At 34.5% G+C, this 72,089-nt stretch overlaps 5 protein-coding genes, 1 non-coding gene and 1 pseudogene across 14 annotated transcripts; 6 read left to right on the top strand and 1 right to left on the bottom strand.

The window, feature by feature from the left end:
- Positions 1-133: 133 nt before the first annotated feature.
- On the top strand, positions 134-988 carry LOC102662491 ((+)-neomenthol dehydrogenase-like). The gene is made up of 2 exons (XM_006582573.1): positions 134-247; positions 617-988. Exons 1-2 carry the CDS (start codon positions 134-136, stop codon positions 986-988), a joined length of 486 nt encoding a protein of 161 aa, XP_006582636.1.
- A 12,119-nt stretch (positions 989-13,107) lies between these two features.
- LOC106799161 (uncharacterized) lies at positions 13,108-14,302 on the top strand. The gene is made up of 2 exons (XM_014777144.2): positions 13,108-13,472; positions 13,976-14,302. The coding sequence occupies exons 1-2, from the start codon at positions 13,179-13,181 to the stop codon at positions 13,997-13,999; spliced, it is 318 nt and encodes a 105-aa protein (XP_014632630.1). The 5' UTR covers positions 13,108-13,178; the 3' UTR covers positions 14,000-14,302.
- A 2,888-nt stretch (positions 14,303-17,190) lies between these two features.
- Positions 17,191-18,384, top strand: LOC121174983 (uncharacterized). The gene is made up of 2 exons (XM_041016118.1): positions 17,191-17,555; positions 18,058-18,384. The coding sequence occupies exons 1-2, from the start codon at positions 17,262-17,264 to the stop codon at positions 18,079-18,081; spliced, it is 318 nt and encodes a 105-aa protein (XP_040872052.1). The 5' UTR covers positions 17,191-17,261; the 3' UTR covers positions 18,082-18,384.
- Positions 18,385-26,889: 8,505 nt separating this feature from the next.
- On the top strand, positions 26,890-26,969 carry LOC113002003 (small nucleolar RNA Z199). Its single transcript, XR_003267533.1, has one exon. It is a non-coding gene; the product is annotated as a small nucleolar RNA Z199 (small nucleolar RNA).
- Positions 26,970-27,363: 394 nt separating this feature from the next.
- Positions 27,364-27,448, top strand: LOC113002007 (uncharacterized; annotated as a pseudogene).
- A 15,639-nt stretch (positions 27,449-43,087) lies between these two features.
- On the top strand, positions 43,088-47,651 carry LOC100781017 (putative pentatricopeptide repeat-containing protein At1g53330). Of its 5 annotated transcripts, none has more exons than XM_014776681.2 (3): positions 43,088-45,026; positions 45,779-45,909; positions 47,136-47,651. In XM_014776681.2, exon 1 carries the CDS (start codon positions 43,345-43,347, stop codon positions 44,740-44,742), a length of 1,398 nt encoding a protein of 465 aa, XP_014632167.1. In that variant the 5' UTR covers positions 43,088-43,344; the 3' UTR covers positions 44,743-45,026; positions 45,779-45,909; positions 47,136-47,651. The 5 variants fall into 5 exon arrangements, with proteins under 5 accessions (XP_014632167.1, XP_040871979.1, XP_040871980.1 ...); XM_041016045.1 differs by having other exon boundaries at positions 46,360-47,651; XM_041016046.1 differs by having other exon boundaries at positions 45,988-47,651.
- A 7,410-nt stretch (positions 47,652-55,061) lies between these two features.
- LOC100818091 (protein GRAVITROPIC IN THE LIGHT 1) lies at positions 55,062-60,062 on the bottom strand. Of its 5 annotated transcripts, none has more exons than XM_006582055.4 (3): positions 59,682-60,061; positions 59,117-59,265; positions 55,062-56,885 (listed from the first exon to the last, which is right to left on the bottom strand). In XM_006582055.4, exon 3 carries the CDS (start codon positions 56,883-56,885, stop codon positions 55,497-55,499), a length of 1,389 nt encoding a protein of 462 aa, XP_006582118.1. In that variant the 5' UTR covers positions 59,117-59,265; positions 59,682-60,061; the 3' UTR covers positions 55,062-55,496. The 5 variants fall into 5 exon arrangements, with proteins under 5 accessions (XP_006582118.1, XP_014632164.1, XP_040872751.1 ...); XM_014776678.3 differs by lacking the exon at positions 59,682-60,061 and adding an exon at positions 59,485-59,667; XM_041016817.1 differs by lacking the exon at positions 59,682-60,061 and adding an exon at positions 59,393-59,656.
- Positions 60,063-72,089: the final 12,027 nt, after the last annotated feature.

The following is a 72,089-nucleotide window of genomic DNA, read 5'->3' as shown; positions in this document are numbered from 1 at the left end:
ATGAGTTTTATTTGGTAATTGAAGTGAATGTAAACCTTTTACCCATGTGATTTTGTTTACCAATATATTTTTATATATCTTATTTAATTATATATGTCGGGGTAGAGGGTGTCACAACAGACAGCAAATTCAAATGGCACCGCAACACAAAGACATTACTGGAGTAAAATGCACTTACCTGTCTGATGGCGGCCGGAGGAGACACTCGGGACTCACAGGAACGAGACGCCAAATTGGGGCACCAGCTGTAGGACCGAGGACACAAACAACGCCAATTGCAACGTCGGGCAAGAGCTCTCAACACAGGGTGTTTGAGCCACCGTGAGAGGCACCAGATTAATTAATTAGGATAACAAAAACAAAGACGGTCCTTCAGCCAAAATAGTCTTCGTTTAAGTTTCCCATAATTACAAAAATGTCACGCACTAGCATTCTAAGACGGAATGCACGACATAAAAACAAAATACATTGCCCCTAATTATAAAAATGTCACTATGTCACATTCTAAAACGATTATTCAGTGCGTCATAGAAACAACGTTTTCCAGTAGTGTAACTTGTATGTTATTTCAATGTGGTCTTTTTTGTGCATTTGAAGATTATGATTGATTTTGTAGAATATACCAAATGGATGGCCTAAAGAAGTACTAAGTGATGTTGAAAACCTTAGAGAAGAAAAGATAGATGGTGTTTTGAATAAATTTCTAGAAGATTCAAAAGAGTTCATTAGAAACCAAAGGTTATTGGCCCTTAGTTGTGCCTACATGTACTATATCAAAAGTTGTTGGGCCTACACAAGGATTTTGGCCAAGAAGTACCCTTCATTTTGCATCAATGTTGTTCCTCCTGGCCATGTGAAAACAGATATAAACGACAATTCTGGTATGCTAGCACCTAATGAAGGTGCTGAAGCTATTGTGAGGTTGGCATTGCTACTTGATGGCGGTCCTTCTGGCCTCTTAGAACTGAAGAAAAATCATTTTGATTAAGGATTGTTATTGCTAAAATTTGGTTAATGCAATAATATATGAAGAATAAGTATAGTCATTTTTCAAACTAGTTTTTTACTTTATAATGTGATAAGGAATCAGGTATTTGGCAATAATGTTTTATTTGTATCAAATAAATTAGTTATATGTTGTTTCTAATGTGTTAAGTGTGTCTAATATTCAAAAATTAAATTGGATGGATGGAAGGAAAGTATGGCCTTGAATCAAGTGTTCTAATCCATTTGTATTAACTAATTACTATAAGTGTACTATGTATATATGATATATATACTTGGTCTTGTGCCATGTTATTAAGATCGAGAATGAGTGAAACTCCCTGATAGATTGAATAGAGGATCCATCAAAAATGAAAAAAAGTTGGCAACAATACATATAGATATTTCCTATATATAGCGAATTCGATAAAAAAACTTACCCCAAACTAACTTCACTAATGTCTCAATTACTCAATAATAGAAAGCAATAGATTTTAACAGAAAATCTAAATGTCCAATGCTTCCCCTCATGTTGAAAATTGCGATATATATGTATAAGAAACCCAACTTGGAGATTAAGAATGTGACAAAGATTTTGGTTGTGCTTTTGTTAGTGACTATATGTCAATATTGTTTGATCTCTCACTGCAAGATCACATGCTGGTTTTATTACGGATTTACATTCACAAAACACTCTTACACAATGGACACAAATTAAGGCTCATTTGAGTTGTTAAAGCCAAATATATTAAGGTTGCCTAGGCTTGATATTCTGCTTCAACGAAACATTTGGCTGTTGTAACAAATTAAGGCTCTTTTGAGTTTTTTATTTTTATTTCCAAGTGATCAATGCATTGCTAAGGTATATAGACAAAACAATTGTAGATCTGTACCAGACAAAGCAACTCCCCCAATCTAATTGAATATGAAGATGCAGGTGACACAATAGCCAACCCAGAAGAGTGCACTCTACCTTATAAGTAAGAACTAGTTGCAGAATAGTTTATGGAGTGAAAATTGGGGGCAAGCCTAGACACTATATAAGACTGTTCAGTTATCTTCTGAACAACCGATGAATGCTAAGTCCACCAGTAATTTATTTGTAGATTACTCTTCAGTTTTAATCTATTTTTGTTTTAAAAAAACTGTTTTAACAGGTGTTTAATTTTCCCAAGACTGATAATGTTAGCAATAGCAGAAGAAATCAGGAGAAACAACTCATAACAAGCGTTATATTATAATTTCCAAGAGTAAAGAGTAACTAAGCATGCTATACTTTTTTTTAAGCAAAAAGGAGATGAATCTCGGAGAAGGATCCAACTATGTTGACACTCCAACCCCTACAACCCCAAACAAACCCATATCATAATATATTAATGATGAAAAGAAATTACAAAACACATGGGAGGGTCGAACCACATCTATGGGCAAAATTTAAGGAAATCTATAAAAATTTTGATTGTTGGATGATGGACGATAAAGATGGGGTGAATGATAATACCGGTCGACTAATCCAACACTCTTGTCCTTCTGTATTGGTCATCCAGTCTTTAGTAATCTGTGGAGCATCAAGTCTCATAGAAGGAAGCACCTAGTCTAGGTGGTTCATTAACATAAGTTGTGTTGTAATTGAATCCATTTTCTGTTTTTTTGTTATAACTCTTTTCAGTTAGACAATTAGTTGTTTGTCTCCTTTATAAGGAGCTTTGTACTTTTGGGTTCAGAGAGCTTTAGAGTGTCTTGAACCTTTCATTGTAATTTTGTTATTCACGATAAACTAACATTTTGTGCAAACTTTGTCTTCTCCTTCTATCATCTGAACTTCCATATCCATATTTGAGTAGAATTTCTCAAATCTCCCAACAAATTGGTATCTAAAGCTTCATTTCAAGATCAGTTCTACATATGATTTGTGGTAGATCAAGTCATTAGTGATCAACCATTTTGTTTATTATATGTTTGTGTTGCATCTTCAAGATTTAATCAATGAGATGGTCAACAGAATCAAGATTAAGAAATTCACAAGGAAGAGTAGTTTCAACCTATGATGCATCAAGATGTGAGCCTTGTTGAAAGAACAGGGTATTTGGGCTTCTTTCTCTGGTCAACCATCGAAGATTGATAAGTTAGTGCTTGAGTTACAAGAGGAAAAGGTGCGTTCGCTAATTCCCTTATCTCTTTCTGATGAGATTCTTTATGGAGTTTTTGAAGAACTGATTGTTGTTGGGCTTTGGCCGAAATTGGAAAAAATCTTCATGACAAAATCAACTTGCAACAAGTTTCTTTTGAAAAAACGTTCGTTTGGCCTTCGAATGAGGGAAGGGACGCCATTGAAGGAACATCTTGATGAGCTAAACTCTATTCTGATGGAGCTATGTGAAATTAATGTCAAGATGGAAGACAAAGATCTGGCAATGATTTTGTTAGCCTCTCTCCCTCCTTTCTATGAGAATTTTGTGAGTTCCCTTAGTGTAGGCAAGGACTCCATTTCACTTGTGGAAAGTCAAGTCCAATCTCTATTCTAGACAGCTTCGACTAAAGGTGTCTGAGAATGGTGAAGAATCCTTTGCGTCCGGACTATCAGTGATTAATTCTGCTAAAGGGCAGAAGAAGAAAGGCAAAGGTGGCAAGAAGAGCAAAGTCAATCTTATGGACATATGCAGTTACTGCAAAGAACCAGGTCATTGGAAGTGAGATTCTCTAAAGAAAGCAAAGAAATATTTTGTTGCTGCTCTTGTTTAGAATGACTCCTTATCTAAAAATGATTTGGTTCTGGATTTTGGTGAACAACTACATCATCACTTTGAACAATGGATGTTGGACTCAAGTTATTCTTATCATATGTGTCCATGCAAACATCAGTTTATGTCATATGAGAAGAAGTCTGGTGGTAATGTTCTCATGGGTAACAATAATCCTTGTAAGTCAGTCGATATAGGTTCCGTACAAATCAGAATGAATGATGGTGTTATTAGAACCTTAAATAAAGTTTGTCACATTCTAAAGCTTAAGAAAAATTTGGTATTTGTGGATGTCATGGATTCAAAAAGTTTTTCTTGCTAGGTTGAAGGTTGCGTCCTGCAGATTAAGTAGAAAGGGAAGTATATGGTAATGCATGGGATCGAGTAAGGAAATTTTTATACCCTTCAGGAGCCCACTATGACAGGCTCTGCCTGTACTATTTCATAATCTGAAAGTTATGCGTCCAGTGGCTCGTATGATAATTCTTTGTGGCATCTACGTCTGGGCCACATAAGTGAAAAATGTTTGGATATTCTGAGCAAGTGAGACTTACTTAGAAATGTCAAGGTGAAACCTCTTCAGTTTTGTGATCATTGTGTCTGTGGGAAGCAACACCAGACGAAGTTTCCAAAGGCAGTGCAGATGACTACTCCAAGATGACATGGGTATTCATGATAAAGCATAAATTTGAAGCTTTCAATTTTTTCAAGCATTGAACAATTCATATGAAGAATAAGACAAGAAAGACAATTAAGCGTCTTAGGATTGACAATGGCCTGGAATTCTGTTTTGTTGTATTTAATGAATTTTGTAGGGATGAAGGCATAGCAGGACATCATACTGTATGCTATACTCTACAAAAAAAAATAGAGTAGTTGAAAGAATGAATAAGACCTTATTGGAAAAGTTCAAATGCATGTTATCTGATTTAGTCTTCAATAAGAGTTTATGGATTGAGGCAGTTAGCACATGCTATCTTATGAATCTCTCATTGTCCACTGCCATAGACTTTAAGAATCTTATTGAGGTATGGTCTAACAAACTAGTTGAACACTGAATGTTGAAGGTGTTTGGATATCCGTCATATTATCACATAAGTGAAGGTAAGTTGGAACCCAGAGCCAAGAAAGGATTCTTTATGGGTTATGGAGATGGGGTAATGGGATTTCAAGTCTGGTCTCCATCTAAAAGAAAGGTCATTATGAGTATAGATGTTGCCTTTGATGAATGTTCTATGCTACATTTTAAATTTGGTGAAGATTTGGGCAAGGTTGAGGATGTCACTGTTCAGGTGGAGTTTGAAAGCTCCACAATTAGAAACATTAGTGACCAAAAGTAGTTTGAAGCACTTGATGAGATTAATCAGGATCTTCAAATGCACCCTTAACATCATAATATAACACTAGTTAAGGGGACAAACAAGATGAGTAAAAACCATCTAAAGCAGCCCAAAACCATAACACCCAGAAAGTCACAAAGACAAATCAAAGCTTCTAAAAGATATGGCTTTGATATAGTGTCTTATGCGCTATAGGTAGCAGAATACATCGATTCATTTGAACTGTCCACTTATCAGAAAGAAATTTCATATTCTGAAGCTGAGGAGGGGACGGTGGCTATGAATGAAGAGATGAAATCCCTTTAGAAGAGCCAAACTTGGGATTTAGTTGAGCTACTTGAAGGTAGATGAGTGGTGGGATGCAAGTGGGTCTTCAAGAAGAAATCTGGATCATCCATTGAAGAAGTCTTCCATTATAATGCATGTGTGGTAGCTAAAGGCTATAGTTAGAAGGAAGAAGTGAACTACAACGAGATATTTTCTCTAGTAGTTTGACACACCTCCACACGTGTTTTGTTGGCCTTAGTGGCAACTCCGGACATGGAGTTAGAGCAAATCGATGTCAAAAATATCATTCTCCATGGACGACTAGAGGAAGACATCCTGATGCAACAACCTGTTGGCAATTTAGATGCTGAAGTCACTACTTAGTGGCTAATTCAAGATGATGGACTTGAGAGTTGTTGAAAAGATTTTAAGCATGTAGATCAACAGGGATCAAGCCCAAGAGAAGTTCTTCCTATGTCAGAAGGAATACGTTCAGAAAGTACTGAATCGTTTTGGGATGACATCTGCAAAGCAAGTATGTAGTCCTTTGACAATGTCCATTTGTTTATCTGAACTCAATACTACTCAGTCAGAATCAGAGAAGGAATAAATGTATCATGTTTCGAATGCAAGAGTTGTAGCCTTGTATGTAGTCTAATGTATGTCATTGTATGCACCAGATCAGACCTAGCACAAGTAGTTAGTGTTGTGAGTAGGTACATGGGTAATCATAGGAAGTAATTGATATTGGACTCGTCTACCATGGAGACACATCTTGTGCTCTCACTGGTTACTTAGATTTTGACTATGTTGCAAACTTGGATGGAAGGAGATCTATAACTGGGTACACATTCACGATTCCTTGTTAGTTGGAAGGCAACACTTCAACCCATAATGACTTTGTACACTACAAAGGCATAGTACATGGCTTTAACAAAAGCAACAAAAGAAAGGATCTGTCTGAAGGGTTGGATTAGCAACGTTGGGTTTCCATAGGAAAAGGCTATAATTTTTTGTGACAATCTATGTACAATCTACTTAGCCAAAGATCAAGTCCATCCTTCATGAGAGGACTAAGCACATTGACATCAGATACCACTTCATTTGTTTTAAGAAGAGGGTTGAGGTCCAGAAAGTGGATACAAGGGACAATCTAGGTGATATGTTAACTAAGCCTATTCCAAGAAGCAAGTTTATGCTTTGTCTGGATCTACTTAACATAGATTGGTTACACTATTAGAAAATACACTTTCAACATCGGTTATTTAGAACATTCTACATCGGTTCTAAAACCGATGTTGAAAGTGCCGATGTTGAATGTATCAATGTTAACATCGGTTTTGGAGAACCGATGTTAACATGTATATGACAACATCGGTTCTCTAAATACCCGATGTTAAACACAATGAACAACAACAAAAAAAGTGTACGCATGATGAACGTTGACATCGGTTTTCCAATAAAACCGATGTTAATATGTTATATTAACATCAGTATTTTTAGAAAAACCAATGTTAATGTAATACATTAACATCGGTTTCCTACGATAACTGATGTTAATATATTCCATTAACATCGGTTTTGCTAGAAAATCGATGTCAACGTTGATGATGCATACACTTATTTGGTGTAGTTCTTTGTGTATAACATCGGTTATGTGTACATAACCGATGTTAATATTCAAATGTTCACATCGGTTATTTATAACTAACCGATGCTAATGTACAAGAGTTGACATCGGTTATCTACAGATAACCGATGTTAAAATACAAACGCTGACATCGGTTATACACAAATAACCGATGTTAATATACAAACGTTAACATCGGTTTTCTATTACAACCGATGTTAAGGTTCATATCGACATCGGTTTTTGTAAATAACCGATGTTGTTTATGATATTAACATCGGTTTTCGTTAATAATCGATGTTGTTTTCAAGTATTTTTTTTATATATACTTTCTGTTTTTACAGTAAACCCAAAATTGTACCTGTCAAATGCAATTTCAGGAGGCCCAATTCACAGCAAATAAACATTTTATTCTGCTTTCAAGCAGTTTTAATGATAATAAACATCAAATAATTGATTTATCATAAAGGACAATCATCAAATGAATTTAATGTTCATGTTACATAGAAAATGTAAAAAATGTTAAACCAAAGTAAACTAAATCTAAAGATAATGTCCCTAAATCCTAGGGTTGATCTCTAACTCGGAGATAAAACTGTGCCCACTGGATCCGCAATGCTTTTAATCTCTCTGGCTTCAGTGGTCTAGGATCGTTAAAATACTGCATGATGAAATAAATCATAATAAGTTAATAATGTAATACAAATTATAAATAAATCGATTTTGTTTGAAATAAACTTACCACTTCCCAATTATTCCTAAAAGTTCCTAAAATGATGGTGGACATCCAGTGCATCACATAGTAGCCGCACTCAGTACTTCCTTTTTGTCTATTACACTAAATACATAATGAAATTTGGATATTAATTAAACAACTAGTGTACAGACACATAAAGAAATATATATAAGTGGAAGTTTTATGTAAATGACGTACCTTGACGACAATCCACCTAATAGAAGCCTTTGATTTAGGCTGTGGAGCATCATCAAGACCCTTGATAGCACTGTTTCATATGAGTAACAATTAAAAACCGGTGTTGTACGTTGAGGTATTACAATGCAAATGTATTGAAAAGAACACTAACCTATTAATAATCCTCTTAAGGTAGTTGTCTGGCCTGTTATGCAATGAACAAAACCAGACAACTAGGTGTTCCTTGGGCAGGATGACCACCATCTGCCAGTGTCCGCTGCAGTGGAACCTAAAATGGGTTAGTACATTAGTAAACATTAATTAAATTTAGTTATTTTGTGACTTACCCATTTAGGTAGGCTCCAAGATAGACATCGCGTTGTGAACTCTGCATCCAACTCTTTATTTAACTTTCAGACTCAAACTGCGATTGCCCAGACCTCTGAATGGACCGTGGCTCGAGGAATCCATAGATATCAGAATTCCCCACTCGCATACATGTTTCAGTGAGATGCCTGTTTATGTTAAGTCAAAGTTAAATATTTATGAATTGAAAGCCATAACTTAGGTAATTAAAAGCCTTTTATATAAAGACTTACAGAATCCACAACTGTAACACTGATATGATGAGACATTGACCACTGTGTGCGATTTCGGAGAGGTCTTCATGCTTTATGTAGAGGGGGAAATCTGGATTAACGACCTCGAACACGGTGGCATCCCATCTAACCTGATTCGGCTAAAGTTGTGATAAAACAAGACATGAAGGGAAGAAAGCATAAATATGGGTTTAACAACAATAAACGTGAGAAGACAAAGAAGAAAAGGGTGGTGGATGATGAAACTGGCGACAAACATGAGTTGTATGAAGTCCTAAGGATACAATCTAAAACAAATAACCGATGCCTCAATCAGAGAAAAATGTAGTTGTCACTTACTTGCTTTGGTGACCTCTGTCTCTGTAGAAAATTACATTAGACGATGTTAATCAATTCTCCTTCATCATGATCATTTCGATTAGCATGAACGTCGTCAGCTTCTTCTTCTCCGACAACGTTACGAGTGATTTGAGCGGTCAAAGGACTAACATAGGTGTCCATGTATGAATCATCATCTGCTACATTAACACCAATTGTTTTGCCCTGCAGAACCACGCACCACCTTTCATCACAAGGGTCTTGCACGTAAAATACTTCTCTAGCTTGTTCTGCCATGATGAAAGGGTCATTGTGGTAACCAAGTTTCTTTAGGTCTACCAGCGTAAATCCTATATCATCGGTGCGCACACCGGTGTTGCTGTCAACCCATTTACATTTGAAAACACATACCGTCTTGCCTTGAATGTTAAGGAGCGTCCCAATCACACTGTCACAAACATTTTTCTCCTCATGCATAACATCAATACAATGTCTAACATCAAGATCACACCAGTACGGAATCTCAAAGAAAATGGACCTCTTCTTCCATATGCAACTCTGACTTTTATCCTTCTTTTGGGTCTTCCCAAATACAGTATTCAGGTGTTGAACCCACTGATATACCTGCTCACTAGTCAACGGTATTAGCGCAATATCATGCTCTTGACTTCCATTAAAAGCTTTTTTCAGTTGTCTGTAAGGATGATTGGGTGCTAGAAAGCGGCGATGCCTACTGTGCACAGTTTTTCTCCCATGTTTAAGTTGTATGTAACTTGTATTTTCTTCACAGATAGGGCATGCATGATGACCCTTAACACTGTAACCGCTGAGATTCCCATATGCTGGAAAGTCATTAATGGTACAAAAAAACATTGCACGCATTTCAAAGGTCTCCTTTCGAAACGCATCAAACACTACAACCCCCTCGTCCCACAACTTTCTCAGATCTTCAACCAATGGACTTAGATAAACATCAATGTCATTTCCTTGTTGTCTTGGGCCCGATATCATCATAGACAACATCATGTATTTTTGCTTCATGCACAACCAAGGAGGCAAATTGTAAATTACTAGCAGAACTGGCCATGAACTGTGTTGAGTGCTTAAGGTGCCATATGGATTCATTCCATCACTGGCTAGACCAAGTTTAAGATTTCTTGGCTCTTTCCCGAAATCCGGATACAAACCATCAATCTTCTTCCACTGTGAGCAATCAGCCGGATGACGGACCAGTCCATCAGAAAGCCTTCCATTTGCATGCCATGTAAGGTCTTTTGCGTCATCCTCGTTAGCAAAAAGATGCTTAAACCTTGGAATGATAGGCAGATACCACAAAACCTTTGCTGGCGGGCCCTTCTATGACTTTTCATCATAATTGCTTTCCTCGTCATCCTTCACTTTGTACCGTGAAGTCCCACACACAAGGCATTTGGACATTTCTTGGAATTCATGCCTGTAGAGTATGCAATCATTGGGGCAAGCATGAATCTTCTGATACTCCATACCCATGGGACGCAGTATCTTCTTCGCCTTATAGTAACTTTTAGGCAGCGTGTTGTCCTCTGGAAGCAGATTGTGCACTACCTCAAGCAGTGAGGTGAAACTTTTGTCACTCCACCCATACCTGGCCTTCACATTAACCAGACTTAACACCGCAGACAACAGGGTTAAGGAATCCTTGCACCCCGTATACAAAGGCTTCTTTGAATCACTCTGCAATCCTTCATACACAGGGGCGTGTGCTTCTTGAAAACACTCTTGTCCAAGGTCACGAATCATGTCCTCCAAGCGATCTCCCATTTCTACATCAAACGGTTCAGATTGGGACCTACTCTGCATGTCAGTCACTTCACCATGCCATATCCACGTCGTGTAATTCTTCTTCATCCCATCACATAATAGATGGTCCTGTATGTTGTCAAGTAGTTGTCGTCTTCCATTCAAACAGTTGATGCAAGGACAATAATATTTTCCTTCTTCATTCGGTCGACCTCTTTCTAAAGCAAATTGCAAAAACTGCTCGACGCCATCCTCATATTCTGGGCTCATGCGACTTTGATTGGATCCTACTTTGATCCATCTAAGCAAATCCATGCATGCAAATCTCACTTTTTTATTTATAGGTGTGGCCCTATCCCATTTAGGAAGACCGTCTTTTATGTTAGCCTCAAACGTCATGGTTAGCATTATTTTGAACAATTTGAGTAAATTTCGGCAGCATTTCGCATTGGTCTCCAAGTACACGACATGACATCGGTGAAACGAATTTCACGATAATCAAGTATGCACTCAGAGAACAACTTGAAATGCATTCAACCGAAATTTCATCAAATTAATCAAAATAATAATAACCTGGCCGAATGAGTCTAACATAAAAATACCAGTCTCCCCAAACTATCCAAACGGACAATTCAAGACTAAATACAATGACTAATGCAAACTATCCGCAAGAATCATTGCATTCAGTCTCAAACCGGAATCTACGGTTCACTCAGCATGAACAATAGTTATTTATATAGCAAATTACATTCAACACGTATAACAACATTCATGACATACAAGAACATTCATGACGTACAAGAACATACAAGGACATCAACAGTTGTGTGTGTGTGTGTGTGTTTTGTGTTTGTCTCTTTATCTGTGTGTGTGTGTGTGTGTGTGTGTGTGTGTGTGTTTGTCTCTTTATGTGTGTGTGTGTGTGTGTGTTTGTCTCTTTATGTGTGTGTGTGTGTGTGTGTGTCTATCTATGTGTGTGAGTGTGTTTGTGTATGTGTGTGTCTGTGACTCAGTGTGTGTGGCTTTGTGTGTGTGTCTGTGGCTCAGTGTGTTTGTGTGTTTGTCTGTCTCTTTATGTGTGTGTGACTCTGTGTGTGTGTGTGTGTGTGTGTGTGTGTGTGTTTGTCTCTTTATGTGTGTGTGTGTGTGTGTGTGTCTGTCTATGTGTGTGAGTGTGTTTGTGTATGTGTGTTTCTGTGACTCAGTGTGTGTGTCTTTGTGTGTGTGTCTGTGGCTCAGTGTGTTTGTGTGTTTGTCTGTCTCTTTATGTGTGTGTGATCAAAAGTGAAATTATGCCTAAATTTTTATAATAAATGTTGACTGATTTTTATTTTAGTCTCTATTATTTAAGAAATATCAAGAACTTTTTGGATCTCTACTCAGGAAAAAATTCTCATGTGAAGGACCGAAATAAATAAAAAAGGAATACAAATAAAAATTAGTTTTAAAAATATCAAAATAAAAAGTAATTTTATAAGAAGGAAAAGCTTATTTTAAGTCCAATATATTTATATTATTCTTCAAAATCAAATGCTTTTGAGTTAAATCATATAATTCAATCAAAATATGTCATAACTTCTCTAAAGTTAACAAACTTGTAAAATATTAAATCTTTTATAAAGTTAGAGTTTAATGCTTATATATTAACGGTGTAAAATAGTTTTACAATGTCATATAATCATAAATTATCATTTAAATTATTTAAGATAATTATTTTAAAAATTAATAAATTTATCATACATGATGGACTAATTTAGGATCGGTCCAACAATATGTGAGGTCTAAAACAAATTTTATTTTTTTTAGTTAATGAAATAGTTATATATGTCAAGCATTAAAAAAAATATATGCCAGATCCTTTTTTTTATCAACACAGTCCTTTTTCAAACATATGAGGGTTTTTTTTTTCTTTATAAAATTAGTAGTAAATATTTTTTTTTTGTTGGTGGACTAAAACTTGTATTTTAGTTGTTTTATTATTAAATCGATTTGATTTTCTAAATTATGATATAATGATTTTGCAAAATTTTTATGTATAGCTTTTTTCTCATAAAGTTAAGGAAACTTGTAATCATGGTGTACGTCTTTTACGTTGCATTAAATCACTACACAAAATTTTAATTACCTGTATGTGATTGGCAAGAACTCTCATCACCTAGCCTTTTTGCCCCCGCATAACCGAACCATACCTTTCCACCACGTCAATTCAAATTAGTTTTTGAATGCCGACAAAAACTAAAATTGATGTAAATTGGCATGAAACACCAGATACCTAGTATACACTTATAACGTAAAGTAGAATAAACGTGTCATAACTTTCCTTGGAAAGTGTCACTTCTATTCCTTTCCCCTTGATTTTTCAAGTATAGTTTTTTCCCCTTGGCCCCCCTTTTTGATAGAAAGAAGAACCAGCCACCAAATAGGAAACTCCAATGATGGTACCCACTCTTGACACCCCACATGTCCCCGCCATGATTTGCTTTATTCCCCATTAATACTCTTCTTTATGAATGGATATTGAGAGATAGAACCTGATCAATAATAATATAACTTGTGTGCAACAAACACCCCGTGTGTGTTGTTCTTCTTTCACACAACACGGTTCCAATGTCTGAGTCTGAATTAGTCTCTTCTGATGATCAATCTCCCCCATCCTCCACATCAAGTATTCCAACCATCCAAATGGTCTCAAAATCCTTCTCTGAAAGGCTTATGGGGAAATTCTTTGATGTCTCTCAATTCGATTTTGTGTATGAACAAAGTGGGTTGTGGTCTCCTCCTGTAAGTAGGACTGTGTTTTTGGCCTCACCAGGTAACATTTGTTCTCGGGATGAAATGTTGAGGAAGCTCAAGAAGGCAAAGAGGAATTGGAAGAAATCACCCATGTTATGCATCTTCAACGTATGCATTTTATGGTCCTTTAAATAAGTTTTTTTTTTTTTTTGGTAATGATACTTGTGTGAAGTATGTATCAAGTATGTATCGATGATTAATTTTTGTTAAAAATTTTCGAAGATTTTAATGTTTTTCTTCTATCATTCACAAATTAAAGCTCATACATGATACCTTACTAAGTAGTCATCCAAGTCCAATTTTACTTGGACGAACAATTTGTTAGTTAATTAGTGTTATGTTTAGATATTTCTAAAAACTAAATTCAGTTCTTCAGGTAAAACTCAAATTGTTCTTTAATCAAAACTGAAATTTTACTTTGATAATTTATGTAAATAAAAATTTGCATTAAATTACTTAAGCGAAACTCTAATTCTCATTGAAAAACAACACAATATTATATAAGAAAATTTATTTAAGTTTCAATAATATTGATTTGTCTAGTTGTTATTTAGAGTTTTTAAGTTATGAGACAGAGCAATAACCTTATGAGATGCTTCTGACTTTTTCAGGTCTTTTGGTGCTCTTCAAGTTGATCATGGCAGCTAAATGCATAAAGTGCATATGCCAACTATAATCTCTTTTGGGATAAAGTCGTCTTTGTCTCAGAATATAAATGATCTGTACTTTTCAATGTGCATATGACAAGTGAGTGCTGCTGCTTTGCCTACTATGTGATCCAATGGAATCATGATCTTGATTCGTAGGAGACCCATTAATGAGATTATATAAGTACTTGATAGTTACAAGTCTTGTATCCCAAACTTTCATATTTTAATTTCATGTTTTTAATGCAATATTGATGTGTACGCTAACTTAATTTTCTTAAACACAACATATAGTTCACGGAAATCCGATAAAATTGTTTATCAATTTCTTTGTGTAACTTATACGTTTAATCATAATTATCTTGATTATGTTTACCAACTTTCTTAATTATTTTCTTCGGCACTTTTCGTAAATAACTTAAAGATTTAATTTTATCTGCAAAAGTACATACACATAAAATAGTGCATTCCAAACATATTTTTATTATATATATATATATATATATATATTTCACATATAATTTCCTTTTGTGATAACATTTACATCTCTCGATCAAAAAAGGCTGGGCCAGACCTTTTTTGCATCTTATATATACCAGTATAAGAAAAGAGAAACTCAATAGGCATATCGAAAGTATTCTAATTGCACAAATTATTTTTAACCATTGTGAAGCAGATTCTCGTATAAATATCTATGTATATACAAAGTAACAACCTAAGTGATCAGCTTATTTGGTAACAGAATTTTATTCTCCTAACACAAATTAAATAGATAATCATATTAGCAGAGTATATAATGACGTTGCTACTCTAAATAAATACACCTCCAAATGCATGCATGTCTGTTTTGTTCTCTTTAAATTAAAATATATATTTCAATATTTTGAGCCTACCGATGGAGTAGAGAATATAACTACTGACTGTACAGTGACCCATCATCAGTTAGACATTCTTTGAGACAAGCTATCTGCATTTGGGAATAGTAAACATTTGGGAAGTATCTAGAAATATATAGAATGATATGATATGTAAATACACAATTTTGAAAAGAAAAAAAAAAAGCTAAGCTATATTTTCTTTTATTAGTAAGAAATGAACATGATACTAATAAAGAGTTTAAAACACTCATAAATCATGCTGAATCAATTAACTTTTCTTGCTAAAATTAAGCTATATGAATGCCACAATAACATTAACTAAAATATAAATATATCTTTATATAATTATATACAATATTAAATAAATTATAATAGTTTTAACTAAATCTTGTTCAAAATATATTTTATTTTAAAAAATAAAAATAAAAATCATTAGAAATAAGGGCGCATTTTCGGAGATACATGGATCACTGTCAAATCAATTGCTTTTTAGCAAAATTACACTTTTGGTTCCCCACTTTAGCTCCAATTTCGCATTTGGCCCTCCGGTAATTTAATTTACAAATTTGGTCCTTCTGTTTTTATAAAATCCTGCAATGTTGATCCCGGATGTTTCAGTTAGACGTTGACGGTTAGTAAGTGATGTTGACTGTCACGTGTCATATTCTTATTGGATGATAACTGTCACGTGTCATGTTCTGATTGGATGTCAACTCCATGAAAGATGAAATGCATTTTGTTTTCATTGACCAATCAGAATATGACACGTGACAGTTATCATCTAATAAGAACGTGACACGTGGCAGTCAACATCACTTGCTAACGATCAACGTTCAATTGTGGTATGAGGGATCAACATTGCACAATTTTACAAAATAAAGGGACCCAATTCATGAATTAAATTACTGAGGGACCAAATCTAAAATTGAAGATAAAATGGAAAATCAAAAATACAATTTACCTTATTGATATTTGTAAGCTTCTATTTTCCACGTAATTAACTCTGATATTTTCTATATGCTAAGTTTATATATATATATATATATAATTTGGCAATATAAGAAGACGTACTAATGAAATATTGTCTAGGTGTTACGTTATAAATTTGAAATCTCATGTCCAGAGCTTCATTATGGTGTTAAGTTTAACATGTAATTTTTCATAGACTCATAACTCATGAAAACTATTTATTGGTCATTTATTACCATTATTTGTCCAGAAACTCAGACTTCATCATTTAAATCATGAAAAATAGATTTTGACTTCAGAAAATCCAAGAATTTACACAACACTCTTGCACCAACATATTTGTCTCCTTTGACCAAAGTCTATATTTAACACTTTGGTTTGTGAAAATTATTTCACTCCTCTTCACACTTTGTCAATTTTTGTGAGTGTTTCCCATGGCTAGGGAAAGGTTCCCACCAAATGGCTCCCCCAGATTCAACTCACATAAATTATGAAAAATTAAAAACATTCCTAGGCAGATTTTGAAAATACAAAGAAAATTTATAATAAAATAATTAGGCTACTCAGAAAAATCTGAAAAAAATTGCCACAAGCTCTAGGGACCCCAAAAAAATATAGAACAGTGCTTGAAACACAAAAACCCTTTTCAAAACTCAAGTGAAAAATCAAAACAAGTTTTAGTAATAACAAGCTTTTTTAAAGAGAGCAACAACAAGCTCTTTTCCCCTCTTCAAATCATGAGCAAACCCAAATACCGTTTTCATGTTTAAAACACCCATGAACAGTCCAAACTCAATACATTAAGCATGATTTATTAGGTTAATTGAAAAATTCCCGATGCTTTTGATATTAGAGAGAAAAGATGAAGAGAAAAGCCCAAAAAAGGAGGAAAACCACCTTGGAATTCAACATCGCCTAATTAACCTCCATTGTGACAAAAATCAATTTTAAAAATACGTGATGACATTTTTGTAAATAAAATATTATTGTTATTATTGATTTTTAAAAAACCTTGATAACAGAAAGTTAACCTTTGTTTTCAAAAAATTGATGTCGGTTTTAAAAAAAAAATTGATGGTGTGTTTTATTACTTAACATCCTAAAAGTGATGTTGCTTTCCTTGGAAAGTGTCACTTCATTCCTTTCCCCTTGATTTTCAAGTATAGTTTTTTCCCCTTGGCCCCCCTTTTTGATAGAAGAAGAACCAGCCACCAAATAGGAAACTCCAATGATGGTACCCACTCTTGACACCCCACATGTCCCCGCCATGATTTGCTTTATTCCCCATTAATACTCTTCTTTATGAATGGATATTGAGAGATAGAACCTGATCAATAATAATATAACTTGTGTGCAACAAACACCCCGTGTGTGTTGTTCTTCTTTCACACAACACGGTTCCAATGTCTGAGTCTGAATTAGTCTCTTCTGATGATCAATCTCCCCCATCCTCCACATCAAGTATTCCAACCATCCAAATGGTCTCAAAATCCTTCTCTGAAAGGCTTATGGGGAAATTCTTTGATGTCTCTCAATTCGATTTTGTGTATGAACAAAGTGGGTTGTGGTCTCCTCCTGTAAGTAGGACTGTGTTTTTGGCCTCACCAGGTAACATTTGTTCTCGGGATGAAATGTTGAGGAAGCTCAAGAAGGCAAAGAGGAATTGGAAGAAATCACCCATGTTATGCATCTTCAACGTATGCATTTTATGGTCCTTTAAATAATTTTTTTTTTTTTTTGGTAATGATACTTGTGTGAAGTATGTATCAAGTATGTATCGATGATTAATTTTTGTTAAAAATTTTCGAAGATTTTAATGTTTTTCTTCTATCATTCACAAATTAAAGCTCATACATGATACCTTACTAAGTAGTCATCCAAGTCCAATTTTACTTGGACGAACAATTTGTTAGTTAATTAGTGTTATGTTTAGATATTTCTAAAAACTAAATTCAGTTCTTCAGGTAAAACTCAAATTGTTCTTTAATCAAAACTGAAATTTTACTTTGATAATTTATGTAAATAAAAATTTGCATTAAATTACTTAAGCGAAACTCTAATTCTCATTGAAAAACAACACAATATTATATAAGAAAATTTATTTAAGTTTCAATAATATTGATTTGTCTAGTTGTTATTTAGAGTTTTTAAGTTATGAGACAGAGCAATAACCTTATGAGATGCTTCTGACTTTTTCAGGTCTTTTGGTGCTCTTCAAGTTGATCATGGCAGCTAAATGCATAAAGTGCATATGCCAACTATAATCTCTTTTGGGATAAAGTCGTCTTTGTCTCAGAATATAAATGATCTGTACTTTTCAATGTGCATATGACAAGTGAGTGCTGCTGCTTTGCCTACTATGTGATCCAATGGAATCATGATCTTGATTCGTAGGAGACCCATTAATGAGATTATATAAGTACTTGATAGTTACAAGTCTTGTATCCCAAACTTTCATATTTTAATTTCATGTTTTTAATGCAATATTGATGTGTACGCTAACTTAATTTTCTTAAACACAACATATAGTTCACGGAAATCCGATAAAATTGTTTATCAATTTCTTTGTGTAACTTATACGTTTAATCATAATTATCTTGATTATGTTTACCAACTTTCTTAATTATTTTCTTCGGCACTTTTCGTAAATAACTTAAAGATTTAATTTTATCTGCAAAAGTACATACACATAAAATAGTGCATTCCAAACATATTTTTATTATATATATATATATATATATATATTTCACATATAATTTCCTTTTGTGATAACATTTACATCTCTCGATCAAAAAAGGCTGGGCCAGACCTTTTTTGCATCTTATATATACCAGTATAAGAAAAGAGAAACTCAATAGGCATATCGAAAGTATTCTAATTGCACAAATTATTTTTAACCATTGTGAAGCAGATTCTCGTATAAATATCTATGTATATACAAAGTAACAACCTAAGTGATCAGCTTATTTGGTAACAGAATTTTATTCTCCTAACACAAATTAAATAGATAATCATATTAGCAGAGTATATAATGACGTTGCTACTCTAAATAAATACACCTCCAAATGCATGCATGTCTGTTTTGTTCTCTTTAAATTAAAATATATATTTCAATATTTTGAGCCTACCGATGGAGTAGAGAATATAACTACTGACTGTACAGTGACCCATCATCAGTTAGACATTCTTTGAGACAAGCTATCTGCATTTGGGAATAGTAAACATTTGGGAAGTATCTAGAAATATATAGAATGATATGATATGTAAATACACAATTTTGAAAAGAAAAAAAAAAAGCTAAGCTATATTTTCTTTTATTAGTAAGAAATGAACATGATACTAATAAAGAGTTTAAAACACTCATAAATCATGCTGAATCAATTAACTTTTCTTGCTAAAATTAAGCTATATGAATGCCACAATAACATTAACTAAAATATAAATATATCTTTATATAATTATATACAATATTAAATAAATTATAATAGTTTTAACTAAATCTTGTTCAAAATATATTTTATTTTAAAAAATAAAAATAAAAATCATTAGAAATAAGGGCGCATTTTCGGAGATACATGGATCACTGTCAAATCAATTGCTTTTTAGCAAAATTACACTTTTGGTTCCCCACTTTAGCTCCAATTTCGCATTTGGCCCTCCGGTAATTTAATTTACAAATTTGGTCCTTCTGTTTTATAAAATCCTGCAATGTTGATCCCGGATGTTTCAGTTAGACGTTGACGGTTAGTAAGTGATGTTGACTGTCACGTGTCATATTCTTATTGGATGATAACTGTCACGTGTCATGTTCTGATTGGATGTCAACTCCATGAAAGATGAAATGCATTTTGTTTTCATTGACCAATCAGAATATGACACGTGACAGTTATCATCTAATAAGAACGTGACACGTGGCAGTCAACATCACTTGCTAACGATCAACGTTCAATTGTGGTATGAGGGATCAACATTGCACAATTTTACAAAATAAAGGGACCCAATTCATGAATTAAATTACTGAGGGACCAAATCTAAAATTGAAGATAAAATGGAAAATCAAAAATACAATTTTACCTTATTGATATTTGTAAGCTTCTATTTTCCACGTAATTAACTCTGATATTTTCTTATATGCTAAGTTTATATATATATATATATATAATTTGGCAATATAAGAAGACGTACTAATGATAATATTGTCTAGGTGTTACGTTATAAATTTGAAATCTCATGTCCAGAGCTTCATTATGGTGTTAAGTTTAACATGTAATTTTTCATAGACTCATAACTCATGAAAACTATTTATTGGTCATTTATTACCATTATTTGTCCAGAAACTCAGACTTCATCATTTAAATCATGAAAAATAGATTTTGACTTCAGAAAAATCCAAGAAATTTACACAACACTCTTGCACGTCCATATATCAACATATATTTTTCCCAAAGTCCAATTCATCGTAGAAGTATTTTTTTACCAACATATTTGTCTCCTTTGACCAAAGGTCTATATTTAACACTTTGGTTTGTGAAAATTATTTTCACTCCTCTTCACACTTTGTCAATTTTTGTGAGTGTTTCCCATGGCTAGGGAAAGGTTCCCACCAAATGGCTCCCCCAGATTCAACTCACATAAATTATGAAAAATTAAAAACATTCCTAGGCAGATTTTGAAAAATACAAAGAAAATTTATAATAAAATAATTAGGCTACTCAGAAAAATCTGAAAAAAATTGCCACAAGCTCTAGGGACCCCAAAAAATATAGAACAGTGCTTGAAACACAAAAACCCTTTTCAAAACTCAAGTGAAAAATCAAAACAAGTTTTAGTAATAACAAGCTTTTTTTAAAGAGAGCAACAACAAGCTCTTTTCCCCTCTTCAAATCATGAGCAAACCCAAATACCGTTTTCATGTTTAAAACACCCATGAACAGTCCAAACTCAATACATTAAGCATGATTTATTAGGTTAATTGAAAAATTCCCGATGCTTTTGATATTAGAGAGAAAAGATGAAGAGAAAAGCCCAAAAAAGGAGGAAAACCACCTTGGAATTCAACATCGCCTAATTAACCTCCATTGTGACAAAAATCAATTTTAAAAAATACGTGATGACATTTTTGTAAATAAAATATTATTGTTATTATTGATTTTTAAAAAACCTTGATAACAGAAAGTTAACCTTTGTTTTCAAAAAATTGATGTCGGTTTTAAAAAAAAAATTGATGGTGTGTTTTATTACTTAACATCCTAAAAGTGATGTTGTTATTTATCAATTAACATCATTTTTTTATTAAAAACTGATGTTTCTATTTTGATGTTTTTCATTTTCTCCACCCTATCAAAAAAAAAAAGAGGGAGAGAACTGGAAGAGACATTGCCCTTCGGCTAGTTCCTCGAGGGAGAAGCCAAACGCCCCTCAGTCAGTTCCTTGGCCTCAAACTCCCATCCTTCTCCTCTGTTGCTTCCACTACCGCCACATCCCATTCCTCCACCTCTTCCCTCGTCGTTGGCACCATCACTGGCGTCTCTCTCTAATGCTAATGTGGCGGTGGAGCCATTGAAATTAGGGTTGGAACCATAGAGGAATTGAATCCCTTCGATATCTTCCCTTGCCAACACCACCTTCTTCTGCGAAGAAATCTTCAGAAACATAATCGCTTCTTCCATTAATGACTGACCTAACCCTAGCAAGTGCCCCCATCTCGTGCATCGCCACGGATTCCAATTCCACCGTGGTCGATAGTGATTCAAATGTCCTTGTGTGTGCATTTTTTCAACTTTGATCATTTGAGAAATTACACTTCAAAGTTCAAACCTCATTTGAGGCATAAAAAAAACTATAAAAAAAAAGACTCAAGAAACCTCTAGTTTCTATGGAGGCTGGATCTTTGAGTTTCAATGAGGTCCTTCAATGGTGATTTTTAGTCATGGAGTTGCAGCAAAAGATAAAGGAGAAGAGGTGAGAGGATGCGTCATCCACTAGGGAATAAGCCATGGAAGAAGAAGCTTCACCACCAAGAGAGTGTCTTGGATAAGAAGCTTAGAGATGAAGGTTCAATGGAGGAAGAGAATGAGAGAGAGAGAGAGAGAGAGAGAGAGAGAGAGAAAGTGGTGTGGGAATGAAGGAAAGATAGGCAGAGAAGTTGAACTTTGAAGTGTGTCTCACAAGACTCTCATTCATCAAAGTTACCACAAGTGTTACACATGCTTCTATTTATAGTCTAGGTAGCTTCCTTGAGAAGCTAGTGTTACACCCCTCTAATAGCTAAGCTCACCCCCATGCCAAAATACATGAAGGAAGAAAGCTTCCTTGGGGAGCAAGTGTCACACCCCTCCAATAGCTAAGCTCACTCCCATAGGAACACACACCCCTCCAATAGCTAAGCTCACCCCCCCCCCCCCCCCCAAAAAAAAAATACACAAAAATACAAAAAAGTCCCTACTACAAAGACTACTCAAAATGCCCTGAAATATAAGGCTAAAACCCTGTACTACTAGGGTAGTCTTAACTTAAAGTGTAGGGTGCCCTTAAAGTGTAGGGTGCCCTCAATGAGTAGTGCTACAAGTATAGAAAAATATGAGACAAACCTTTTGTAAAAGTTTGTTAAGTCACAGGAGCCCCAAATTTTCCTTATACTTGGTGGAGTGGGCCACTTAGGAATGACCTTTATTCTCTTAGGGTTCATGGGAACCCCTTGATCACTATTTAAAAAATTAAGGAAAGTAATGCAATAAAACATACCTTTTTTGTATTTTCATATTGATTACTCCTACCAAAAAGTACAACAAACTTAAGGTGTCCCATATGAGCACCTAGGTTTGTATTGAAACCAAAAATAACAACAAACCTACCTAATAAGTCCCTATGTACGAGAATCATGAAGATGTTGGATGCATGGGTGATTTTACAAAAGAGGGTTGCACCACTCAACACAATCATCATACCACCTATCATAGGGATTTGATGCCTCATAATACTTATTTTCGGCACCAACAAAGCACAAGGATTTAAGCTCTTACGAACCAAACTCTCATTCAACAACTCCTTTACTTGAGGAATAACCTCAAGCTCAAGAGGTATGGCAGTGCTAACAAGTGTTCTTTTACAAAGGAGAAGATGTGGAGGTAATCTAAGAAGGGAAATTTCTTTAATGTTTGTCTTTATTGCAAAATGACTTTCCTTCTTAGCTAACCTCTTGGAGGAGACACTAACCTTATTACACTCCTCCTTAACCATTAAAGGTTGTTCTTTTTTCTTTTTCTATTCTTTCCCTTATCATCTTTGGGCTTAGAAGGTGCAACCCCTAAGATGCCTTGACCTTGGTCTTTCTTTGGATAAGAGTGAGAGTCATAAGATTTTGAAGTAGGATTCCTTTTAAGTTGTTGCTATACCCTTATGGAAAGTTGGACTAGGCCATCTAGGTCCCTATATGGAAGGAGCTCAACCTTGTCCCTCACTTCCATATTAAGTCCACTAAGGAACCCAACAATATTTGTTCTTTCCTCCTCCCTAAGCCCAACTCTCAAAAGGAGTAGTTCCATTTGTCGCCTATACTCTTCAACACTCATACTCCCTTGTTTAAGCCTTTGGAGCTTGTCCATAAGTTTTATTTCATAGTAGGAGGGGATATGCCTCTTCCTAAGGGTACTTTTCAAGTCATTCCAATACTCTACTGGAGGACTCCCATGAATCCTTCTTTCCCTAACAACAGAAGTCCACCAATAGAGGACATACCCTTGGAAGCTAAGGGTATCCAAAGGAACCTTCTTTTCCTCACTTGTATGATGGCAAGCAAAGAGTTGCTCAACCTTTATTTCTCAATCTAAATAAGCCTCTACATTGTCCTTCCCGCGGAAGTATGGAAGGTTAATGTTAGCCACTTGAGGCTTTCTTTCCTTTTCTCTCCTATGGGAGTGAGGTCTAGGATGTGACCTATGCCTTCATCTAAATAGTTATTAAGTTCTTCACTTAGGCTCTTGCACGAGTCATGACTACTATAGGAGGCATGTTTTTCTTTTCTTAACTCTTTTAGTATTTTCTTTCTTTCTTCTGCCCTTATTTGTTCCCTTTCATCTTGACTTATTTTTACCCTACCTTTTCCTTTTTCTTTTCTTTCTAGATTTTCTTTCCATAACTCGAGGGAACTCAACTCATCTAATATTCTAGATAGAGGGTCCTTATAACTAGTACCCTCACCATTAACACTAGATGAATGATGACTCATGTTGGTTCCTAAGTTGTGGGTTTTTCTTGTTGGGGGTTTGCAAAAAGGTAAAAGCTAGGGTTCAAAAGAACTCAAGATAAGTGTGACAAGCAAGAAGAAAGTATTATGCAATAACAAGATAAACTAGGTGTGACTAGTAAAGAAAATAACCTATGAAAGTAAGCAAGAAATTAAAGTGCAAGAAATGTAAACTAGACGGATCCTAAGAGTGTTCGGATGACCATATTTAACGTTCCCAACAATACACTCACTATCCTAAGGGAAAATTGCCTAAAATTATTACACACAAATGGAAGTAGGGTAACCTATTGGAGGCTCTGAACACACTTCCAATGAAAAGCTTTTTTGTTACAAAATTTGAAAGCAATGAAGGTAAATGTACAAGTGTCCAATTACAAGTAAATTGTCAATTACAAAATTACAAAAAAAAAAAGTCATCAATTTTGGTAGTTGTTCTCTCTTTGCTGTTTCACTCGATTTGGAGTGTTTCTTAGTCCAATAGCTCTTAAGGTGGTTGGCCCCTTGCTTCTTGACTCAAATTCTTCAATTGATGGCTCCAATCCTCCTTTCCAATTTCCTATATGGCAACTCACAAACAAAGGAACAAAGAGACAAGCAATAACCATAGACCAAAAAAATGAAATGAAAGTTAAACCAATATATTTTTAGCAAGACAAATTTTCAAGGATTTTCAACAACTAAAGCAATGAAAAGCACATAAAAGCAGGCTAGGACTAAAAGAGAAACCTAGAATGGCTCTAGAGTAGAGTAAAAAAAACTAAAATAAAACACTCAAAAAACCTCTAGTTTTGGCACTTGTTTTCACACTACTTTTGAATTGAAATTTTAGAACTAATATTGGTCTAAAATAAGCACTAATTATAGAACAAATTTTGAGTCAAAACAACAAGCACACTTCCCTTTCACTTTTTTATTTTTATTTTTCCTGGACACTGATTTTTCTACCAACTTGTATGATTATTCTTATTTTTTTTTCTTTTATCCAAATCACTTGGTTATTTTTTTCTAATTTTTTTCCAGATGTCTAGAAAATGAACTAAAAATTTCAGCTCAAAATTCGTAGTGACCAATTCCCAATAAGTTTTACAAGTTCGTATGTTCAAGCTGTCAGCACCAGCGACTTCAGACTTCAAATTTTTTTTAAGCATGGTATATTGATTGCCTCAAGCTTACTTTCAACCTTCCTATGTATGTTGAACTCACTAGGCTTGTTTACCACACTTTTAGGAGTTCAATATTCACTAAGGATCAAAATTTTAGCCAGAAATTCAATCACCAAAACTCAAATTCACAATAGACACAAGCATAAGGAAATCTAAAAGTTCAAGAAAAGGTTCACAATCAAAGACTCTCTAAGAATTTTGCATGAACATGTTAAGGACTAATTAACATGCAAGATTTGACTCAAAATTCAAATGATAGGCTAAGAATTGCAAGAATACATAAACAAATGTATGTAGAATTCAATCAACAAAATTAAAATTCAACACAAACTTAGAACATAATGTGACAATTATTATGACTAAACATGACTCTAAGACAACATGAATGAAGTGATTTACACTTAGATTTTTGTTTTTTCTTTTCTAATAAATATTTTGCAACAAAATGGAGATCTAAAGGTTTAGCACAAGAAGATTATGACTGAGAAATGATAGAACCTAAAATCAACACAAAAACATGATTCAATAGTGGATCTATAAAATTTGAACCATAGAAATGCAAGAACAAGTGTAGATCTAAGATTTAATCGATTTATTTTTTTTAATCTACTCTAAACAGCACCAAACCACAAGACAATGGAGGAGATACATGGAGAAGAAGATGAAGAACAAGCTATTAAAGTGAATTGACCAAACAAAAAGATAAAGGAAGCAAAAGAACATCACCTAGATGAAGATGCTCTGATACCACATGATGTACCTCCATGTGGAGCTTGTAGGCCTTGGATCTTCTTCATCAATGGAGTTCTTTTCTTCTTGAAGATCAGTGACAGCGGAATGAAGAATGAGGGTTGATTGGAGACGCCACTTCAAGGAGAAGATGAGTCAACAAGCACACCACCATATGAAGCCATGGATAAGAGCTTGAAGGTAGGAGAAGATGAGTGGAGGGAGAAGGAGAAAAGGATCATGAAATTTTATGCCTCAAATGAGGTCTAAACTTTGATCATTTGAGAATTACACTTCAAAGTTCAAACCTCATTTGAGCTATAAAATTTCATGCTCCTTCTCTAGTTCTCCCTCTACTCATCTTCTCTTACCTTCAAGCTCTTATTCATGACTTCCTATGGTGCTAAGCTTGTTCTTCACTCATCTTCTCCTTGAAGTGGCATCTCCAATCACCTTTCCTCCTTCTCTATTCTACTATCATTGATCTTCAAGAAGAAAAGGACTCCATTGATGAAGAAGTTTCAAGGCGTACAAGCTCCACATGGGGCTACATCAGACAGCGTCGACTGCGTCACGTCACCAGAAACCACCAAGTCCTCGGCAGCATCCAGGTGGAACCTCCCATTCGTCGGCGAGAACGAGTGTGCTAGCATCCCCAAGCTCCCGTCGAACGGCTCCCCCTGGCTGTGGTCACCACTGAAGAACCCGATCCTAATGTCGGTGCTTGTTTATAAATAAGTGCAACAAGTTTTTCTTTCATTGTGTCTCTCTTGTGTGCCTTTTCCATCTGCAACAAAGCTTGTTCTATATCCATTTGGTTTGATTAGGTTTTCTCTTTTTCTGAAACTTGGTTTTCTTCTTCATTGGTTTTTTTTTTTCATTTTTGTATATGGATCATGTGATGAGAAAAAATTTGCAACAATATGATTGGATTCGTTCCATGATTCATAGTATTTAAGTCTCTGATGATTAACTCTCCATTTTTTAGAATTAATTTTTGAGTTCTTTTTGTGTTTTCTAAATATCCATTTTTTTTCCTTAGTGTTTGATTAGAGTGAACAACCAAGAGAGACGATGATGTTTACATTGGTCCATGTTTTTGAATCACCGTGATCGACAACCCTTACCCATTTCTGATCTCAAATCGCAAATAATTTTTTGAATTTCGTAATCTTTTTAGTTGAATTTTTATGTGGCTTTGGCTTAGTGATTTTCTGGCTTAGCGCAGAATACACTATTATGATTCGATAATGTGAGTAGAGATATCATCTTAGATGAGAGCCTCTATCATTCATGTTGTTCAAAATCTCAATTTCGTTTTTTAGATCTCAATTTTGGTTTTTTAAGTTTAGGTTTTGATTTTGTGTTTTGCGGTGAAGAATTAGAATCAAATTCACATGTTAGAGATTTTCAAATCAATGAGAATGACAATTCTATTACTGAGCAACTTAATTCATTATTGAATTTATGAAATCAATTTTTTTATTTAGTAATTTTTTGTATTGGTGGGAGATTTCTGAGGAGTCTCATGCTTTTATGTAGAGCAAACTTATTTCATGTGGTCACTACCTAATCTGTCAAAGATGTAAAATACGGTGGATTTTTTCCAGTGCCTTCAGGTTTGACATGTGATAGCTGCAATTTAACTAGCCTGAAACAGGCATCTTTTTTATCGTAAAATTGTATAACGATTGGAAAGTAGGATTTTTATTGGTGAGAAACTGCTATAAGGATTATCTTTCTGTAGACTTCCCGTTTGACTCATGTACATAAGATTTCATAGAGCCAGAGATGGTAGTGTCATCATTGAGTTTGGGAGCCTCTATGAGTATATTTAGTTCTCAAGTTTTGTTTGAGTTAGTAGACTAAGCTACACTAAGATAAGTAAGAGCTAACTGATAAACTTTTCTTGCCCATTTTATTCAATTATCTGATTTATATAGAGATGTTGTAGGTGAATACTAAGCCAATCATTGGCTTGATTACAATAGGACAAATTCTGTTATGGGAGAATAACAACAATAGGTAGTGGTGATAACTAACTTAGTGCTTCTAACTAATTGACAGAGCAAGAATATACTGAAGTGAGAAGGAAAAGATCACTCATAATCCTCGAAATGTGTAGGCCTCCCAAGTGTCCTCTTGGGCCTGCTGCTGAGTGCTTGGGTCATATTGCTATCAATACCCTCCCCTGGAAAATCAACCTTGCCCTCAAGGTTGGAGGTGGCCTGCAGGTTTTCCCAGTTCAAAATGTCTAATATGAACCTTAGTGCATTATAGTCATGCGAAACACGAGCTCCCCTTTGGGGAAAATCTTCCAAAACCAATGTGGAGAGTGTCTGTATTTCTTCACAAGCAGTTGCATGGACCTCCCCATGTAACAACTTTATCAAGCTAGGTAAAGTTTTCGTGTCTAAAAGACAAAATGTGGTGTTTACACTGCATACACTCCCATGTGCTGAACATAACGCAACATGCGATGATCTGAAAAGCCAACAACAATCAGTTGGTTTGGGAGCAACTGTGAGTTTTGGAGTGCTCATAGAAGGATCACCAATGAATGTTGCTGCTCTTGCCTTTGTCGTGATCGAACCAGTGTTCAGAGAATCTACAATCAAAGGGTATATTCCATGCTTAACCAAATCTCGTTGTGACTTGATATTTGTAAGATCTGCATGTGAACCTGAAGAGTGCACTAAGAGCATTTTCTTTTGCTTCCATTTTCCCAGTTTTCAATATGCTTAGGATTGCATCAAGTCCACTCAACTCAATCAACTTCATAGTGAATTCTTGTTCGGATTTTGGCTGGTTAGCCAGGAAACCAGCAGCAGCCATCTGCACATTGGCATTTTCTTCATTCTAAAAAAATCCAATCAAGGCTTCAAGTCTTCTAGGCCTGAAGAGGTAGTCAACTACTTCTTTCGGCTCGTGTTGAGAGAAAAGAAAGAGTAGAATTATGGAAGTCTCCCTGATTTCTGAGTCAGAATCATCAAGGAGTGGGAGAATGAGAGATACACCATTGGCTGCAAGAATTGCTTTCTTAACCAAACCAGTCACAAACTTGTAAATGCCAAGAAGTGCACCCAGTGCAGTCATACAGATGTTGTGACCTGAGTTGGAAGTCTACTGCAAAGCTAGCAAATTGGTGATGATGGAATCCAACTCAAGTCGTTGCCCTTCTTCATCAACAAAAAAATCAATTTCATCACCATCACAAGAAACCTTCGCAATGATTTCAGAACATTGAATGATAACGAGTGTCTGTGATCGAGGAGAGAACATTAAATCTATAATAAAATGGACTCATCCAGATGCAACAGTAATTCCCTTATTGGCGTGAGATCCTGCTAATTTAACTAAGGCTGACAACGACAAGTCTTTTGATTCAATATTGCCTGTCAACATTTCTAGCAAAGGAGGTATAGTGCCTTCCTTGCTAAGAAGTTTTAAGTTTGGATCCTTCAACTCCAAATTAACTATGGCTTTTGTCCTTGCTATTCTTGAATCTGGTCCTTGAATCATGATATCAACAAGTGGTTTATACCAGCCAAAATTAGCAGCAATAGTAATGGTGTCCTCTCCCTCCGAACTCTCCTTGTTTTCAAAATATTCAGAAATCTGTAAGTATTTTCCTTTCCTGTACTTGTCCCCTTCGTTGTATTCATATGCAATACGCTTATCCAGTAATGTGTTTCCTACTTTTCTTATTTACTATTGAATTATATATACAAATTTTTACCCTTTTTCCAGGGGCAGTTCTTCAGATGTTGGAAAAGCAAATGGGTCCTGAATCTTTTCGTAGAGTAAGAGTCCTCGACATTTGCATTATTTGTCCTCTTGACCATTTTTCACATATGGACGTGTCTTAATTTGTCATTTGGTTCATTTTTGGTGGCCATGTATATTTGTAATTTCTTTTGGATATTTGTTGTTAGACTATCTTATTTCATGTTTACCTTTCCTATCTACTTATTTGATGTGAGAATTAGGTTGGACAAATATACTATTATATTTCCTCTGTCCCTACATATAAGACACTTATAACTCATTCTCACATTAAGATAGTTGGTTAATTTAGTTAAATAACATTAAATTTGTTTGTAATTGTAATATTTTTCAAATTACCCTTAAAATTATTGAGACTAATTATATCACTTTTCCACCTAAACAAGGAATTTATGGAGAAAGAGTAATTGTACTGGAATTTTAATTTTTAAAAGTAAAATTTTCAATTCTCCAATTATCATAAGAGAGAAACACAATCCATGGCATTTATTATTTATGGAGTAAAAAAAATTAAGGGTATTTTGGTAAAAAAATAATTAACTAAAGGGAAGGCTAGAAAAGAGTCATATAAAAAGGGAAAGGAAACTTAAAATAAGTGTCTTTTATTTAGAGGGGCGGGGGGAGTATGTGCTAAATTAATATATTTCGAAATAATTTTGTCCTCCTCTCTTTACTGATTCAATTAGTCAATGACATTGGTTTTGAAAACATCAATGTGCTTGTTCACTGAAAAGTAGAAAATTGGGTAAATGATATGTGACAAGTTACTTGGGTTCTGGTTATTTGTTATGCATTATCTGTAGGCTATGCTGAAGAATGTTCAGATGATGGTTGTCAGATACTCTCACAGATGTCAAAGAATAGTTGTGGAATCTAGTGTGCAAGTTCATGGTTTTGCCTTAACCTTTTGTTTTTATTTTTTTTTTGCCATTACTCATGAAGTTTTTTCCCCTTTTATTTTCCCCTTGGAAGTTATATGTTTGAATGAGAGGTTTGATGATACTATTTTCCTTGTTATCAATGTGTAGATTTTGCAAACTACAGTTTCTCGTGCTCAAGATAAAACATGATCCATAAAGACTCTTAGTACTAAGGAGGTAATCTGCTTTTGGTTCTGTAAATTCTGTGACTTATTACATGCATGTAGCTTCTCTGAAATTATCTTGAAGATAGAGAGCTGTAAAACATTTTTCTGAAATTAGCTTTATTTACAAAAACAATTTCCTAGTTTTCTTTGTAATCTCACTTTAAGCCGGGAAATATTAATTTAGTTTAATCTTCAATGTTGTATTAGCTGAAGCATCTAATTCTTGACAGGTTTTGGTTTTGTCAATATACTGTGGATTTGATAAATTTTTTTCAAAATGCAATTTGAACAATTTGCTAACAGGGTTGGGAATCTTGAACGCCTATTTCTTAAAGATTTCTTTCCTTGGTGGGTCGGTTCCTGTGGATGTCCCGTTTCAAGGTATAAAATAAGGATTTACTAGTTACTATTTATTTCATTTTTAGAATGCTTTTTGCTCATGAATTTTGATTAGCTACTTGTTGCTAAGGATGGGTTTTTCCTATAACAAAAGGAAGAACATGGTTGAATTGGCCGTGTTGGGGGGATGTACAACATTGCAGACTTCAAGTACATCCACTCTTGATATTAATTGGATGGGATGGTATAATGAGCATAGGTACATGATCTTGATGGTATGTATGACCATCCAATTCTACCAATGGCTGGAGAAGCATGGCAACTATTGGAAATACAATGCCACTCAAAGCTTGCTATACTAGACACTTTCAGAAGCCCAAGAAAGGTTTAAAACTTGATGGCTCTGATGATAATGGTGATGTGCCTTCCATGGATATGCGATTGAAGTATAAATCAGTTTCCTATTTTTTTTCTTTTTCATTCGTGGTTGTTGTCATTGAGTTTTTGACAATTTCTCTGTTATGGCAGTTTACTGAGTCCTAAGATTATCAAACTCAAGAATTTACGCAGACTCGTGAGAATTTCATAGACTTGACTCGTGACTCAACTCGTAAACTCGTACGAGTCTACTTCATATAAAAATAATAACAAAATATGTATAAATAATATACTAATTAAACATTTTAACAATATAATAAAATAAAATAGTAAATCGTAATGTTCAGAATATTTAAATAACCAAGTCTAGTAATAATACATCACTACCAGATAATAACTTGCAGAGGTTATAGTAGTGGTAAATCATTCTCATTGAGTGTTTGATGTTATTAGAGAACAAGGGTTTGATATTATTAAAGGTGAGAATTTTGTATTTGAGAATAATACACTAAATGAAGGTATGACGAATGCTATAAAGACCAAAAACTAAAAAAAATAACTTACATTTTGGTCTAATTTTTTTAACTTGCTAACTCGTTGACTCGGTGGTAAACTCAAGAGTCTACCGAGTTTACTTAAGAGTTTATAGAGTTTGCCCAGAGTCTGCTAAAAAAAGAGTTTACTCAAGAGTTAACTCACAAAGGACAAGTGGACTCGTAAACTTGTAAGAGCTAGCACGTTAATTTGAGAGTTTGATAACCATGCCGAATCCCCTTTATTATGGATTAAAGTAGATCCTAATATGGAGTGCCTCTATTTATAGTGTAAGTAACACACAAAATTGGAGGGAAATTTGAATTTCTATTCAAATTTCACTTGAATTTGAATTTGAATTTGTGGAGCCCAATTTGGAGCCAAAGTTTCACTAATTATGATTAGTGCATTTTAGCTATGGTTCAGCCCATTAATCCAAGATCAAGTCCAAGATTCTCCACTAAGTGTGCTTAGGTGTCATGAGACATGTAAAGCATGAAGGACATGCACAAAGTGTGACTATGATGTTGCAATGGGGTGTAGCAAGCAAATGCTCACCTTCCCCTTAGGAAGGACCAAAATTTAATTGGATTGGGCTTCTCCCAATTTAATTAAATTTCTCTCCCAACACACACACATCAAATAGTGCACTTAATGCATGCGAAATTACAAAACTACCCCTAATACAAAAACTAGCCTAGGTGCCCTAAAATACAAGGGCTGAAAAATCCTACATTACTAGGGTATCCTCCCTACACTATGGAGCCCTAAATATAAGGCCCAAAAATAATGAAACCTTAATATAATATGTACAAAGATAAGTGGGCTCATACTGAGCCCATGGGCCCAAAATCTACCCTAAGGCTCATAAGAACCTTAGGGCCTTCTCCTGCATCTCTGGCCCAATCTTCTTGGAGTCTTCTATCCAATGCCCTTGGAGGGTAGGATTGCATCATTCTAGAATCGATGTTAAAAATATATTTTCTAGTAGTGTCATGGCTTTCTCTCACCAGAAAATCACCAAAAACTCTCTCCCTCTCTTTCTAGAAACCCAGGGTGAAGCAAAGGTGTTGAGAGGCTCACTTTAGCTTTTTATATTGGGTCTCCCAACCCTAAGGACCAAGTAACAATTTTCTAAACTTGTGTCATTTTTCTCAACTTTTAAGTGATTTCAAAATTATCCCTCTTTTTAATTTTTGACCAAAAATACAATATTCATTTTCCAATTGCTACATTATTCCAATTTAATTAAATTAGTCATTAACAAGTTATTTCATTAATATCTCATTTTAAAATTAATTATAGGCAATTAACTCACTTAGACAATTAAATAAAGCAATATTGGTATTAAGCACTTCATATAATTTTTTATTACCTTAATCACATATAATTATGTCATATAATTAAGTTCACAAGAAACACAATTAAATACAATCATTCCATAAATAAAAAACAGGTAAACCAAATTAACTAAATGACATAATTAAGACATTAATCTCATTTTTATTTTCTTTTCAAAACTTAATTTAGTTTGATTAAACTTAATTCCCATAAGACTACATGCCCCTTAAGGCTCCTCTCGCCCAGACTTCCTTATAAAAACCCTCCTATCAAGGGAATGAAATAACTTTTGACATAATCTAGAACTAGAATAGATCTACTACTATAGAGATGTTAGCTCTCTCCTCTCTCTTTCTCTCTTTAGATCTTCATCCTGTATGACATGAGCAAGATTTTCTTCATCGCATCAGAAGCTCACCTCCGCCACCCTTACCGCACATTGGCATCATCTTTGGGAATAGTCTCACCATAGAAACCTCAAACATTCTAGCATTGACTTGCTAGCTTGAGTTAGCTAAAAAATTTTACGGTAAAAAGGTGGAAATGCGTAATCACAAGTCTACAACAGTCGACGAACAACTTTTGAAGCAACAAGGAAAGGAACAAGCACCTCCTACCTCTTCCAAAATCATGTGACAACCACTGCACCCAAACACAAGCATGCACAACTGATGAAACTCTTCAACAACGACCAGATCCAATGTCATTGGCGTAAAAATGATGAAGGAAACATATCCATCAGTCGCAACCCTAGCCTCAATGATCCAACAACAACGAACCATGTTGGAAGCACAAAACAAAATCATCATCGAGCTGCAAAGGAAGACAACCAATGGAACATGCATCATATTCCAAATCCTAGATCCTTAAGCAAAGAAGTCATGTCAGAATCAATAATTAAGATCGTCAAAGGTGATATAGTTTTCATCGCCAGAGTGAGAGATTTTAAATTCTACCTTTCTATGAAAGATTCATGGACTTATGGGTATCAAGGTTCCAAACACACATGCAACATCTCCCGATGATGGATCAATGCGATAGATCTAACCATCTAAACGATCACCTAAGTTTTTAAATCCACCCTGTCATATCGTGAAGCTTCTACCACTCTGATGTGCAAAGCATTTCCTTTGTCATAAAACAATTTTCACTGAAGTGATTCTAGTCTTTGGCATTGTGATCCATAGACTCTTGGGCGCAATTAGGAGAGATACTCAAAGTTGCATTCGCTATAAGCAAAACCAGGCGGAAAACCAAGGTAGATCTAAAGTATATTAAACAAGGAAAGGACAAACCCCTCTAAAAATATGTCACTAGGTTTAACAAGGAAGCTAGGGAAATCTTTGGCATCCTCCCGGGCATCATCCTTATGTTGGTAAAAAATAGAGTAAAGGAAGGCTCATTGTTCCATATCTCAATTTCCAAGTTTCCTCTTGAGGAATTCCTCAGACGAGTAGAGAAGTATATTAATTATGAAAGTACGATAGAGACAGGAAGACTGGCTAATTGCTACCTGAAGATCTGAGAAGGAGAGATCCCTCCAAGAACAACAAGTAGAACAAGAAAGGGTTCCTACACCAAAACAACATGCTCATAGGAAAGTCGAAGAGATCAAGGCGTGGTCATAAGCATCACTAAAACTACATGCTCAAAGGCAATCAGAAAGATTAAGACATGCTGATAAGCATCACAAAAAAATGACATGCTCTTAGGCAGCTGGGAAGATTAAGGTGTGCTCACAAGGGATAGCTAAAAAAACAACATGCTTATAGGCAAGTCGGGAAGATTAAGGTGTGTTGATAGGCATCGCTAAAGCACTTGCTCATAGGCAAGTCGAAAAGATTAAGACAAGCTCATAGGTATCATTAAACCAACTTGCTCATAGGCAAGTCGAAAAGGTTAAGCATGCTTAAAGGCACCATTAAAAAAACATGATTACAAACAAGTTAGAAATATTAAGGCATTCTCATAAGTATTGCTAAAGCACTGGCACACAGCCAAATTGGGAAAACTAAAAGGCATACATTGACTTGGCCAAAACAACTATAGAAAAAAAAAACTTCAACTACAAGAATAAATGGTCCTACTCACAAATACAACAAGCTTTGATGATAATGATATCAAAACAAAAACAAAACAATGTCATCAATAGTAGCAAGCTGCAACGATAATACGTTGAATACCATCAACTGAGAACCCTCAAGAAAAAAATGCCTGATTGAGGAATAAGGCAGAACCGGTCGACTGAAAGCTGCTTTGACATGGTCCCGATAGAGGTCTCAAGTATACATGAGACTCGTGATGGCAACAACGGACACAAGCCTTCAATGATCTGATATATCCTGAAGAATTTTGGTGCTTATATAACTAATGTTAGGTCTAGATGACCACTCGTCTCATCCACCTTGGATTTTGATGTATAACAATAACTATAAATTATTGATGTTCTAATGAGTTTTGACAAGTGGACAAGATCATAATGTTAAAGGAATTTACAATATTTAGTATCGTCCACAATCAAAGAGAGAATGTTATGTTCTTATCTAGAGTCCAACATGCTATATCCATAGAGTGTTCACCCTTGTGTAAATCAGTATAACACATTGTCATTTGGTTAACTCGTGTGTCTAGTCTCAAAGACTGAGTATGACGAAAAAGAAAAGTGCACGTGTTCTATTTTATTTGAATTCTATTTGTCTCTCTTATTTTTGAATTGCTAACATTTGAATTAAAGAAAAGGACAATATAGAAGAGAATAGAAGGTTTTCACAGACTATTCCCCTAAGATCGCTTTCGCTACGTACAAAAAGCACATGGCACTGTCTGTACTATTGATCATTCCTTTCTATTCAGAGCATGACACATCGCCTTATCCTTCAGTGCGGACAACGGTCCTTTCAAGGAATCGACATTGATCTCGTAACAGATCCTTCACTAAAGTCTATAAAAGGTCGTCCCATCGAGGAAACAACTGACGAAAAAAAAATTATTACAAGAGAGCAAGAAAATACTTGAAGCAAAACTCTGCTGAAATCACTAGATGACTAATACGCAGTTTTCATTAGTTTATTCTTTGGGAAGCAAAGTTATTTTGTGTTTGAGCTTAACTGCTTATTCACTCATTGAGTGTTAAGAATACTTGTATTCATTCAAACTTTTGTTTGTGAAAGTCAAGAGTGACTTAGTGTTAAACAATACTTGGGTTCTTAGATTCAGGGGAGTCTAAGAGGTACCAGAAGTGGTGTTAAGAATACTTGTAAAGCTGGGAGTGGAAGGTTAGAATAATTGTTTTGTAATCAAGATTTGATTAGTGGAACCCTTTACTAGTGAGTATAGGAGAACTGGACGTAGCTCGGGTTGAGTGAACCAATATAAATCAAGTATTTCTACTTCTCTTCATAATAGTTTATTAGGCATTCTTATAACACTCTCTATCACCTTTTTAACACCAAGTGTTTATTTGAAAAATTGTTTTAAGAACTTTCTTTTATCCGTCACTGGGCAACCATATTGATCTTCATTAAAAATCAGCTTAATCCTCAGTGAACGACCTGTTTTGATACATTGCTATCTATATTAGCTTTTATATTGCAAAAGTTTATATTTTTTATATACACACTATTCAATCCCCCATTCTTAGTGTGTTTCTTGTTATTTCAACTAACATATCGAGAAATGAAATGACGACAACGACAACCTAATTCTTTGCAAACATTTTACAATCGTGCATGGTGGCATACTAAACTTGTTTGACTGCAAGCACATTAGAAATCACAGAAGCAATGTCATCCCACCTCCTAGGAAGAGGCCCCACCCAATGATAGAGTATTTAGGGAGTAGCAAACATAAAGACCATTGCTAACAAATGCACTGCAATCGAGACTCACATTGAGGGTAGTCATGGTCCTCGAGGCACGATTAAAGGTCCTGTCTAAGAACTAGTGTAGATCTTAGCCGGGAGCCACCTAGCCGACACCGACTTCAAGGCAGAACAACACAATTGACATTATAGGAAAGCTTAAGAAGCACAAAGGATAGAAGCAGGATTGATCGACAGAGAATTATCTGATAAAGTTGCATGCTGACAGATGTTTCAAGCCCAAACGAGGCCTCAAAGAACTCCATCTAGCACAAATCATCAATTATTCGATATAACTTGAATATTTTGGCGGTATTCTTAGACTATTGGCAAGCGTACCAATGTTATCATAGGTTACAAATTTTATGAAAGAGATCGTCTCTACATGGACTTGAGTTACTTAGTTTCTCTAGATAAAAGTAAATAGTTCAATAGTTATGTACAACAAATTTAATTGAAATCTTATTGGTTTAACGAAAATAATAAAAATAACAAATATAGAGGAAATAACAAAACTAGTGCATCAAAAATACAAAATTACGAAAACAAGTAAAATGAATTTAATTAATTCAAGAGAAATGTAGGATTGAATTTCATCGTTCTTACCCTCAATATCCAAATAATATTAATACATATGAATCATTTTCTAACATCACTGATGCACACATTACAATCATAATCTTGTGTTATTTGCAATCAAAACGTTATGCTTTATTCCTAGCAACATAATGTAAAAAGTAAATTCATTCAGTTCAAATTCTTCGAGTACTTTCCAGTCAAACTTAAAATCCAATATCATAAAACTAGTGATCAAATAGAATTAAGCATTACGAACATAATGAAATCACTAGTAATGAGTAGAAAAAATTTATATATATATATATATATATATATATATATATATATATAAATTTTTTCTACTCAAAAGAGACACATAAGGGTACAAAGATTGCATCCAATCCTTCGGAGAAACTAGTCGATCATTGTGTAGTGCACAAGATCAACAGAAAAAATGATGAAGGATGAAATCCAAGGTCACTTCTATGCAGCTCCAGCTTCACTTTTTCTCTCTTCTCTCTCCTTGTTCATGTTATTCTTCCTCTAGTTCTTCACTGCTTGTTGGTTTTCTCATGAATTTTGAACGAAATGGTCCAAGAGGTGCTAGACCAACTCACCCAGGCGAGTTGGTTCCTTTAAGCAGAAGTAACCTCACTAGCCCACGCGAGTTGATTGCTAGCCTGGGCGAGTGGCACTCTGAAATTCTTCAAAAATGACCCTTCTGCACTCCATCTTGTCTTGGTTTCTGAATCCAACAGACAACCATCAAAATGTAAGAAATGCATGGATGAATCTTTCATATTTAAACAAAAACATTTATAAATGTTCAATATATAAAACAACTAGAATTAAGGGTAATTTATAAGAAAACTATTAAAATCAAAAGATAAGTACTAACACTCTAATCCCAAAAATAACTTAAATATGACACTTGTCAGGTATGTCGACTTCAATTACCAGAATAGTTTGTTATGTCCGAAACATTCAGGTTATATCAGATAATTGATGTCGATACATAACCAAAGTTTTGCCTATGGAGTTGTTAGACATAGGATAAAGGTGAATGACCCATGACCATGAGCTAGGAAGTGAGTGATTGGGTCAAGAAATGAAGTCACTCTCCCTAAATCCAATCGCTCACCTTAACAACAGGGACACAAAATCCCTTAATGAATGGATCTACTCTCATTTGCGCAAAATGATTGAGTAAGAAAGGGATTTTGGAGAATGCTCTAATCATATGCCCAAGTGCCTTAACAACGTCCAAGCCAAGGCATCTTAAACAGATGACCAAACAAAATACTCTCACAAATGCAGGATAACCCATGGACAACAAACAAAGAATACATTTGTGGCAAAAAAAGAGGCAAAACACCAGGGTGAACAATTTCTACCCAACATAAGTGTCTTATTTATAGCAAAGGAGCAAGGAAGAACTGCCAAAACCAAATAAAAGCAAGGTACAAAGTGGTTGGAAGGTAATAAAAACACAAGGAAAAACACGAAAACCATAAAGCAATTCAACAAATAATAAATCTTTCAGTTGAATGAGTCAAAGCGATAACTATGGACTAAGCCAAAAGTATAACTAGTGTTGGAAAATTAAAAACATAATACACAGAAACAAAAAGATGGAATAAATGTTACAAAAAGGATGAGATACAAGAAAAAATGGCATCTCTACCCTTCTAACCCTGCTCGACTCTCGTCATTCCTTGATCCCGTACCTCGAAATCTCTTTAACATTAATGTCAGAAGTAACAATAGGGTGAGAAACATTGATATTAGGTTAAACATCGACAACGACGACATTGTTGTCATCTTCGACATCTAGAGTAGAAATTGGAGCCCCCTCGACCCATTTGCCCTTGGTCTTGTCATACACCAACCACACCTCATTTTTAACCTGGCATCTCAAATTCATGCTTGAAAGGTTCATGATCAACTGCACCAAGGGAATGAGAAATTCAACTAGGTCCAAAGCATTCTTTGATCGAAGGTAGTTTGCACAAACGAAGCATGAATGCACTCACTCTTCTTTACAACCGCTTTCAGCTCTTATTCCAAGCCCAGAACCTTCGCTAGCAATTCCTTATTCACTAGCTCAAGACCTCGGCAGTTTTGGAGACCTTGTCGGCAATAATCTTTTGATCACGGAGCTATCTTTTGAGTTCCCCTTCTTCTTCATCAAAGTTTCTCACGACAACTTGGCCGCAACAACCACTCCAAAAGGGCCACTTACACCATGCTCATTTTTAAATTTGATACAGGAAACCATCCTGGGAAGGATTGTATTAAGAAACCGAGAGAAAATGGCATTTTGGGCACCCATGAATGCCATATGGTCAAAGGCTTTCGAGAACATGGGGAAACCCTCCTCTTGGATCGATTTCCAATCTCGGATTGTGAGAATCACGTCTAACATCTTAAAGCTATTCTGAGGAATATCCCATATTGGTTCCACGAGATGTCCTCGAGATAGAGGAGAAACCGCCTGGGCACGACTGCTTTGCTTAACCATAACTGCTTGGCAAGAGGGAGAGGAAGGAGCAAACACGACAGGAGAAGTCGCCCTAGGCCTCTTCTATGATGATCCATCCTCATCGCGGCTCTTATCAGTTAAGGCAACACAACTGCCAATGTTTGGAACAACACCCGACCTAACATCTAGGTCAACCATCTCTGCCTTGTCTTTCAGCACTTTGAGATTCTTGTGACCCCTCTTCTTGCTCTCTGGAGTCTAGAGCACTCCCATACTTGTCAGCAACAACGACAAGACAGTCTTGGTGTCCATCTCTTTCTGTTATTAGTCTATGGAAAAAAGCACCACCACATCAACAATTGCTAAGAACGAACGAAAAGGAAGCACCAAACACACAAGGAAGGTGAAGAGAGAACATAACATCAACCTACACCCCTGGATTTTCAAAATGATGGGAGAAAACCACCTCAAATTCCGTAAAAAGTGAAACAGATGACAAGAGACACGTGGCACCAACTACCAAAAAAGGATTGGGCTAAAGAGCTCACCATGTGCCCAAAAGTGCGGAACGACCCCATCAATAAAAAAGAGTTGACGTCGAAAATCATTGTCAGAATCAAAATGCCAAAGGAAGAATTCAACCAACTATCTCAAAGAACAAAATCAACATTGCTCCACGAACAATATTGGTCTAAGGGGACTACTATTTCGGGGATATCTTGGACTTGAACCCAAAAGGCCACACTTTCTAGCTGAAAGTAACTCACCTAGTGGCAATGTCCTCAATGGTCTCTCCCGCCAAAAATCATCTTTAAAATACTTGGGATTCAACTAAGAAGTAAGCTTCTCTAGAAGCACTTCTAGAAGAAGAAAATAAGAAAAAAAAATGAGTTTCTCCATTAGCTAAAATGAGTTTTTCATTAGCTAATTTGTAGATGTCATCTCATCTTTTAGAGAAACTATATTTGCGAGCTTTTAAAAATTAACTTATGGAAAACTTATTTTTGTTTATACAAAAACTCATCTCATCTTTTTTTTTTCTTATTTTTTTTTAGAAGTGCTTCTAAAGAAGCTTATCCAAACAGACCCTTAGACTCATTCTGGATCCAAGACCAGATCTAGACCATAAGAAATTAATAGATCTTGGGCAACCAACCGCCTCAGACAACAAGACCAACATTGCTCTTATGGACAATATCAATTTGGGGGACTACTATTGTGAAGGTATCTCAAATAAGAAATACTCGAGATCCTCATCTCCATAGAAATACTCATCCCACAAGATCGTGTGCCCCTAACGGCTCCTCCCGCCAGAATTTCCCTATAAAAGTCTTCATATTAAGGGAATGAGACTACTTTTGACATAATCTAGAACTAGAATGGATCCAACTATTGTAAAGATCTTAACGCTCTCCTCTCTCTCTCCCTCTTTAGATCTTTATTCCGTACGACCTGAACAAAATTTACTTCGCTGCACCGGAAGCTCACCTCCGCCACCCTTACCACACACAAAGTAATATTTTGGCTTATGTTTAAAATTTATTTATTAAATATATTTTTATTAAAAAAAATTCAAACTAGTTTATTAATAACAATATAAATTAGTTTAATTATATATGGTAAAAATAAAAAATATTATTCGTTGGAGGAAATCCTACCTGAGACCATTATGTGTGACAAAAGCATGTTCTTGGAGTATTTCACATAAGTGCACACCAAAGACTTAATAATAGCATGAATTAAAATAATTTATGATAGAGACCACAAATATTATTTAGTGAGACAATTTGCTCAAGATGATAAAATTATTTCTTCGAGTAGTTCACACAATTACATACCAAAAACTCATCAATATTTATTTTTACTTTGAAATTATATAAAATCATTTTTTACATAAATATATTAGAATTAATTTATTAAATATATTTTTAAAATTATTTATTCAATAATATCATAAATAACGAGTATGATTCATAAGAGACAATCCTTCTCCACACTATTATGGGAAAATCATTATCGAGAAGAACTCTGTATCAAAGACTCAAAAATATTCATTTTAAATTCAAAATCCTATAAAATCATTTTTACTTAAAAATCATATTAAATAAATTTAAATGATTTTATAAATAAATATTTTGTTGATTTATATTTATATTATATATTTTGTTGATTTATATTCATATTGTGGTTGAAATTTTTATACTAAAAATTAATTTAAGGTCAGTTATTACAAAATATTTATTGCAAAATATTATCTTGACTTACGAAAATTTTGTTGATAAATATTACAAAATATGTTTTATGCTTGAATACTTTCTCTCCTCTTTCTACAATTTTAGAGGACTTAATTGACTAATTATATTTGTTTTAAAAATATATTTAATTTTATGAACAAATATATTCTAAACATGATTGAAATCAAGAGTAATGTGTGCCAGTTATAAAAAAAAAAAAAAAAAACCACTAACCCGAGTTTGTTATACAACATTAATCATGAGACAATCCTAATTCATCACGAAATCACCATTCAACAATCAAATAAAAAATGATACAAGAAATTAAGTAGATATTTACATAAATTTACAATAGTATGTAAATTGTAAAAAAATTAAAATATTTAAAAACAAAAATATTTTTTGGATCACAAGAATAACAAGTTGTTTTATAATTAAAAAATAAACACTAATAGTACAGTACATCACAAATGCTCGGTGAAACATTAACAAAGATTGAATTTACTTGGGGAGACTAGTGAGTGGTGAACAAGTAAGAGAGAGGTGTGCGCGGCATACCTGCCTCATCAATGACACTGTCTAGTGTCTATAGTACTCACTTGCTCCAGCACACTGGCAAGACGATCAAGCTCTCTGAGCATGTTCCTGCTTCTCCTGTGAGACACAAATCAGGATCACACAAGCAACTGAAACAAGAGCCATATGATATCACAGTGCTAAACAAACCTGATAGAACCAAATACTAATAATGTCCACTTCGAAACCCATATCCCCTTTTCGACTCACCTCCCTCCTCCGTTCCACGAAAGACCCCTCCCTCGCCCTCCAGCTCTTCCTCAACCCTAACCCTAACCCTAATCCTAACCCTCGCCCCCTGCGCCACTCCCTCCGCTCCTACGATCTCCTCATCACCAAACTCGCCCGCGCCAAAATGTTCCCCCAAATGGAACAAATCCTCCACCAACTCCAAACCCTAACCCAATTCCCCGTCCCCGAACCCCTCCTCTGCCGCGTCATCATTTCCTACGCACGCGCCCGCCTCCCCTCCCGCGCCCTGCGCACCTTCCTCTCAATCCCCTCCTTCCGCTGCACCCCCACTCTCAAGTCCTTCAACTCCCTCCTCCACGCGCTCCTACTCTGCCGCGACTTCCCTTCCCTCCCGCGCCTCCTCCCGCGCCTCCGCCACTTCTCCGCCTCCGGCCCCGACGCCTGCACCTACAACATCCTCATCCGCGCTTGCTCCCTGAACAACAACGACCTTGCACACGCACGCAAACTGTTCGACGAAATGCTCACGCTCGGGGTTCGTCCGACTCAAGTCACGTTCGGAACTCTGATTAACATGCTCTGCAAAGACCCGCATTTGAACTTGCGGGAGGCGTTTAGTGTGAAGGAGGACATGGAGAGGGTTTTTAAATTGAAGCCTAATGTTTTTGTGTACACTAATTTGATCAAAGCCGTTTGCGAGGTTGGGGACTTCGATTGTGCGTTTAGGTTGAAGGATGAGATGGTGAGGAACAATTTGAGGCTGGATGTTGTGGTGTACAACACTTTGACTTCCGCAGTTTTTAAAGCGGGGAAGAAGGGTTTAGGGTATAGGATTTTGGAGGAGATGAAGAGTGGCGGGGTGAAGCCGGATGCGGTGACGTGTAATGTGTTGATTGGGGAGTTTTGTAGGGAGGGGAATTTGGTGGAGGCTTATAGGGTTTTGGATGATGGGGTGGAGGGTGTGAAGCCTGATGTTTTTGGGTACAATGTGGTTATTGGATGGTTGTGTAAAGAGGGAAAATGGAGGGAGGCGGATGATTTGTTTCGGGACATGCCAAGGCGGCAGTGTGTTCCTGATGTTGTGACCTACCGGACAGTGTTTGATGGGCTTTGTCAGTGGATGCAGTTTGAGGAAGCTGGGTTGGTTTTGGAGGAGATGGTTTTTAAAGGCTATGTTCCGTGTTCCTCAAGTTTGAATGAGTTTGTTGGCAGGTTGTGCCAGGAAGGGGATTTTGAGTTGTTGGGGAAGGTTTTGAGTGGTTTGGGTGGAGGGTTTTTTTGCAATGAGAATGTGTGGAAAACTGTGGTTTCCTTGGTTTGTAAGTCAGAGAAGCTGTCAGGGGCTTTTGAGCTTTTAGATGCATTGGTGTTGGCATGAATTGTAGATTTGGTTCCACCAAATGCACACTCAACGTGAGATTCTGTTCCAAAATACCAGAAAGGTAAATCCAAAGTGGAGATGAATATACAATGAAGAGTACTTGCAACCAACAATAGAGATTTTAAGAAGGCTTGGAACATTGTCTGGATACTGCTTTTGTTGAAGGAGATATGCTCATTGAGGCCTTCTTTGCTTGACCCCCATCAAAAAGGAGTCATTAAGTCTGCTACCTTAGCTTCCAATTCTACTACTTGTGGTTGTGGATGCTCCCAAACCTGGAGGTAAGTAGCTTCAATCCAAGTTATTGTGCATTTGTGCATTATACTTTTAATCCAATAGTATGTGTTGATTTGGTTTCTATTAGATTAAGGGGCTGAGATGCATCTAATTGCAATTGAAATAATCTGAAAATGATACATAAGCAGGTATATGGACTTGCTTGCTTGGCACTCCCATTTCCATTGTAACAAGCTGAAAATACTTGGCTGGCTAATTAAGTTGATGATGCATGGTGTAACATCAAAATGGATGATGGTGTTCTTAAAATGTTAAATTCCATATAAACTACTTAGAAAATGAATGGCAGGTTATTATTGATCTAATTTGATGGAAGATAAAATGATTCCAAGATGATAGAAATATTCACTATTTTTGTTGACTTGCCATTGTTAATATCTTATTGTTGGTGCATCTTATTTGTCGTGATAAATATGGGTATGATTTAAATATTAAAATTTGAAGTATGCTAGTTTAGGTTTATGAGATTATCTTTATGTTTGTCCTAGAACCTACACACACATAATTGAATCGAAGATAGTATATGTTTGCTCCTGCTTCAAGGAAAGAAGGAATTCAAGTTTCAACATGATAATTCTTTAAAGGCAAATGCTAACCAGTGCCCTTAGGGCATTGGTTAAGGAACTAAAAGAAGAAAGATTTTTATTGGGATGCACAAAATTGTGGGAAAAGCTTAATTCATTTTATCAGTTTTTCTTTCCCTACAAATTCTTAATGAGAAGTTTTATCGAAACAGGTCCTAGCTCATGTGGTCTTGGTGCTACAGCTGCACCCATGATCAGTTAGTTTACTGGAAGACTGGTTGCTTTGGTACAAACTCACATTCATGCCTCTGTAGAGATTTTTTAGTCCCAAAATTGAATTAAGGTGGGTAATTTTGTTTTATTTGGAAGTATTAGTGTGAACTGTTGAGTAAGACCCTTCTTTTCTTAATAACCCAAACAGTGGAAAAATACAGAAGATGGAACTACCACAGTTAGTATTCTTTCTGAAAATGGGAAGGGACACCCTTCAATCTCTACCAAATCTTTGGACACCTGCACCCCAATGTTGGTTTGGTTTTCAGTTTCAATTATTTCTAGGATTTATATTTTTGTTAATTCAAATGTTTTCTTTGATTTGCAGCCACTTATTTTAAATTTCTTGATTGCTGTGATGTTTGTATACATTCATGTGATTGAACATGATCAGGAAATAATTACACTATGGTTTCATCTGCTTGAAATTTTCATTGGTGATTCATGTCATTGAGATGCTAAGTATTAAGTTAGTTATCAAGTATCAACTTCCTGACATGTCCCTCTTTTATTTTTTCAGCCAAACTTGGGACTGACTATGTTAAAATTTCAAAGGTTTACTTGAAATTTTATTAGAAAAAAATACCCGAGATTTATGAGCTTTTGCTGATTTATGTTTTATACATGTGGACTGGATCAAAAGATATTTCAGAAAAACCTAGGTGTGAATTATTTAGTGGTGTAACTGTAGCACATTCATTTCAGCATTTCAACATTCTCAGCTGCTTGATGCATTTGGAATATGAAAGTTAAATAATGACAAACAACAATGTTGACCGTCACTGTCTCAATCGTTGAACTTGGATAAAAGTATTGGCAGAGTTAGTCAGCTTAGTGGCATCATTTTCTTGTCATGTGTGGGCATGTCCCTAAGCTTGCCCACAGGTAAAAAGACACATGTTTTGCAGAGTACCCTGCTTTGTCATAAATCTTTGTTATCATTTATAACAACCTCCTATATAGAGGTATATATTGTAATTTTTTTCAAACAATTAAGGGGGTTAATGTAATGTATAAGGAGTGTCAATATAATGTTTTTCAAACAATTAAGAGGATTAGTGTATAGACATAGAAAAGGAAAAAATATTGTGCAATCTGAAAAAAACTTAGGGAATGTCAGTATAATTTATTCTATTTTATACTTTTTGTGATCACTCTTCAGCATGATGATACTACATCCTGAGCTAGAACTTGTATATGGGTTAATTATTTGAAAAATGGAGAATGTAGATAAAAGATTATTTGAACATCCTTAGGGAGATCCTGACTGTGAATGAATTCATAAACATTTTGAAGGGAGATTGGGTGGATTAATTATTCTTGAAAAGAAATCTGCTTTCAAGTCCTTTCTAGTTAGAGTTTTATTGGCGAATATGGGGAATGAGGACAGAGCACAGAGCTTATTAAAACGCATTATGGTCAAAGTGTATGCATCATAATGTTTGGCTTTGAAAAGGAAGATGTGGGATGACTGAAGCAGGTATTATGGATGATTTCAATAGGAAAGAACAATGAAAAGAAGGCTTGAAGTTCAAGAGGATAGAATTGAAATGCTTGAGTTTCAACCATTAACACTTAACAGAAGACTGATTTGATTGATGCTCCTTTTCTAGGACTATGCTTGACATGGTACAAGGTAGGTGGGCAAATCAAACCAAACGTTGGTGTCATAAGTGACTGATCAGGCTGAGGGGAGGTCCTCGTGGTCATAGTGAAACTTTAACCTGTTTATATGTGTACTCATTTTGAATTATATACATTTGATTTGATGCATTTGTTTTGGATTCAATGAAAATTCGATTATTTTATTCATCTAAATTATGGTTAGTGTGCTAAGCAGCAAATTCATTATCATATATGGAAGGTGATTATCATTTATAAAAGACCTAATGACATGATTTGTATAATTATATTATCAGGCACTATGAAAAAGTGATAATGGAAGGGGTTTGGATATGGTGTTATCATAGAACCTATTTATGTACTTAATTGGCGTAAGTAATAACTTTAATATTCATTTATTTCTCTTGGATATCTAATTACTTATATATATACTTTTTATTTGCATATTAATTAACTATGAAATATCGATAATTAAAGAAAACATCGTTTAAAAATACAACTACAAATCAATTATAATAATATACAATGATCTTTCATAAAACATTACGAACACTAGAAACTATTATAAACATTACAGTAAATATACAAAATAACAATTTATATACTTTCAGGTTTGATGTAGCAGCGGTAAAACCCCTATTCGAAACAGTTAAAATCGTTAGGGTTTTCCCTTTAGGGTTGGTTATCCATACTCCTGCACAAATTCTTAATATGCTAAGTCCCATTACTTCTATTTCCTTCACGAAATCATGAGATTCAAATACACTCCTGCACAAATATTTAACCCTGAGATATCCTTTAGAGGTATATTTAAACGCTTCTGTGAGATTGAATGGGACTTGTGTGAACCAACCATATGGGCTAGTTGGTGTAATACAATTCAATATTCTATCCCCATCACCCTAAAGCCATGACATACCACATCTTGACATATCCATATAAAGATGAATATCTTCTATATAGATGATATTAGAATGGTTTTCTCCTTTAGCTTGATGGCATATGAAGCTGAAACAGATTCTAGACATTGAGAGACAAAGAGGAATCCAAGAAGATCACATAGGAAATCTGGTTACTTTTGAAGCATATCCCTTGGAAGAAAGCTATCGAAACCAATTGGCAAGACATGTATGCGAAATTAACAATTATTCATACAGACCTTTGGATCTAGATTTATCAAGTTCATCCCAAAGGCCAAAGGATTTTTATCCTACTGATAGGATAATACTTCAAAATACTAATGATAGTCAAATTCGAACAGAGATTTATGTTCCAGATCCCAAGTTTCAAAAAGTGGAAGATTTAGCCAATGACAATTCTCCATTAGAACAAGACTTGGAAGATTACAATGCTCAATTGATGGAGGAGTTGTTACACAAAAAGCGATACCCTTATCATCACCTAGTATACAGAAGTCTCACCAGGTTAGAAGTACAACATTACAACTTGTCATTATCCACTAGATCAAATTAGTGGATTGTTGAAGGAATCTTGTATAAAGGTGTGCAGTAGAGAGAGTAACTTTCAAGATAAGGATGATCGTAATCCTATCCTTCTCATTGTATTTGTGTGCCACGTGTCAGTTGTTCAGAAACTGCCTTATCTTGAGTCTACTCAGCTTTATCTTACTTTTAAGAAAGTAAATTCTATGTTATCTTCTATTGTAATAATCTTATCCTTACCCGGATAAGACTTTGTATGTTAGTGTTCATTCCCCTCCTATATAAAGGGAACGAGTCTGTATGTTTAGGCATACTGAATCAAATAATACTCTCTTCTCATTAAAATGACTTTTCTCTAAACTCCCTCTTCCCTGAAACTCTGAGTTATATAATAGTTATCATCTAAAACTCTCACCAGCTAGTATGCTCTACACTCGTCTCTTCTGAGGATCTTGTGTATCAGAACGCCGAATATTAATATCAATTGGGGGGTTATCTCTATGGTCTGTTGAAATCTTGATTCGAAGTGATCCTGAGATGTTTAATGCCTTAAGAAGTAAAAAAATGACAATGTTAAAATTAATAAAAAAAAATTGAATGAGATATATGAAATTTGAATGATATAGGAAGAAAACATCATAATCTAAAAAGTCAGAATCCTAAAGAAAAGTCTAGAAAAGCTACTTAAAAAACTAGGGAGAAAGGGTTTAAGCCCAAATAAAGCTAAGAAGTGAAAAACATAATTTCATTGCCCAGGGGAACGTGCATTGGTGTGCTGATTTCTTTCACGGTCATGCAATTCACCCTCCGTTTCTATACAAGATGAATTATTTAATTCATTAAGATTTAAAAAATGATTAATTTAATTGATTTGTCTTAAATTTATAATTTTTTAAAAATTATTCTTGTAATTAATATTCATCTCCCTTATAATTATTTGTTAATATATTTCCTCTATTCTTTAAATTAAAATTATTTTTAATCTAAAAATAATTAATATAAAAATATTATAAATTGGGTTTAGCATAGTCAAAGCTGGCACGGACATGCCAATCTCTTGCACGGTCAAGCATAGCTTTTTGGGTCTCCAATGACCTTCCTTTTCTTCCACAAGGACTCCAGTGCTCCAAACTTCCATCCCCAAGGTCCATAATGCATTCAAATAACTTATTGACACCTCAAATCATGGAAAAATCCTCTCCTATAAGATAAAGATACTAAACATATAACAGGTTCGACAAAACATGAAATATAACATCAACATGCAAAGACTAAGTCCTAAACATTAAATAATGCAGATAATTCTAACTAAAATGACACCTAATGATAACTTAAAATGCTATATATCAAAATAGATATTTCGTAAACTTTTCTCCATTCAAACTTTTGTTCATACATACTACGCACCTAAACTTCAACTTTGTTGGTAATTTTTCAACACTTTTAAACTGCATTCATCCTTCATTGTTTGAGTTTTAGTCAATAAATAATTTATACATTTTCATACTTAGCCAAATCAAAAGTAAAAATTATTCCACCAACAATCTACATTTTGTACTAACTCTACTTGATTAATTTATTTTTTAATGTTTTAATATTTATTTTTATCTGTTAATTAAATTAAAAATATAATTAATCAATATTTGCCTTATCTAATAAAAAAAGACATTGTGAACAAAAAAATGAGAAAAATAAGATAAGAATTGACTTTTTAATCCTTAAAAAAAGGACATTGGATGTCTATTTTTCATTCCCTTTTAAGATTGGGATGGAATCAAAGGCTAAGAATAAGAAGGCAAAACCTATTGTTTTTGGATGTCCTTAAAAAAAGGACATTGGATGTCAACCTTTACCGCTCAGTAGGCCTTTTGTTTGGGCTTTTTTCCTTAAGGGAGAAAATGAGTTAAATATTAAAAAAAAAACTCTTAAAAAATTAAGCCACTTAACTTTTATAAAATAAAAATAAAAAACCGTTTTGAAAGCAAAAATGAAAAAAAAAATGAGTGCAGCATATGCTTCACGTTCATTCCTATTGTAAACTCTCGTTTAGGTAATCTCTCCAGTAATTAGTTAACTTTTTTTCCCCACTCTTGCTCACCTCACTCTCTCTTCTATGTCCTTCACCTCAACGATTTCTATTCTTGTTTCCTCTCTAACTTTGATGATGATGATTCTTACTTTGACTTCTTCTATATCTAACTTGACTTGGTTATATGAAGAAAAGAATGCCAAAAAATTTTAAAAAATGAACCCAACTTTAAAATTAAGAGCATCCTAACTGTCAAATAACTTCTATTTTATTTTTTAAACCTTTTATTTTGAATTTTAATTTTAAAATAATTTTTAACCCAAAAAAGAGAGATAAACACAACCTCAATTAAACCTGTCATAAAATCCCTTATCCAATAACTATAATTATCAGTTGGAAACTAACTTCAACTTTATACCAATTATGTTCCTTAAACTTCTAAAATTCTTTTGGGGGAGAAGGCATCTCAGATTTCTTCAAGCCATTAGTAGCATATTGAACCAATTGTCACCCTCATCAATAATTTATTTAAATTATTTGATATCTTAATATTATTGACATATGTTAACGTGCACTTCAAGCTATTCAGAAATTATAATAAAAATAAATAAATAAAAAGTATATCAAAATGCACCTCTCAACATTTTTTTGTATTGTAGAAAATTATATTAAATAAGAAGTGAAACTCACTATTTACTATGGTTCACATAATTTTATTTAATAATAAAAAATTAGAAAATGAGTTACTTATATTTTTTTTCAAAATGTTATTAAATTAAAAAATTATTTTCTATAGTAGTTTAAATGCAAAATAAACTTAATATTTATCCTAAGCTCCAGTAACCACACATTAATAAATTCTGATATATATATATATATATATATACACACCTGAAAAATGATGCTTTGCACTAATTGCTACTTGCAAGTATCAACGTTGCGTTATCTACTTACATTGTCCTACATTTATCATGTCACTGTTATCATAAAGTTTGTCATGTCACATAAAATAGAAAACAAATCCCTTTAGTCAAAGTTCCCACTCGATCACAATGATGCATTGATGCTCTCTTATCATTCACCTTTAAAGAAAATCACCTACCCTTCATATTACTATGATTTTTTAACCAAGATATTGATAGAAAGTTGTTCTGAATGGAAGTAATGATAACTCTATGTTGGAAATCTTAAGAGTATATAAAATGAGTATTTTCTTTTCAAAATTATTTATTTAATATTTACTGGTCAATCAAGATTTAAATTATGAATTATTTGATTAAGATTCATCACTTGACAAATAATATCGGATATTATGGTAAAAATTACTTAAATCTAAACTTTGCTACATGGGCTAAAGGTGATCAAAACGGCAAGCTAAAATTTACCCCACAATTATTTTCTTAAAAAGCATCTTTTTTTAAAAGAATTTGAAAGCATGCCTGATACTACACAAAATCTATGACACTTTCCACATATACCCATATGAACCACACAACAACCTACTTCATCTGTTCCATTATTAAATATTTTGTAACGGCTGTATGTGATACAGTGAAATACAAATCTCGCATGAAGCACAACCTTCTTTATGAGACATGAAAACCTTTTTTTTTTAAATAGGATTGGTTACATTTCTAGTCTTTATATATTTATTTTTTATTGTAATTTCTTTAAATTTTATTATTCACATTTAAAATTTAAAATTTTTATTGATTAAATTAAGTTTCTTATTATAAAATTCTATTTAACAATTAATAGAAATGTAATAGAAATATAACATATTATTGATTTTTATAAGTTAATAAAAAAATATGTAAAAAATTTAAATAAAACAGTTAAGAAACTAAAATGTAAAAAAATATTTTGAGTAATTTGTATGTGTAATATATATTGTCAATCTATAGGAATCAACGGTATTTTAAATTGCTATTATATTCTATTAGATAAAAACTTAAAATGAAATTTAATTTAAACAATTATAAAAAATATAAACGTGAGTAAATAAAGTTAATAAACTAAAATTATACATAAACTAAAGTAAAAACAAAGAAACTAAAATAATTAAGGTTTACAAATATTGTCTTTACGTGCCCCTTTTATCACCGTGCCCATTGAATAAAGTTGGTATCGTGTGGGACCGGACCTAATTAGCTTTCAATTCTTTCAGGAGCCAAATATACATCGTACCATATATATATATATATATATATATATATATATATATATATATATATATATATATATATATATATATATATATATATATTCGCATTTGGACATAGGCAAAAAAAAAAACACAATTTATATGGTCTTGTATCAATTTTTCAATGTTCAAATAATCAAACTGAATTTTTTCATGTGCACACACAACACAACCAAGGACCATTCAATAACAAGAATAAAAGAGAGTAATGCTCAGTTCGTAATTGAAAGATAATAGGAAATTAACTTAATCCATTAAAATTTCTTTACTCTTTTATTATAATAAATTTCTTTACTTTAATTCGGTTATATATAATGTAAAATAATTATTTACTTAAAGCTAACATTAATATTCACAAATGGAGTATACTACATATTGAAACAATTTTTTGAAGGGACGTATTGAAAGACAATTAATGCTTACTTTAAATATTGAAAAATTAAATGAGTCTATAAAGTTAAAATCTAGTTAGTGTCCTCACGCATTATCGAAAAATTAATTTGAATTCTTAATGAGAGAATATTGTCTCTTCTATGTCCCTTTCAAATATCTTCAATTAAGTTGTAAAGGCATCCAAGGCTAAACACATGACAATTAAAAAGAATTAAAGAGAATCACATTTCATTCTTCTTTTTTTTCCATCCTTTTTCTTAGAAAACACATTTCATTCCTAAAGAAATGTTTCATTTATAATATATTTTTCTAACTTTTTCTTTAAAAAATTATAATATTTTTAACTTAAATTGAAAATATCATATTTTCCATAAAAAGTTTTATATTGTACCCTTCAAGACGCAAGCATTCGGTAATCGGTCATAATAGCTCACAAATTCATAGCATTCACATTTCACATTTGTTCGTGTGTATCGAGTATTAACTACTAACAATACTGCCAATAAAATTCAACACAATTGATAAAAGTTAAATTTTTTATGCTTGTCATTGAAGGTTTGATATCTCAATGTGCATACAAAAAACTTTATTAAAAGAGATAAAATTAATTTTAATAATTTCTATATTTTGATAAAACTTACTCTCAAACAATTGATTGAAAGATATTTTTGTTCAAATAAAAAACCCTACTAGCAACACTTCGTTCACACCTACATGTTTTTAAAAATTATCACCTAGACAAGAGTGCTAGAAATATTCCTTTAACACACTCTTTCAAACACATTCTTTATAATCAGTTAAAAATTATAAATTAAAAAAATTATCAATAAATATAATATGAAACTCGTAATTTTTTATCATTTTAAATAAATTTTGACTAATAAGAGAGTATGGAAAAAAAATGATAAAAAAATGTTACTAACATTTCTCTTAAAACAAAAATTACATCCAATCTATCCGAATCCTTACCACTAAACTGATCTTAGTAAATTTACATTTATAATCTTTAATTTAACATGTTTTAAAAAATCATATATTTTAAAATTTTACTAAAGGGCTTCAAATTTCAAAACAATTATTTTTCTTTATTCAATCTCAAACAAAAAGAAAGTTACTGGAAAAAGAAAAAATGCTAGTCCCCATTGTTTTAAAATTCATTTTCAACTCTAGCAAGAAAAACTATTTTTAAGAATACAGCCTATAAAATTAGTAACGAAGTCAAAGATAGAAGGAGTAGAACAAAAGAATTTTTTTCTTTAAGATATTAAGTTTTACCAACAGTTTCCATAAATAATAGTGACTTATGTTTCTTCATCAGTTGGAAAATTCAATTTCTGATTGATTCTTAAGTATTATATAAATCACAGTTCCAAAATTCAATTTCTGATTGATTCTTAAGTATTATATAAATCATGTTGAAAAAAAAATATTTAACTTATGTCTATTCAAAGTCTCTAAAAAAGATTAATCACTATTTTTGACATAACTACTTTATCCCAGTAACATGATAAAATAAAATAAAAAGGGAGAGAGAAACTAAAATGATCATAATAAAATTAACACCAACAACATTATTATGTACATAACATATGCATTGTCTGGTAAAGATGCATTCCAGCTAGACCATCCCTGCCACCGGCCTAATATCAACAAAATATGGGGGCAAGCATTTGATTAAACTACATAACAAAATAAATTTAAAGAAAAAAAAACATTCTGAACAAAAGGGGCATTTCCCAATGCAACGGTTCACGCGCTTCCTTTTCAAAATGGCCAAAATACAAATGGACAAGAAAAAACAATGCCCCATTGAACCATGGCAGTGTGAGTCCCCACAAGCCATGTCCCTCCCCAAAAGTTTCAACTCAAAACATTGGCTTCCACTTCAACACAATATAACAACCTATTGCATGCGGGGGTCAGTCTCTGATCAAAAAACACTACTTACTAGCTTTACTTTTTTTTTACTACCTCCTTTGCTTTGTAGATGTGAAATTTTTTACTTGGTGCTGTGAGAGGTAAACTTGGCACTGTATCACAGTTTTACCAATCCTAAACCCTGGAACCACAGTGAAAGCAACTTGTGGCTCAGACTCCACCACTGGCAATGCTGCTTCATCATTTTCATTCACACTCTCCATGTACACATCAGAGAATCTACAACACCCTTTTCCCACTTGAAAGATTGAAGCTTGAGGCTCAAAGGAGAAGGCCAAGCAGTGCAGGAGCCATACCCTCTTGGCCATCTCAGCAAATGAAGTGAAGAAATTTGTGTCAGGAAACTCTCCAGCATTCAGAAGGGTTCTCTGATTCAGGTTGCCAAAGAACGATGCCTCCATCTTGGGATGAACAAGCCTCAAGTACTTGTTCCTGCAGAATTTTGCAAAGGGTGATCTTGGTTTCCCTGCAAGAAAGTCCTTTGCTTTCACTGGTTTTAGCTCATTGAACCTCCCAAAGAAAAGTTGCCTCTTGTTCTTATCTGGTAGAGACTCATTTGGTAGGGAGAAGTTAGGGAAGTTGAATGAATCAAACATCTCCCTACACACAAAGGACTCAATTGCAAAACACTTGTGATCTTCTTTCAAGTAAACCACATTCTGTTCAATAATGGCATTGACTGAGGCATCAATATCCCAACCAGCAGATCTCATTTCATTTACTAACAATTTCACAAAGCTCCGAATGGACCTAACTGTGTGGCGAAGAACGGTGACAAAATGGCTAGGACTTAGTCCTGACATATGGAGATTATCAAGAACTGATAATGATCCACTTTGATTTAACCTCTTCTCAATTGACTTATTGTGCACATTAGCTTCCTCTAGCTTTTCTTGGAGAAATATAATCTCAGAGTCCTTGAGCCCTGCCTGCGATTCTAACTTCTTCCCTGTAATCTCAAAGGTTTTGTTGACACTTTGCAGCTCCTTTAATTTAGCTGCAAGAATTGCTCTATCTGGTAAAGGATCAAATTGTTTTTTGAAGTAACATTGCTTTAGCTCAGACAAGGTCTTGAACTCTGAGACTATCAATTGATCAGCAACTTGAATTCCATCAGGGTCATAAGGAGACTGAGCATTCTGTAGCTGAGCATACGAAGCTTTAACTGTTGAAATGCTAGCAAAAGTTTTTGCAAGCAAAGCTTCTGTGGCCTTTCTTTCCTGAAGCTCTTCATCTTCTATGTTTATTGCACTCTTGCACATATTTGCTTCATTGCTGAGATCCGCATCAACTTTAACATTCTTCAGTCCATCAACTGGTGCAATTCCAGTCACTGCTCTAACGTGAAGAACTTTGGCAAAAGTGCGAGCCAATTTGCTCTTGCTTGGTGTCACTGCTGATGGCTTAACAGATTCCATCTGCAGAAACATTACAATGTTGCAAATGAAGGTGAAAATAGTGAAGTATTCAAGTGTTTAAAAAGACAAACAAGGGCAATAAAGTCATAACAATGGTGACCATGATGAGTATGTTTAGAAAAAGAAAAAAAGTAATATGCTTTAATGCTTAGATCGAGGCCTTTAATGGAGGCTGGAATTTTTCTTTTTGTTCTTCATCTATAAAAGTTTCTTGCTTGCCAACTTTCAAAGACGGCAAAAAGTCATTTCTAACTAAGCATATTTAGAAGACAAGGATCCTAAAGAATAAAGAATGAAGGACAAGATCAAAAGATGCATTAAAATTCATTAAGTTATAGTATATCCATATAATACTAGACATCATGTCCAAGGTGGCAATTAGCAACGTGAGTGTATAAATGGATCCATGGTTTTCTATATCAAGCAAAAGCAGAAAAGATAATCAAGTAAATGAACCAACTTAAGAATGTGTACACAATATTCTTTAAAAAAGAAAAAAATTTACTTTTATCCTAGAAAAAAGCAAAGCTTTAAGCCCAAATTTAACACCAACTAGCAGACAAAAACACAGGCCCTTATTTCTACATATTTTATTCTGATCCTACAAGTTTAGTTTCCTCAAATTTTGATTAGAAGAGTACAAGAGAATTGGCCGCCCGTCAGTCAAATTAATCAGAACCTCTTTATAAAGTGACCAGATTAGTAGATTGAGTATCTTTAGTACTCATTGATTATGAAAGTAATATAATGATTACAGTCATGATCAACACTAATCCAATTCACTTCTCATGAGTTACAAAGGCAAATTCAGTCAACAATAAATCCATAACCTCAAATGAATAGTTAAATCCAAAAGTAAATTCATGTGATTTACCTTTGTTGAACAATCATTACATGATGCTAAATTAATATTTTAATTACAAATAATTCAGTAACCATTTAAAAAAAAACTGACAATTAGTTTTGTTTCTGTTGATAAAAAAATATAATCGTCTGATTCATGAACCCTAGGATTCCCTGAGTTCCTCATATTCATCATGTAACAGATCAAGCCTAGCAGTAACTCAGCAGTTGCCCATGTGTCTGCAATATAGGTCCCATAAAAAAAGTGAATATCTGACATGGAACTTTTCAGTTCACTATGATGACAATGAGAAAAAACGTATCAACCCTATTAGGCATCATCCAATCACTACATGGTAAAAGAGATACCTATGTTATGCCTAGAAGGGACCTATATTACCTTTCAAATGAAATTAAAAATCCACAGTTGTAGCTCATAAATATCATATTCAATGGAACTGAACTAACAAAAACAATTAACGGAATAGAAATACTGAGACTGTACTTCAAAGAATCATTCAACTTCCAAACAATCGAGGGGTCTAGCTCAGTTGATTGGATAGTATGCATGAGTGTTGTAAACCCCGATACCTATCTTTGATAACTACGGATCCGAAAAAAAATTCAACTTCAAACTGCGACTAGTGTGTTTGGTTTGCATTTTGGAGCTAGAGAACGGGCATTCACACTTTCCTAGACACGTGTTCGCATAGAGCGGTAGAGTGAATGTGTTTCCAAACACACCCTAAAATCACAATACTAAAATTGTGTAACTGAAAGGGTAAAAAACACTATACAAGAACAAGCAACATTTATTCACTGCCCATGACTCCTTACCCCCACTACTGTCATTTCAACTTCCACTACTAGAGACACTCACATGACTATATATTAAAGAAGTCAAAACAATAGAACATTAGATTCTCTGGTGCTTTCAAAATCCACCAGACGCAGGACATGTTACCTTAAGAAAGCACAACACTATACCATGGGGCCTCAAAAAACATTAACCCAGTTCCTTATTTCATCCAAAAAAAAAAAAACACCAACCGCCTACAACAGTCCACAACAAACAAAATCAGTTATTGTTGCCAGAAACCTTGCATTAACCATGCCATCAACAACCATAAACATCAAACAAAAGCGCCAAAACAAAGCATCTTTATGCTTCTGGCAATCAAAATCACAACTTTTATGCTTCCCACTAATGGCTACAACCACAAATCCTTTTTTATTATTGATGGATGCTTTTGCTAGCTAAACACTAAGCAAGTCAAAACCCAGAAACATTAGAGGAACTGCTAAATTCAGGAAAAAAAAATCACAAAATCAAACATTCATGGCTTAACTAGTGATTTGACACACCAAGAGATTTCATTTCACTGTACCTTAAAAAATCTTCGGAGAAAAGAATACACAACTAGTGTGTTAACTTCTCCTCATAGTGAAACGTAAATCTCACGAAAACAGAGACAGAACAAAACAGCTCAAATATATGCCAACATATATCGTTTTTCCAAGCGCAAACTTCAAATACCTGCAAAACAAAACGCCCTCGGTGAAGAAAAACCTTCAAAAACAAGAAAAATGGCTTAAGTTTTTGTTCTTCCAAAACACAAATAATTAAAATAAAAACACCCGAAAGGCAAAAGATGAAAACATACAATCAAGCTAATATATAAAGTCAACAAAATGTTCACCAAAACGTGTTTGCAACGAAAACGCGTTAAAAAGATAATAAAAACACCGACTTTACATATTTTTTCCTTCAAACGGGTAGCACCAAAAGTTTCTTATGTTTTTGTTTTAGTTTCTGTCTCCTCGTAAATACAAAGAGAGGAAACGGAAACAGAAACAATCAATAGCGAATAAATGAGAACAACCAATAAGAAAGAAAGGAAAGAAAAAAAAAGGGGGGGGGCGTAGTGACATAATGAAGTTTCCTCAGCTTACCTGAACAAGAAAACTGAACAAATGAAGAGAAAAAAAAATTGAAAATGGCCCACTTGACCCTTTGGTCCAATCTCTTCAAAGACTTGTTCTTGCTATTATTTGTGTGTTGTGTTGATTTTTCCTGGTTTCTTCTTGTGAGATTCTCTCTTTGGTTCTATTTTTCTTCTAAAATAACATAGAAAACCTCGTCGCTGGGTTTATGGGTTATTGTTTTGTGTGTGTTTTATTTCTATATTTTTTAATTAGCGTTCCTTTCGCATTGGCAGAGACAGAAATACGATAGGTGTAAGAGAGAGAAATAGTGATAGGAAAAAACCTAGAGAGAGGAGAGAGAAAGTGATTGGGATGACGAAAAGGGACAGGGGTTTGAGATATGTTCGGAGATGACAAGACTCTCTCTCGGCATTGGGAATTTAAAATATCGCAGAGTGTCGTGTCGCTTTCGGTAATTTTGAGGCTGTCTTTTGCCCCTGGGGGAATGCGATATTACATTTACGTGGTCCGTCAGGGCGGGGGACGGGGTGGTGGGGGGGGTTCGAGGGCGGGAAGGGTACGATTGGAATTTCAACAGGATAATCGTTCCCGTGTGTACAGACTTGGAATTTGGAAATTCCTCTTTTTAATTGCATGCTCTCAGAAATAAAAATTGTGATTGCGTAAAATTAGGATATTATAAGCCAGCATGTTCGGTGTGATACACTACGTCAACTTTCTTTTTAAGTTTAATTGTAAATTTTATGATTCAATTTTTATTATTTTATAAATTTTTTCACTTAAGTTTTTAATTTTTATACATTTGATAACAGTTGATAAAAGATGAATAATTTTAATTTTTATATTAGTTGTAATTATAATTGATGTAAAAAGTTATTTTTCTATATTGATTATAACTACAACTAAACTACAAAAATTTAGAAACATATCATTTTTTTATCAACGTGCTGGTAAAATATATCAAAATAAAAATTTCAGATAATAAAATTTATGAAATGTTAAAAGTTGAATGATAAAATTCATGTAAAAAACTTGAGTGATAATATCCATAAAATTATGAAAGCTAGGTGGTAAAATTCACAAAATTGTATTTGAGTGATAAATTTTACAAAATAATGAAAGTTTGATTATAAAATTTGTAATTAAGCATTTTTTAATCAGGAGAATCAAAAAATGATATCAGGATTTATAATAATTCAAGCACAAACTAAGTTATGTCATTTTAACCACGTCAACTTCTTTTTATATTGTCTTCTATTCTTTTATAAGTTTTACTTAATTAGTATTTTGTTTCTACTAATAATCATATCAAAATTTAATTATTTTAATTGGATAAATATTCATTTCCGTGCTTGAAAGAGTGAGACGGTGATAAGTTAGTCCTTAAAACATGGAAAATTCAAGTTTAGTTTCTAAATGTATAAAAAGTATGACAAATTAATTATGACAAATTGATTTCTAAATTTTGTAACTTAAAGTAAAATTGGTTCTCAAAAAATATAACTTATTGTGAAATTGGTCTTTGAATATTACAACTTAAAGACAAAATGGTCTTAAAATGGTCCTTGATTTTTTTTTCTTTTAAGGACCAATTTGTTACTACTTTACACTTATATGGACTAAAATGGATATTTATCCTAATTTAATTAGTAGCATTAAATTTATTATTGATTTGTACTATTTTTCAAAATCATTGTTTTTACAACCGTTATCGCTCAGAGTATTTTAGTTAGCCGAATATTATCAATTGATATTCGAGTTTGTAGTTAAATTATGAGGATAATGATAAAGCAAAAAAATTCAAAGGTATTTTGAATTATTTGAGTTTACTATCATTAAGCAGTTACGATTTGACATAAGCATAGCCAACCAAAGTAAATAGAAAACCTTCACTCATCATGCAATAAAAAAAAAGGGACGATTAGCAAAGTGGTTAGGATTGAAGCTTCATATACAAAATAAGCTTAACTGAGTGTGTGCCTTGAAGATAGTACCAAAAATAGGAGCAAAAAAGGTGATTAGTTGAATCACATGTAAACTAGTCGAATTGATAGTTAAACAGCCTAATAGTGTCCCGACATGGACAAACACAATTTTAGGTAGTTATATATTATATTTGTGCATAAATATGTCTTTAAAAATGTTTGAAAGGACACAAAAAACCAATCAATAAATAAAATTATCTTTTTTGGTTATTTTTCTTTCAATTTACTAGTTTTCCATCTTGCTATTTTTCAAATTCTTTTATCTTTAAGTCTTGTTTATCTCTAAATTTTGTTACAATTCACCTTCAATCAAGTGCTTTTGAAGTAACTTGAGAACTCATTACAGTTGAAAGGTCGATCGCTTGATCACATATTCAAATTTTGGAATAGTGTTGTAGCAAAAGTTAAACGAATTGCATTTGGCTAGCCTTGCTTATTCACGCAACAACAAAATTGCCACACTTGTTGGGACTAGAGTTGGTGCATTAATTGAGTAGTTTGAATCATAGGCTAAGTCATACCAGTTTATGCATTTGCGCTCTGTAAGACTACATGTGAGATGGATCAACAAATGAAAAAAAAGAATGGTTCAAAAACAAGGAGAGAATACATTGGGGATGCCTACATCCTTGATGACATGCCCAATAGCAACAACATTCGCCAATCCTTCAATTGGTAATAATTTTGTTGTGGTATCTATTGTCGCTTCATTGCCTGGCAAAACGCCTATAATTATGACTACTTCATTCATTCAACAACAGATAGACTTGGAAATACATGACATTATGTATTAGGTATCTGGGCAATTAGCTAAAATAGTCAAACCTATGGTGCAAAATGAAATGCAACAAACTAAAGAATTAGAAGTGAGAATGATGAATGCTAGCAAAAATTATGCTTCTTCAATGACTAGAAATCATGAAGTGTCGAATCAGGTAATTAATCTTGATTCTCTATATCTAAATGGGCCGATTCAGGTAGGACCAACACCATTGGTCCAACCGAACATAGCCTTTTTTCCTTGATGGCAGGCGACTCAGCCAAATATGATTATGTCAGGAATATTCAACATGGTTCAACCGATAAGCAACCAAGTGGGGTTTTACCCTAGACCTTTGGTAGGAAATACAAGTTATATGCCTGTCAATGTGAGTAATTTGTTTGTCGCTACCCCTAAGGGCAAACAGGTACAAATGAATATGCTAACTAATATCTTGCTCCACAGGTAGGACTAGCTAAGAGGCCAATAAATGATGCTGGTCATATTGGCTTGCCTTATATTGCACCTTTGTGTTGCCCTTTTCAAGTAGCAACAAGGCAATAACTGGGGGAATTACCAATTGTAAAGGCAAATATCACAAGAAAGGGGGTGCATTGTGATTTTAGAAATTTGTAAAGCCTTTTTGTAATTATAACTATTTCCCACCTGAAAGAAAACCTTTGTCAAAATAGATAACAAATTTTCGAAATCATGGTCAGACGATGAAAAACAATTTTCCAAAGCATAAGATATTTTCAAATGTTAAAAAACAAATTCAAGCCCTAGGTTAGTTAAAGTAGAAAGAAAACAAGTAAAGATCAGATGCAGTAAATTATATTGGTTTGTCTCTACCCTGATACTACGTCCAGTTCATGGCAAACCACCAAGTTCCACTAACTTCTCACAAGTTACAAGTATTATGTCACGACCACTTCTAGCTCTATAAATCAACCTCTACCCCATCTTTGATCAACATCCAGTATTCTTTGTCCTACCAAGTCATTGTTGGCTCTAAGCAAATCAGAAAAGATTTGTTGTTTGAGTTTGCACACTGGCTAATTTTGTGATCGTCTTATAAACGAATTTACAATCAACACTTAGTCTTTTCTCTCAATATGTTTAAAGTGTTTTGAGAGCTTTTGAACTTTGTCATACCCTAATTTCGTCCGGGGACTATCGTTTGTTGATCTTTTGATCCTTGCTAGTCGACTTGCGGTGTTAAATGCCAGTTACAGTGCGAAACAGATGATCATTCAATGTTTTGCTCAAGGATGCGAAAATACCCAAAGGGGAAGGCAAAATGGTCATTTTAAGGCTTTTTTTGAACCCTGACTCGCCCAGACTAGCCTCTGGCTCGCTTGGGCCACCAAATAACTTCATGGTGAAGTAACCAGCTCGCCTGGGCGAGCAAGGTTGCTTCAGGATAAAGTAATAGCTCGCTTGGGCGAGCTGTCATGACCCCAAATACCTTGTTTTGCTATAAATAAGCGTGAAGAGGGGTTGAGATGGAGGTTCAGAGGTTCAGAGGTGAAGGATTAGGAAAAAACAAGAGAAAAGAAGAAGGAAGAAGAGAAAAAGAAGCTAAATCGTCGCCGAATCGCGACTGCAATTGATTTATACATCGTTCTTCGGTCGTTCTTTGTTCGTTCTTCGTTGTTCATCTGGTTAGTGTTTATCTTTAAGGATTTGAACATGGTTTATGGACCCTTAGGGGTCCTCTCTATTGTTTTGTGCATCTTCATCTCCTTCTCCAATCATCAGTGGTCGCTTTTCTTTTGTAAAGTGAGTTTTAACCAATCATTAGTGCCGCAATTTATCTTTAAAAAATAGGTTGAAGGTTAATAAGCAAAAACCAAAATAAAACCAACTCATAAACTTCTTCATTTCATCAAAAATATTGAGATCGTTTCAAGGTCCAACGCCTTAACGATCCTCTCTGCTTTTTAAAGTTTAAAACATTGTTTCAAGGTCCAACGCCTTAAACGAGTTTTGTTCATAATTAAAATCAACCTTTCAAAAAACATAAAAATAATGTAACACAACAAACATTCAAACTTATAGAACTACGTAGGTCTGAATTCCTCATCGCACTTGAGGATACGTAGGAGCAAGGGCAACACCCTTGTCGACCCCAAAAAAAAAATATAAAAAGGGAAAATACATAAAAATATAAAAAAAGGAAAATACATAATTTTGAAGTCATGTTTTTCACACTCGATTAGAGACTGTCATCCCTTGTGACGAGCGGGTGGAGTGCTAATACCTTCCCCGTGCGTAACCAACTCTCAAACCCTCATTTTCAAAATACACAAACCTTCACCTTTTTGGGTTTTCTAGTGTTTTTCTCAAATAAATGTTGGTGGCGACTCCGCTCGTTTTCTCCCTTGGAGACGAAAGCTTTGGCCCATTGTTTTGGCCTTTTCGCTCCCCCGCTGAAGGGTAGGTTGCGACAAACTTTATAAGAATATACAAAAATCTTTTTACATAAAGAATAAAGGATGTTTTCAACATTCGTCTTGAAGTGTCTATTGTCTCACAATGGGTTGTTCTTCATCTAATGACAATGTTCGTTGGAGCATTTAATGCTTCCATTAAATTCACATCTTTTCTTCATGCAGAGAGTCCACTCTAGTTGGATTTTGTGTCGTGCACTTCAGTAGAAAGGAGTTTGGCACAACATGGAGTCAGAGTAGGTCTGCACAACATGGAGTTTGGCACTTTCAGATATTGATCTTCATTTTTTTCTTCATAGGATTTCGATAGATCCTAGAATAATGTCTCTACAAAGTGCATCTCTGACAAAGTATTAAATGAAGACATAAATGCCAACTCTTAATGCTGTATTAGATCATGGCTTGAGCTTGCTATTGTCTGATTCTTTATACGCAAACTCGCATAACATAATCTTATAATGCATCAAATGCAACTTTTAACATTGTATTTATTTGTATCTAATCAAAATAATTAGGAGTCTTGATTTGTCTTAAGACATAAATGTCTTTTGACTTATCACCAATGGAGAAGTATCTTATGTGAATAACAATGAAGGCTTAGGGGGAAATGTTATGGGTCAAATCAGCTATTAGCCGCTAAGAACCACTACTATGCAACCGATAGATTCAAAAGTGATAGTCGAAACCATGAGAAAGTACTTTGGCCTTCAGTTGAAGCCAACAGAAAGACCTATGTATAAGAACCCATATTCAAAATGGGTAGATCGAATAATTCCTTTTCCAAAAGGTTCAAGACACTAGATTTTTCTACTTTTTTGGTGAAGAAGGAAATCGACTATTGAACACAAAGGGCAGTTCACAAAAAAAGCAGTGAAGCTGCTCAAAATAAGTTTAATAAGTTGTAGTTATTTCCTTTAGCTTTAACAAGAGTGGCTTTCACTTAGTACTCAAATTTGCCTTCAAATTCAATACAAAACTAGGCAGACACGGAGACATGTTTCCATGATTTATAAACCTCATCCCAATGTAGCTATATCCAATTTGATGAATATAAGGCAAATGGTTGATGAATCAACAAAAACTTCATTGAAAGGTTTTGGAAAGTTGGAAGCCATTGTTCAGTACACTTACCCAAAGTGGAATGTTCAACTATGGTAACAGGAAATATGCATCCTCAATTGAAAGAGAAGTTGGTGGCTCAAGAATATGGTGATCTCAACCAATTAGCCTCTAAAGCTAACCAAATAGAACAATCTATACATGAGAAAGAGTTGAAGACAACTAACAAAGGACAGAGATCCCATTTAATCTTGTTAGACAACATTGATAATAAGAATAGTGAGGCTTTTGAAGAAGTAAAATTTGAAATCATGGGTGCTAAAAACTTGAGAGGAAAGTCTCACTTATGTCCAACTCTGAAGCCTGGAAAAGACAAGGCATTGCTAAAGATGGGAAGGCCGAGTATGATTTTGACATATTCAAGGCAAATCAGATTTTCGACCATCTAATGAAATATCAACAAATTCGCTTGAAGGATGAACATAAGATACCGTCTTTAGATGAAATTAAGGGAAAAAAATATTGTAAATGACATAATTCCTACAACCATTTCACAACTAATTGCATCGTATTTCGACAAGTTGTGCAAAGGACTTTGAAAAAAGGTTGATTTAAGTTAGCCGATAGGGGTGTAGCCAAAATGGCGGTGGATACATATCCTTTTCCAAATTTAGATATTAGCATGGTCTCATATGAGGAGTGTTCAGAATGTCGGCAAGTGTACCGATTCACACAAGCAGTATAAAACGATAAGATCGAGTATCGTATCCTCAAAGAATTTGTTTCACTCAAAATTCATACATTCAGTATGCAAACATTTATATACGACTAAAAGTGAAATAAATATCAAGTTGGGTTTTTGTATTAAAATCTAGTTAACTATAAATTAAATATCTAAAGTTTGAGAAGTAAAACAATCAAGTAAAAAGCATTGGGTCGTTCTAGTGAATTTTCCTTGATGTTGTTATGTATTTTTCTCTATTTAATGTTATCCTAGTGTTTTTATGCTAAGAAATTACCCAAATCAAGATCCCTCTAGTGAATGAGCTTAACTCTCTTTAAACCTCGTCCTTGATCCCTCAACAAACTCAGCCTAAAAGAGTTGCATTAAGTCTACAACATAATATAGACTAGATCGATGCACTCCATTCATAGACATATAGTTTTCTAGCTTGCTCTACCAAGTTCTAAGGCTTTGAAGCACTTCCCAATGCTAAAAATCCTAACTATACATACAAATGGGTGATCAAGCCATAAGCATGTAAAAATAAGCATGGATAGAAGCAATGAACACATAAAAACAACATTAAATAGATAGTGAAAGAATGTTACATGAAGGGTTCAGTAGAACTTCCCAACCAAGAGGTTTTGCCTTCCATTACAAGTAATGAGCTTTCAATACAAAGAAGAACAAAATTTGAGTGAAGGAAAATGGATAAGAAGGGTTGAGGATGTCTCCTTCAACCTCTAGAACCCTAATTTCACTCCTCTAACCTAAACTCTCTTGGTGGCTCCATTTCTGTCGCTCTAGCTTCTCCCTTGGCTCTGTTTTTCGACTCCTTTTTAGTTTCTGCCAACTTCAGTGTTTTAAAGGCTACTTGGATGTTTTAGCTTCTGAAGGCTCGCTATGCGAGAGTAAGTGAATTTTGGCTTAGCGAGCTGGGCGCACTGAGCCCGAGAAGAGACAAATGACTCACTGGGTGAGCTTGCGGCGCATTGGGCCAGCACATCTCTGAATGATCCTCTTCTAGGGTTTCCTAGCACGCTAAGCGAGCTGCATGCCTCGCTTAGCGGATGCCACTCGCTAAGTGCATATGCCTCGCTTAGTGAGATATCAGCTGCTTGAACCTTCTCTCCTTTTAGCTTGAAATTGAAGTGGTTTCAACATTAATTCACAAAATGGGAGTATCTACAATATAAAACCAAACTAAACATTAAAATATGTACAATCCCTACAAAAAGAACCATAATTTGGAGGAAAGATGCCAATTTTATGTAACTATTCAATACAAAAGTTAGTCGTAAATAACGACTAACAAACTCTCCCAAATTTACAGTTTTGCTTGTCCTCAAGCAAAGAAATAACATTTTGCTTGTACTCAAGTGACTGAATTCATAGTGTTTACTAAAAAAAATGTGTTTGTTCTAAAGCATTCAATCACATGACATAAGTGGCAAGCAATACCTCAACCAACAGCTCTTCATAAAGATATGCAGAGTTTCAAAAGATATTGACATGATTTTTAAGTAGTGTGACACCCTCTACCCCTCACATATATACTAATAAGGAAAAAAATTCAAATATTAATTAAAAGCATTTTTAAAACATTTTTTTTACAAGTCTTTCAAAGGGGAAAAAGGCTCACATTCATTTTCTTCTACATCATATTCAAACTTGTCCAAATAAATAATAAAGTATTCTCAACTCAAACAAGGTCGTCTAAGCTTCATACAATTAATATAGAACTTATATCCTAATGTTACATCCTATCAGAGCATTGTGTTCCCGTGCCCTCTAGCATGAGGTTCTTCATAGTCATCCATCTATTCATCTGCTCCCCCGAACACAAGTTCAAGATCATCACAGGATCCAAACACAACAACACACAGGGAGTGAGTTATCACATTCCTAGCTAATAGAGAAACAAGACAATTAAATATACATATTATATAAATGAGATACCACTTGCTTAAACATAGCTCACGTAACTTCACCACTTCGTCATTCAAAATTCACTTTTCAATCATCAATCACATTACACAAGAATCCCACACTTCGATCAAGATATAATAACACATCAATTAGCAAGCATATGCAACAGTTATGCTAAGACTCAATCCTATATGCAATGTGGTACCATGTCAGTGAAAAACCACCCTGGGGCACTTAGGAGTACATAACAAGACACACCACACCATGGGTTTGTCAGGTCACTCTCACTAAGTAAGATCATAGGGAGACCAGTCAGGGTCACGATGTTTTGCGAGAATGCTCCAACCATATGGGATCAGCATAGGCTTAAAGGAGCACTCAAACCCGGTGACCCCCAAGGCCTACACTCCGAAGAGTCCGTCAGGGCCTCTCCCTCCTGATTCAGGTCCAACCCCTAAAATAATTTTTTTGCATGCAGACACTGCTCATGAATTATACAATACCCACGACCTTACACTCGTGTTTTAAACACGTTCAACACAACTGCGCTACGATTTAACACTGGTTCCTAAATAGAAAACCTACATTTTCTCTTTAACACTCGCATCAACGCTTTTCTCAAGATAACGCTGGTCGGGTTATTGTACAATTCATAGCTTACAACACAAGTAATTTCACATCAAGTGTTAACTACACACTTATCCACAACTAGAACTCATTCACAATTTCACATCTCATAGTGTTACAATCCACCATCACATGTTTACACGTATCTCACAAATTAACACATGTTCAACTTTACACGTATACTCAATCTCAATAACAATATTATAATCTCAAAGCAACATGTTATTCTACAATTCATCACATACTCACAATTTGAATCATCATTTCATATCCTCAATATAACAATTTATATAAAAGACTATCACAACATGAGGACTAAAACCCCTCAAATAATATTACACAATTATATCAAAATCATAGGTCGAAATATACAAATATCAAGAGCACAATTTATCAAGCAATTTTCATTAGGACATCAATATTTTATTTATAATCATAAAGGAAAAATTGCAATTTAACAAACATCCCAAAATAAAACCCCAATTTAGTCCTCTAAGGATCCCTACACATGTTCTCACTAATCCCCAACTGTGAATAACTCATCCCTTACCTCTAAGCGGACTCACGTGTCTTCCCACAGCGATAGCATCGTCTCTAACGGTTCCCTAAGATTTCTCCTGTTTTTCCTCCAAATGCTCCGATAGAGTTCCCAAACGTGAGAGAAACGGAGAAAGGATTAAAGCCTCCATTTGGACTATCTTCATGCGATTTCTTTTTCTCCCTCGGAGAACATTATTTCACAAATCCCAACGGTCAAAGCGTGCGCAACGGAATTTCGAACAACATAACCAAATTTTATGACAATCCAACGGTTAACGAAACCGGGATCGTAGTTTTACCAAGATAGCTCTGAGTTTCTGCGGGAAAGAAAAATGCTACAATGCGAGAGGTATTTCTCTTAGCTAAGACGTGATATCGAAATTCCCAACAGTTAGAATGCTCGGAATTGGGTTGCGAACGTGGTGCTCAAATTTCACGACGATCCAACGGTGAATGAGTCCAAGATCGTCATTTTTCTGAGACAGGTTTGGTGGGCTGCGAGAAAAAAGTAAGGGTTTTGAGAGGAGAAGGGAAAAAACGAAAATGAGGGAAAGGAGAGACATCGTCAGTGTGAAAACTGACCTAACACTATTTATAGCTAGGTTTACTCTATTTATTTATTTATTTATTATTTTATAAAAATAAACTCTATTTTATTCTCTATCAAACAAATAAATAAAATACCCTTTTTATTTTCTCTCAAATCATTATTTTAATTGATAATTATATCTCCTTATTTATTTATTTATAAAATCTCATCATTTTTCTAAAACTTTATTTATTTAAAAAAATACAATCCTTTTTAATCTAGATTACAAAAATTGGGATGTTACAATTTCACCCCTCTTAAAAGAAGTTTCGTCCCCGAAACTTTGCTGAAAGATCAAGAAAAAGATATTACACATATAGTTTTCAATATCAAGTTGTGTGCTTTGTTGAAACACTTATCTGTGACTTCGATCATAAGAGTTTTCTACACTTGACGATAAATCCGGTGATCCTCGTTCCCTCAATGATAGTTTTTCATGAGTTAAGTTGTGTCGCAATAGTAACATCTCAACGATAATAGAATGTGAATGACATACTATTTGGAGTATAATAATATCATAGGAGACGCTAATGACAATTTGAAATGAACAAACAAACACAAGAAGACACGACTGATCACATGGTCAACTCTTTTTCGAACATCAGACGTTTCAAGAAAAATAATGAGTTTCGACTCTTTTAACTACCCTCAAATCTATCCCTCTTCCCTGAGCACGATCTTCCTTACTTAGGTATACTTGACTCATAACTCTCACTTAGGTCCAAGAATTGTAACGATTCAACTCTAAGGTTGCCTACCTGATACTAACTGGGTGCTAATTAGATAAGCCATATAGATTACTCCCTACTTCTGTAAGTTTGTTCACCTTAAGGTAATCTTCACACATATATACTTGTTAGTGCTTAGCACTACTGAGTTTAAAAAGGTTGGCTAAGATTTTGTTAAAACATAAGCACTTAGACAATGAAGGAAAGCTGGAGTTGCTGCACATGATGTCCAACGTTATGTCAAGGAATAAGATCGGGCTGCACAATGCACAAGGCAAGATAAAATGTCTAGTGAAGAATTGAAGTTGAAGGATCCACGATGTCGGATACAATGTCCTGACATCCTGCTCGAGAATACTGGAATTGCTGTACAATGCAAGATAAAAGTCAAGTGAAGCATTGAAGCTGCAGGATCCAAGATGTCGGATACGATGTCCTGACATCTGGCCCGAAAATACTGGACATATAAATCTGTTATATCTTTAACGGATTATTGTGCAGTTAGCAAGAGATTAGATGATCTATCTTTAGGAACGAATTAAAAGATCATTATAGTTCGAATTTCAAAGTAGAAGAGTTCGTTCAGGGATTAAAGATTAAAGATTAAAGATTCAAACTAAAAGATCAAAAGGTATCTTTTAGTTCTTTAACTGCAGATTTTCAGGAAGAAGATAGATCTCCTCCAGCATCAAGAAATCGCAGCCCAGAAACGCAGACGGCTATATAATCATGGAGGCTGCACGAGTTCTGTACCAAGTCCGGGATTGAAGAGTTATTTTGTGAGTTTTGGGACTTGAGTGTTTTTGTGAGCCACCTTGATGGTATCCTAACATCAAGTGTTGGACCTGAGTGTGTAGAGTTGATCTCTAGTGTGTAGGGTTGATCCCTTGTGTTCAGAGTTGATCTCTGGTGTGTCTTTGATTTAATTGTAAACACGGGAGTGTGAGTGAGAGGGAGTGAGCAGAGGTTCTCATATCTAAGAAGTGGTTCTTAGGTAGAGATCGCACGGGTAGTGGTTAG

The sequence above is a fragment of the Glycine max genome, chromosome 6, assembly GCF_000004515.6.
Source record: "Glycine max cultivar Williams 82 chromosome 6, Glycine_max_v4.0, whole genome shotgun sequence".
In the NCBI taxonomy this organism is placed as follows: Eukaryota; Viridiplantae; Streptophyta; class Magnoliopsida; order Fabales; family Fabaceae; genus Glycine; species Glycine max.
This window is presented reverse-complemented; position numbering and strand designations above follow the sequence as displayed.

Bases quoted from the DNA above. Each gene is read 5' to 3' on its own strand.
- LOC100781017 (XM_006582059.3), top strand. From the start codon at position 43,345: ATGTCCACTTCGAAACCCATATCCCCTTTTCGACTCACCTCCCTCCTC.
- LOC100818091 (XM_006582056.4), bottom strand. From the start codon at position 56,885: ATGGAATCTGTTAAGCCATCAGCAGTGACACCAAGCAAGAGCAAATTG.
- LOC102662491 (XM_006582573.1), top strand. From the start codon at position 134: ATGGCACCGCAACACAAAGACATTACTGGAGTAAAATGCACTTACCTG. The intron at 248-616 runs GTAGGACCGAGG...TTGATTTTGTAG, and splicing joins GCCAAATTGGGGCACCAGCT to AATATACCAAATGGATGGCC.
- LOC121174983 (XM_041016118.1), top strand. From the start codon at position 17,262: ATGTCTGAGTCTGAATTAGTCTCTTCTGATGATCAATCTCCCCCATCC. The intron at 17,556-18,057 runs GTATGCATTTTA...TGACTTTTTCAG, and splicing joins CCATGTTATGCATCTTCAAC to GTCTTTTGGTGCTCTTCAAG.
- LOC106799161 (XM_014777144.2), top strand. From the start codon at position 13,179: ATGTCTGAGTCTGAATTAGTCTCTTCTGATGATCAATCTCCCCCATCC. The intron at 13,473-13,975 runs GTATGCATTTTA...TGACTTTTTCAG, and splicing joins CCATGTTATGCATCTTCAAC to GTCTTTTGGTGCTCTTCAAG.